General features: G+C 37.0%; 1 protein-coding gene and 2 long non-coding RNA genes across 3 annotated transcripts; all 3 read right to left on the bottom strand.

The window, feature by feature from the left end:
• Window positions 1–3,816: 3,816 nt before the first annotated feature.
• LOC126829560 (uncharacterized) lies at window positions 3,817–5,821 on the bottom strand. Its single transcript, XR_007683450.2, has 5 exons — window positions 5,743–5,821; window positions 5,208–5,319; window positions 4,802–4,870; window positions 4,330–4,459; window positions 3,817–4,045 (listed from the first exon to the last, which is right to left on the bottom strand). It is a non-coding gene; the product is annotated as an uncharacterized LOC126829560 (long non-coding RNA).
• A 1,250-nt stretch (window positions 5,822–7,071) lies between these two features.
• LOC126829559 (uncharacterized) lies at window positions 7,072–8,685 on the bottom strand. The gene is made up of 4 exons (XR_007683449.1): window positions 8,562–8,685; window positions 8,293–8,367; window positions 7,657–7,723; window positions 7,072–7,233 (listed from the first exon to the last, which is right to left on the bottom strand). It is a non-coding gene; the product is annotated as an uncharacterized LOC126829559 (long non-coding RNA).
• A 13,049-nt stretch (window positions 8,686–21,734) lies between these two features.
• On the bottom strand, window positions 21,735–36,594 carry LOC126829547 (beta-1,3-glucan-binding protein). Its single transcript, XM_050559495.2, has 12 exons — window positions 36,480–36,594; window positions 34,354–34,434; window positions 32,136–32,255; window positions 29,528–29,649; window positions 27,166–27,240; window positions 26,803–26,869; window positions 25,550–25,717; window positions 24,778–24,855; window positions 24,364–24,475; window positions 23,663–23,731; window positions 22,606–22,735; window positions 21,735–21,948 (listed from the first exon to the last, which is right to left on the bottom strand). The coding sequence occupies exons 1-12, from the start codon at window positions 36,586–36,588 to the stop codon at window positions 21,745–21,747; spliced, it is 1,335 nt and encodes a 444-aa protein (XP_050415452.1). The 5' UTR covers window positions 36,589–36,594; the 3' UTR covers window positions 21,735–21,744.
• Between the last annotated feature and the right edge of the window lie 24,623 nt (window positions 36,595–61,217).

The following is a 61,217-nucleotide window of genomic DNA, read 5'->3' as shown; positions in this document are numbered from 1 at the left end:
ACCCGTTACTGACTTGGTTGTGATGCTGTGGTAACTTTGCTGTTTGACCCCGGGTATCATTTTACCCTTATAATGGTCAGTCTGTGCCTTACTTAGTCTAACGATCATTTGGAATAAATCGATGAATGTGAACTTCATTTCATTTTGTCATTTGTTTCTTCGTCAGTTTCATTAGGTGACTTTAATAACACTTAAAAATCAAATATCCCCTACTTTTTTTGAATAGTATATATTCTGACTTACCGGCTTCAGGTATAGATGGCCGTTGCGGACGAATACATTCTGTGGATCATGTGTATAGACTTGAAATTCATTGTGCTGTATAAAAAAAATAAACCCCAGAATTCCGAGTCAGTTAAGTTAATTTCTGGATAAAATATACTAGCGTTTTGTGTGCATTATATACCCTCGTATTAACAGACAAAACAGTACCAAGTACCAAGATGTGTATGATATTGATCAAAGGCTAATATTTACATGTTACTCTTGGTATATCCCACTTTATTGTTCGTAATACATATACAAACATCTGGATAAAACCCATAACATTTAAACTTTTAAAACCAGTTCTATATTGTAAAAAGGGAAAACCAACCCATTCTCCTGTTGCAGTAACCTGTATTAGCCAATGATTGGTGTCCAAGTGGTTTCCATTAAAATCATCTCTAAAGGCAACAGCTCCACGCATTCTTCTCGGTGGTAGAGTAGCCAATGGTGCTGTTTGTAGAGAAAAGATTAACAAATGTGATACAGCTTAAGGTATGGTAACAACTTAATCTTTTCTTGATGATGATAATGATGATGCACACGCTGGAAATATTTGCGACAAACAATTGAAATACAAAATTTACTAACCAGATTTCCATGTAATGTTGTCACTGAAGATAATGTCTCCATTGTTAAAATCTACTCTACTGAAAAACACAATGTTACCAGGGGCTCTTATAGTTGGGTCCTTATAGTACCATGCGTTACCTAAAACGATTTGATTAAGGTTTCGCAATATATTAAATTCTGGAAACTACTACGCAATGATGATACTTATATTTAAACTGTAGCAGTGGTTCTTAGTGTGAATTAACCCTAGAAGCTGGAAACAAAGCGCTCAATCCAATGCCTGTACCTTTTTGATATCTTTGATATGAACAATGCCGAGCAAACGTATTGTTTCTTGCCCCTTAAGAACCCAGTCAAAATGTACACCGAGTTGTACACTGGTAATGGTCGTTTTAATTCAGACAATCTCGTCCTCGGCTCCTTTAGATCCTGTTAACCAGTTGTAATAACCAAGGTACATATTTTCCGGTTACATTCACATCGAAACGCACATATCAATTTAAATAAGATGAAAAACAAAATATATCATATTGTCAAATGGGAAACAACGTATACGCTACCTCTTTTCGTAGCTTCTCCAATCCGAACCAATTCATTACCAACTATATAATCAAAACGAACAGAAACTGCATCTGGTATGCCTGAAATTAATCAAAAGAAATTTATGCTTTCTTTAGCTACACTATTAAAGAACCTAAACTTATTTCAAATTGAAATGGGGCTTGACGTTCAACTTTTATTCACCTAACCCGATTTTATTGATGACATTAAGGTGATCTGTGATTTCATATTTGGCTTACTATGGAACACAAAATTGGTAATATCTCCACGCCGGCTTTTGTCTTTTGACATAACAAGTTAAAGGGAGACAGATTCTCATCTAGCAAAAGAAAGCCGACTTTTGTCCACCTAACCCTATTTGGTGGCTCAGTGAGCAAGGCACGGGCTAAATAACCAGGTGGTCCAGCGATCGATTTCAGTGTTAAACGAGGTCATTCAGTTGTGCAGAACGAACGGGTGGGGGCTGACAAGGTTCTGTGGACATGCACATAAATGAACCCTTGACAGGTCTAATTCGAATAAGTATAGGCGAAAACGCCGCTGTCCTGGTAACATTTCACCCAGTACATCAGTGCTTACAAAACATATTTGATTTATGACCAAAATAAGTATTGAATTATCTTGATCTATTATTTTATAGTTAGCTGACTGCATCGACAGTGGAATAAAAAAATCGGTTATATTTCAAGACCAGCTTTATCTTGTCAGTCTACAAAAGAACGCTTATTATTGTGGGTCAAATCAATGAGTTGTATGCACTTGTATAAACTGATGCTGCCTGTTTGGTCCCTATCTTTTAAAACAAAATGTTTTGAGCTAATATTTTGTTGTTTAGCAATAAAAATATAATACAAACCATCTAAAGAAAATTCTCCTCCATCAGCTAATAATGTAAACTTAGGATTCGGTATGGCACTAGCCACACAACCCGTCCAAACCAGAATTAAAAGAGGGAACGTGTAGGTATCCCACGAATTTGAATGACTTCCTTGCGAGCTATCATTTATACAACGTTAATCCAAGGTTACGTGATAAGGGATTATTATCTAAACAAATTATTACGCATAAGACATTAAGGGAGATGGTCCAATTTTAGTACTCTGAAAATAGAATAGGTAAAATGATAACTTCTCGGAGCAAGCAACTGGTAAAAAGCCGAAGGATAACATATTATAATTATTGCAGAACTTAAGTTTTGGGTCCTAGACTTCCACCCGTCAAGCATATAGCTACATCCGACACTGACATTCGAAAACAGTTTAAAACTTATAATGATAAAACTATCAGTTGTTTATTGTATGGCTTAAGGAAATGTGGCCCTGAGATGAACACAATTACCTTCTAAGTAGTTTAACAATTTATTCATTTGCCAAAAAGATTTAAAACTTCACAAAAAGTCATTTTCAGCCCTGTATTACTCACAATTATTGTATATCCTCGCCTATCCCGGATAGGGTGTGTAGGGAGAGCTGGGTCTATTAGATGTGCAGGATTGTACACCATACCCCCACCCTTCGTCCGCGCTGCATTCTCAAAATATTCCACTCTTTCAAATCTCTATAAAACAAGGGTGTCTCTATATAATCCATGGTATGTATGCTATATTTGTGGGTTTATGGATAATGTGTATATTTATGAATTGTTCATCCATTTAAATAGAGAGAGGGTTCACTCGTCTTGAGGTCGTTCCCGGTATGGACCGACACAGTTCCTCGGAATGATCCTGGTTGATGTCCTGCCAGCATCTGGTAAACTTTATCTCATAGGACATTGCATGACGTATGCTTGACTTGGTTGTGGTGCTCTGGGATAATTGGTTAGGGTTTGGCATTTTTAGATATCAAAACAAAAGTTGTATCTCAGTTTTGGAGCTGCATATTCTAGTGGGCGTTCTAGCCAATGATCTATTTACTTTCTACCATGTACACTGATTTATCTGAGCCCATCCCCAAACAAAAGTTCTACATATATTTTATAGGTCTGTTCAGATAAGCAAAAGATAAATCTCAGTGAATTTTGAAACCCTGACATTGTAACATTACAGTTATATTCTGACATATCAGTCAATTGTCATGAGGTGATTAACCCTTCGCACGTCCTAAAATTGTATTAAGTAGCCCAAACACGACAATTACAAACCAGTCTCTTCTGGTGGCAAAGATGACTGTGGAGAGACGGCGTAATATGTATCCCAATTTCGAAGACAAGGAATGGATAATCACTGTATAAATGGTTTATTTTCGCCTGTATCTCTGTATCTTGTAGGCGACAATAAACCAGTTATACATATTAAAATATGCTAAGCTATAGCCATTTTTATCTATTATCTAAAGGCAATGCGCGTAAAGGAAGAATACCTATGAAATAGTTTCTTTTATTTAATATAAGCTTATACCAATAAAATATTATACACATGTTAACAGCTTGATACATATATAAATTACATAAGTCTAAATTCAACATAATCTATAATCATAGCTACGTCGTCTCCACGCCAAGATGGCATCCATTCTTTACGATGTTCCCAAAAAGGTTTTAATGGATCGATGTCGTATTGGCTCCATGGTTTTGGGTAAGCATAGTGGACATAACCTTCACCAAACATGCCTCTTATTCCTCCTACAGCAACATTCAAGATCATGTAAAACTAAACAAAAAAAACCCCGCTTTATTATAATAAAATTAGTTTAATAATAACATGGCATTTCTTTATTTTACTAATTCACTTACACCTGACACTATTCACTTACTTGGAAAGTAGCCTTGAGGTTAAAACAAGTGACCCTATTCGGTCGTGGGATCGAAATTAAGTTGGTGTCAGATTGCTAAGAATGGTAGATTGTATCTAATTATAGCATTATTCTACTCTTTGTACGTAAAAAACGTTTATGTCACTAGTCTGCACATTTTATGTATATGAATAAAACGTACCTCCTGATCGAAAGGAGCTATCTTAGCGCCTCTAGTCCACGGGTTGGTGCCGTTAAAGTTGTATTTTTCCCAAACTGATGTTCCATCTGGAATGTCCATTCTACTAACAACTTCTCCATCAACACTCAGACTAATTTTAGAAACAGAGGAAATGAGATAGGTCTTAAACTGTATATGATCATTATTTCCCCGTAAGCCAGATTTTGTCGATGGCTATTGTATTATGCCCCCACCTCAAATTATATATTTGTCAGACATGCCCACTAGCAGACTTGAACTAAACAAATAACCTCAATAAGGGCCATAACTCACATTACACTCTCAAGGGCGGTAACTGACAATTTAAAAATCCACATTGATAACTGGGCAATCTATTAAGTTCACAATGGTAAAAACTAGTAACAAACAAGGCAGTATTTTATTTAAATTAAGCTTAACCTGGGTCGTTATCAAGATCTATAAGGTTACTTACATGACATGGTCAGGTGACCAATCAAGCGTGTAAATGTGGAAACTGTGCCAATCACCCTGGGATTTGATTCTGAAAGTTGAATAAAAACGCATTCAATCATCTATTATACAAAAGTAGCATTCAAGAGTTAATATTAACCATTAATTAATAAATGATAAATGATCACTTTGTATAATTAAGAAAACTATATTGATTGTTGTTTGTACGAACTTCGGCAAGTACTATGCGTCCAGGGCAAACGGAAGGAGGAGCAATAACGCACTTTGCTCCTTCACCCCTGCAAATGGAGAAAAAAAAACCTCGAGTGGTTTCAGCGCTATTGGCAGATAACTGCCGTATAAGCAGTGGCAACTACTCCCTGGTATGTGTAAACAAAACCCATGAAAAATAACAAATTATAACATACTTATCACCATGAAGTGGATGGTCTTCTATAGCGTCTGGTCCAAAATGAATTGTTGATGTTACTCTTTGTATTCCAACCTTAGTGCCATCGTCAAAATACATTACTTCATTACCTGTAATAAATGACTTAGAATTACATACTTAATTGATTTGTCGGTTAGTCAATATAAGGCGACATATTTAAGTAAATTGGAAGACGTATGAAAGTAGGACTACACGGCCATTGAATTCATCACAGGTAAAGAAAAACACCAGTACCACATTTATATGCAACCGATCAGCTTTCACCCGACTCACATTTCATGTGCATCCGAGAGGGACAGATTTAATACAGTACAAGGCCAAACCGGTTTAAGAAATCGTGTCCAATTAGGTATTATTGTGTTTACCCCCTGTCCAGGTGTTGTGATCATTCTTATCTGTATTAAAACACCGGGCACCGCTTTATATATATTTCTAAAGTTGATATAGCTAACTTTCAACTGTTTTATATTTCGTATTTTTTGTCTTGGTTAAAAAGCAATTAAATTTCTTACAAGATGCTTCCATCATATCCATTTCCCCAGATCTTGGCCATCCACCATACGTGCCATTTCTAGGCATCATCCATATTGCTATTTTGGAAAATATATAATTAATAGTAATTTTACTTTAACCTAAAGGGACAGTTTGACGTAAGGCAAATATCACTTTTTATCGTCATAAGGTTTGTAGGAATATCAGTCAAAGCCTATGCTTGAGTTCATCGATCTGGATAATAGTGTTTGTAGTTTGGGGCATTTTTAATTGAATATTGTCTGGAGGCCATAAACCCCCTGGTTTCTTTAACTAAACACGAACTCAGATTTGTGACTGACCCTGCGCTTTAAACGCCACAATATGCAATTAAAGACATTCAAGAGAACCATGGGCCGACGTGTTGTCAAATTGCAAATATTGGTAACACTACTGACAGTGACAATTATGCTTCCTACTTGGATCTGCGTCTCGATTTTGACAATTGCCATAAACTGAGTGTTAAATTGTACGATAAACGTGATGACGTAACTTTCCGATTGGTAACTTTCCATTCATTAGTATACAGTAACATTCCAATATCACCAGCTTTTGGAGTGTCTGTGTCTCAGCTAATTCGTTACCCGTGAGCTTGTTCTTTTTATTCTGATATTTTAAGTAGATCGAGGCATTTGTCATCTAAGCTTCAACTACAGGGATACTTGCCCACTAAACTTACAAAAACCTTTAAAAAGTTTTATGGCCGTCATATTGACTTGATTGGTAAACATAGCATGTCCCTTTCGGCTATTATTCTAGATATATTTAATTGACGCGTATACTATCTCCCGGATTATGTCTACTACATCGTTAACACTGTTCATCACGTGCATTTTGCATACGGATAGTCCATTGACCAATCACGCTATTTTACCGAGGTTTCGCCTAATAGTTTGGATGCAGCTATGGCGGGTGTGGCGCCAGGCAGGGTAAGCATACTCTTCCGGACACCTGATACCACTGTTTGTCGTGTATTTTGTCACGGTGAACAGTCCATTTGCTGATTACACTATTTTGCCAATACCGTTTTTTTAGGACTTCGAATTTTGTCTAATGGTTTGGATTGTTCGTACTTGGTTTTATTTTATATCTTGGATTCATAGCAACAAGGAATTTTTATGGCCAATAGCCTAGTTTTGTTGTTCTTATTGTGATGGATTCTCTTTATCTTGTCAAATGCAATTTAAATGGAAAATTTTATTATCTCGACTGCACAGGGACATGTATACGTACACATAGACCAGTTGATTTTCTGGCAGTGTATATAAGAAATAGTAATTAAACAATATCATAAAGATCCTTACCGGGCCATAACCAGTCCCCTTTGGGAATCTGGGCTCTGATCGTAACCGTTCCATACTTAATTGTAGGATAACTTTCAACTCTTCCAGACAGTATTGGTGGTAATAAACCATTCTTAGCATCACGATAACAACCTCTAAATCCACTATCCGTACATACTCCCCACGTTTCTGTAACAAATATTAGTACAAATTAAGAAATGGAATTGAGTTTACATGTCTGCATTATCCGGATTAATGAAGACGTCCATCCATCCATCCACCACACCGTGTGCAATTAAGGAAATTTTGCCCAGACAACGGCGTTTCCGCCTACTGGTCATCGAACTTCAAATGTCAATGGTCCTTTTATATGCACAACATTATATACACGGGCTAGACGCTATTTCATTTTCATTTCCCTGCACAATTTACAAGGGTACCAAGCTGGAAAACCCACCTGCCATCACCCGGGTCGTACCACCGCCTTTTAAAATCAGTTCTTAACTCTTGGACAATAAAAAATCAGGATATATGTAAAGAAAAGAATACGAAAGAAAAATAGAAGGAAACGACGAGTAATTTACAAAGTGATTAATACAAATATTAGCTTACTTTTTACATCCATAACTCCAGTATATAGATCTTGCTCAGTAAAATGTCCACTGTCAACTGTTAAAGTCTAGATAAAACCAATAAACATTATGGATATTAGTTATCTCATAGTATAACATTAACAGAACATCTGATATCAATTCTGGTTTACGAAGAGGTATTATATATTACAAAGCTTCCAAATCTTTAACACCCATGAATCCTTCTTCGCATTGGTTCTGGCACCATCGGTCGAAATTTTTTCACAACTGTACGTAAGAAGTGGTATTATGTATTATTACACAGGTTCCAAACTTAAATTAAATCTTTAACACCCACGAATCTGTCTTCGCATTGGTTCTGACACGATCGATTGATATTTCTTCACAACTGTACTCTTTTCAAACACCTTAATACACAGTGTTCCAACGTTCGAGCAGGACATATTTTCGATGCAACATTGGCTCGGTGATTAAGGAGCAGATTCAATAGCCGGGGATTCTAGGTTCTTCGCCATGTCGTTCGAATATACACGTTGGCGTGCATGTAAAAGAACCGTCGGCAGTTGGAATTTTAAAAAAAACGAGTAGGCTGTACACAGCAGGGTGTATAGCCGTCTCCATGTCCCAGCTGGAGCAAAAAAGACGTTAAACTTACAGGTTTGAGGTATAAGTAACCATTATTTACATAAACATTTCTAGCATCATTTGTATAACACTGGAATTCGTCATGCTGAAAGACAGGTAAAATAGTTAATTAGATCACGATCGAAAGGCTTGAAATCTACGTCAAGGTAGAGATGTGTAGAAGAGCCATATATTTAATTTGTTACAAAAACTAGGTGTGGCGTAATTGTAAGGAGAAAGTAGGCGGAAATGATATAAATCGAATGTTATAATAATATTTAAAAAATCTTATTAACTGACCCAATCGCCTGTAGCTGTAACAGCGATCATCCAATTGTTTGTATTGAGTTGGTTACCATTAAAATCATCACGAAATATAACAGCTCCTCGCAGTCTTTGGGGTGGTAGTTTTAACAGCGGTTCTAATGAACACAGAATAAAAACTCATTAGCTTATTCAAAACGTGTTTTAATAATTATTGATGTAAAGCAACTTTCCATAACTAAGATGTTACCTGTAAATTAGAAGTTTCTAAATTCCAAACAAATCGCAGCAGATTAATATACTAACCGTCCCTAAATAAAATTTGATCTGTCTTGATATATACTTAAAAAGTTTAAATATCCCGATCAGATTGTATTTCAAATTTGTATCACTTCGACCTATCCAACTTCGAGGATTTAGTAAAAACATATTCATAATGCAGTTGAACTCGAACAATTTAGCATCCTGAATCTGATACATGCTTCCATTGAGCATACCACACCATAGTCTCGAATGATATCTTCATTGCAAATGTAAACATGTATTGGATAACTTTGTCCTGACTAGTGTTCACTAGTTTTAAAAGTTAAAACATAAATGACGAATTGAGTAAAGGGTAAAGATTCGGATTAGTTATAATATGTTTTCACGATCATAATTACTAATTAGGCAATATCTCCAATCCTCTAAACTATTTATTCTGAAGTTTGTAATATTGCCTAATAAGCTTTGTGGCCTTAAGATTTAAAAGAGATGATCTGCACCCGTGTCAGGTAGGATTAGGGGTGGCAGAAATGTAATAAATAACAATAACCAATTGTTGTTTTGAAGAAAAAATTGACAGTTTTGCTTACTGAAGTACTATGTAGTCCACGTTGGATTCTGCCAGAAGAAACTATATAGCACCGTCTCTTATTTCTAGACACGCAGGGTCGAGAGATGGGGTTTCTTAGCTATGGGTACCTAATAGCGGCCACCTTAAACCATGTACAGTTTTCCTTGAAATAATATCCCGATGGATTGGTAACTTTTTCAACCGATATCTTTCGTGTATGTATTTAGGATCACGGTTATCGAGGAAACATCTCTTTATCCGACGTGGGTCCACCTGGTCAGTGGTGTAGGACGGAGGGTTTGCAAGGGACAACGCACACATTGGCGTGTAGGTAAAATAACCTTTGCCAGTTCCAGTTTGATACAAGAGTAGACAGAATTTCCCTCATAGGTACATTTCATTTCATTTGATTTCATATCTTTAACATCATGTACATTTGAAGAGAACTCGTCTAAACCTCGGTTATGTTTAGTAATCAGATAAAATGAAATACAAAAAAAACAGGCGGACGATGAATACAATTTGTTTGGTACATAAAAATCACCTATGTTGTTTTCCTGTTTCCTACTGTGAACCACGTCTCCATTCTCAAAGACTAATTTAGCCTGATATCGAACTTTTTTCTCGGATAATTGATGTGCTGTGAAACGCCAAACATTATCCACTGAAAGATGAATAAATTGGTTTAAGCAATATTTTATTAAAGAAACACATTAATTACTGACAATTTGTTATCAAAGAGCTGGGTGAAATTACAAGTCGTTATCTTTACATACACCTATTGCAAATGATAATTAAAGCACTTCTCGTGACATCAGTGGGCGATGAAAAATATATTTCGACAATTAGGTCAAGTTTCTATCGAAACGTGATGCTGAAATAGCTAATGTGGACTCGGCCCACCTAAATCGTCACTCCATGAAGTAAGGGCCAAAGTTATTTTTATTCTTTCTCTCCCCTTTCCCTTTTGCATGACGATCTGTGTTGACTTTTTGGTGTAGAGTCGAAGAAAGGGGCTTGAATATACATTTTCCGCCAGGTTTAGGTAAATATTTATAATTTTGAGGCGGAAGGATACGAGAGTTCAGAAGTTGGTTAGTTTGAAATGTAGGGTGGACAGTTGCAAGTTTACTTGTATGTTACTTCCAGTTTCTGTATCTCATTAACATTAAATGGGGAAATATCCCATATTTCAGAAGCGGCCAACCGAAAATGTGGTCAGATAACTGATTCTGTTTAACTCTTTGTCAGCGTCACAAATATTTGGGACATTTTCCTCAACAGTTAAGTTCTAAAGAACCGTTACTTTTAAATTAAAAATTAAACTTTTAAATCTAATTTAATGTGCAATCATGTTTGATAATGACATCCCACTACAAAATCGATCTGGGGGATAACCGTAATACTGCCAGGTATATAGCTGACAACTTAATTTAAAGCCACCGTATATTTATTTGGAAACATCAAGCGACAAACCGTGTGTTACAGTCAATCCTTAGTCTTCACTTACTATTTTATTACATATTTAAGATGTTATTAAATAAAAAAAAAAAACTCATTTATTTTGCTGAGTGAACACATTAAATCTCAGACATTGGCATACCGTCGCTAACTGCATTTTTTAGTAACGGTTCAGAACCCGTTCCTTGAAGTTACGGCACTGAGTAAGGGATTATTTGCATTTTCAAAAGTATATTTTTAGAATAAGTGCATAACATAACTCTAATGCTCAGCCTATTTAATTGAGCACGCTGCATATTTTCAGATAAACTTTGCTCCACATAGATTTTATATATACATCTAGACACAAGATAACATTCAACCTTGTTCGACTTAGATAAAAGTTGTGCGTCTTTTATTGATGATAACTAATACATTGAGCTTTTGGTGACAACATAAAAAATAACGGAATTCCAAAACATTTTTTTAAAATCTTTAAATCGTTCATAGTCTACATATTAATAACTTTATAGAACGTCGATCACCAATCCCATCGCCTTATCAAGGTAATGATCTCGATTGTAGGCCAGTCCTAAAATAATACTATTTCTTCTATAACGATCATACTCTTACTTTTGAAAAACAGACTACACAGTAGCCTGGCAGATTTGATGTTTATTTTACCAATCATTTTTAGTTAGTTATTCCTCAATTGTCATTCCTCGATAAATTCCGAAGTATTTGAATTTATACGTTTAAACTCGGGTAGCAGGCGGAGAGAGAAGGGCTAATCAAGAAAGTGAGAAAGGTTATTTTAAATTATACTTTAGGTCTTACTTGAAAATACGATAAAAGCTATAAGATTAAGACTTGATGGGGATTTGGGGACCAATGCAGGTATTATGTAGCAAGGGAGAGTGAGCAGTCTATTATGACGACGATATGAGAGAGTGGGCGCGGGCTGGAGGTACATTAACATGTTTTTAATTATGCGTATTGTTTTTTAGGTAAATTCCATGAATCACAGTAAAATAATAACCACCGCACAGGTTCTAAATGTACTCTTACCCCCTTGAACGGCTTTCCCAGTCGATTCTTCTAGACTGGCACCATTGTCATATATAAAATGTACATTCTTAACACCATTTACACCTACCAAAATAAGATAAGATTCAAGATAATAACACACAGAACAATCTTGGAACACTAATAATAGTTCGTTATTACAGTTATTAGGATTGATTCTTGGATGTTGATAGTTGTTTAGAAACTGTACTGACAGAACTTATCTGGAATGGAAATGAAATGAAATGGGGTTTAACGTCCTACTGTTTATCTGGAATGGACAATGCAACTTACCGATTAAGAATAAGCTCATGTAAAACAGAAATTTGTAAGTTTTCACGTTTGTGAGACTTTGTCCATAAATTATAACGTGGAAAATACTGAGTTTGGATAGCTTACTCAGTTATGGTCCGGGTTATAGTCACGGGTAAGGGGTCATTTTAGTCAGAAAACTTAATTTCCCGGCGTTGTCCTAGACGAATTCCTGGATTGTTGAAGGCAGGTATGCATTGTTCCTGTGCCCTATGAGGCCGATCCAGGCGTGCATACATTGTGCTGACATGATATCAGAAATCATCCGATACCTTTTCATAGATGCCAATGTAAATATTCTTTATAGATAGCCTTTATACCCTTACCTGGAATTGCAAATTCTCCTCCGCCATTATTATGAAGTTTAAACGTTGGTTTAGGCAAGGCATTAGTTAAATATATGGAGTATAGTATCAATAATAAGTAAATCATTGTGATAATATACTGTATAAGAATGATATGTTGTATAGGATGTCAATCGTTTATATTAGATATATTTGAGATAAGATACTATAAGATATAGGTATGATATTTAATTAAACATTAGTTATATAATGTTCATGATTATAAATTTAATTAGGAACAGAATAAGTATATCGAAACGAAATGTGTTTCTGACGTGATTACGGAAATTTCGTTAATCCGAAATTATAAACTTGTTCGAATATCATATTGTGATACCTGTTTCGTTACAACTTTTATAGAAAATCCTAAATAAATAAGCACGTTTAACATCTGTTTATGTAGTTGTATTAATTCAGCAACCGCTTCTCCTACTGTACCATTTGATTCGTCTAGCTCTGTCCACTTAACTTGGGTTGGTCCGTGCATAATTCTCAATAGCCTCATCGCTTTAAACATGACTGAATTATGCTGCATGACTTCGATGTAGAATTGCATGTACATTTGCTCTATAATCGTACTTACATAAGTTGATAATGCTGTATGTGATCTTAAAAGTCTGTAGCAAGGGACTAATATTTTCATGACGAGGACAAACATATACATAGCATATGTTCATGCAAGGGTCTTGACATTTAGTGATTGAAGTTGACAATATTAATAATCCATGTTTAGCCATAAAAGCATTGTAATCTTATTTTATATCTTACTTGTTCGGTTCTTTTTGTAATATTTCTATTTCCATTCCTTTCGATATTGGCGCGTAACGGACGCAATTAGTTTTATTTTAAAAAACGTTCACATATATCACGGTGACACCATAATGATGGTTGAGTGCGAATTTCATGAAAATCAGACCGAGATTTGTCGTCAAATGGCCGCTCCTCTTACGCAAATAGTGGAAAAGCTTGCAATACGTATACCAGGTATAACCCAACCCTAAACTGCTGCCTTATACTCAAAATATGAAATAAATACAGAATTTGGGGACCCTCCAGGGGCCATAAATCTTGTCTGATTCAGATTAAAGTTACTATAAATGTCAAGGATGAAAAGATCTAGGATGAGTTTGATTTTGGATGTGCTTCAGACCTTCCGTTACACAAAATATGAAGATGAGTTTGATTGTGTGTGAATCGGAGGTGTGCCCTTTTTACCAGAAAAACTTCCCACGTGATTTTTTAAATTTGGTATGAAGCATTGGGGTCATGACAGAAAACTTTGTAAATGCGAAAGATGCCTGGGGATCACGTTGCTAATTGGGTAAGACGCTGGCTCGCTAGCCTGGGGGTCGGGTGTTCGATCCCTGCATTGGTCGAAAAAGTTCATCCAGATTTTCCGGCGTGGTTCCCCCTTGTCAGTGATGCAGGACGGAGGGCCTGACAAGGACAACTGTCTAGTCCTTCGGATGAGACGAAAAACCGAGGTCCCGTGTATACATTAGAATGCACGTAAAAGATCCCTTGGCAGTTGGAATTCGATATAAGAGTAGGCGATAGAGCCGATGCCCTGGCAAAATTTCCCTCATAGCACACTGGCGTATGCCCGTCTTCATTAGCCCAGCATAGGAGCAGAACAGTAGGACGTTAAACCCCATTTCATTTCATTTTGCGAAAGATGCCACAGTGTTAAACCGATCGTTTCTGATTTCAGAACACTCATTTCTGTTCCGCATTACACCCATTTGACGAAACTACAGTTTTTAACCGATCTTTTTCAGATTTAATATGAATCACTGGGTTAGTGACATGACGAACCTAATCGATATTCACTTCTGTTCCTGAGTTACACCCAGTTGCCGAAAATCTTGTTAAAATGAAATGGGGCTTAACGACCTACTTTAAGCAAAGGGTAAAATCTTTACAAAGATTCCGAATCCTCCCGAGTCGGCTAGGTGGTTAAGACGCTGGCTCGCTAGCCTAGAGGTCGGGTGTTCGATCCCTGCATTGGCCGAGAAAGTTCATCCAGATTTTTCGACGTGGTTTCCCCTTGTCAGTGGTGCAAAATGGAGGGCCTGACAAGGACATGTCTAGTCCTTCGGATGAGACGAAAAACCGAGGTGCCGTGTATACATTGGAATGCACGTAAAAGATGCCTTGGCAGTTTGAATTCGATAAAAGAGTAGGCCATAGTGCCGCTGCCCGGGCAAAATTTCCCTCATAGCACACTGTATGGCGTATGCCCGTCTTCATTAGTCCAGTATAGGAGTAGGACGTTAAACCCCATTTCATTTCATTTCAACAATATTTGTTAGGGATCAAACGACCTTGGACCTTCCGATCCAGAGTTATGCCCCTTTCTTCGAAAACCTCGTGTATGCGACAAAAGAGTATAACAGATTTGTTTTTTCAAATTTGGTTTGAAGCATTGGGGTCATTGGCAGACGAACTCGGTGAATGTGGCCACAGTTTATAACCGATCGTTTTCAGATTTTGTATGGGGCATTGAGTTCATGAGAAGACGAACCCTTTCACCAACCCCTTCGTCGAAAACGCTCTGAATGCGAACAGGACTACAGTTATTAACGGACATATTGTGTAGCATCCTGGCTATTACAATACAAACCCCATCCTTTTCCGAAAACCCTGTGAACGAGATGGGGGATATAGTTTAAAACAGATTTATTCCCAATTCAATGTGAAGCATTTGAACAATTTGAGGATGAGGTCTATTTCCCAGTTATAGTTTGCCATTTAAGTGTATACCCAGGTCTTTTTTGGCATCATTGGTTATTAATGGGGCTACAAGCTGTATTCCTTATGCCTGCCCAGAAGAACTTTTACCTTAATTAGATTAAAAAGCTGGCGGGTAATCCTAAATTCAAAACTAAAGCCGGAAAGACACCCCAGGGCAAACCCCCATAGGCCAACTCTTTTCTCTAGAATTGACAACAGCATACCGTGATCTATGGTATTAAATGCTGCTGTCAAGTCGAGGAACACAAGAATTGCCACACCACTTGTATCCACTGCCTGAATGCTGTCATTCTGCATTTTGAGCAGTGCTGTCTATGTGCTGTGGAATGAACGGCAGGCTGGCCTCAAGGGCTCCAGACACGAATGTCCTGCCATGTGCTATTTGAGTCTTTCTGTAACACGTTCAATCAAATTGGACAAGAAGGAGAGATTTGAAACTGGTCGGTTATTCTTTAAGAAGTCTGGGTTTCTTCAGAAGATTAATTATAGCTTTCCTTTAGAAATGTAGGTACATGGCCTTCTGACAAGGACATGTGCATGATGGAAGTGATAGTTGGCACTAGTGATTCAGAACAGTTCTCCAGGAGCCAAGTAGGCATAGCATCCAAATAGCACGATTTGTTGGGACATCTTTAAAGGAGTATATTAAGCTCATCTTCACTGACAGCTTTGAAAGTGGCAAGTTGACAGAACCCCATTACTTCACTATGACCTTCTGCAATATAATCTTGTGATGTCAGAGTTAGCAGAACCTTCTATCTAAAAAGTAATGCAGAGTTAAAATTTTAATCAGTATAAAAAACATTTTCGCCGGAAAAGTACAGACCTACTCCCCATGGTGTATTCAAACTGGGGCATCCTTTCAGGCGATGAAAAAAAAATGTCACAGTTTTTTCGAAAATTTTTCTTGTGGGTTACATCTACTTATTATTTCCACAGAAATACTAATACATGCACAGAGCCAATTGGAATCTCGATCAAAATAGGCGGCCAAATTTGCTACTGCTGGGGAATGTGAGGCTGTTTTTGTTTTAAAAATAAAGCCAACAAGTGTTTTCTAATGGGTGCATTTGAAAAGAGTGGATGTCATGGTAAATTTTAAGACATTGTTCCATCAAAACCATTGAAGGGGGTTGCACTGTAAACTCTAGATTTAGACTACTGGAGCCATTTCGCGGAACTAGAATATATTATTCTATAACTCAGCAGTGGATGTTTTTTTTTAACTATCTAACTACATTATTGAATTTTTTACTAAAATTTCCGAGACCTAGTAATCTGTCGCAGAAAGCAGTCAAGCGGAGATCCCCAACAAAGATTTTGCCTAATGTCATTGAAAACTCAAAATGCCTAACCCTACAACGGCATCCGTACAAAGCAATGCTCCCGCTATCATCCGTGATCACGAAATACTGCTCTTAAAGGACAATATTGGTGTCGGTCATTATCACATGTGATAGAACTGGTTAAACACGTTCCAAATATAATTTTACCACATTATATTTATCGTCGCAATGATCTGGAACGTGTTTAACCAGGTTTATCACATGTGATAATGACTGACACCAATATTGTCCTTTAAATATAATTAACAAGCCAACAGCAAAGCTGATGTCCCCCGCCGAAATATAAATAGATGACACACATTAATTAATCGCACATTATTTTTTTTCAAAAGTATCAAGCAATACACTAAGTTTCATCACTCTCTATCAGATAGAATCTGTTTATATTCAGCTGGTAATGTTAATCATTAAACTCAGTCAAGACATTTACCTAATGAACATCTACATCAAGTCTAAACATTTTACCTCAATTAAAAGCAGAGTTGCTATGTTCCAAAGTCTTGACCAATCAAATTGCTTATTGCTCATAAGCCCAAGCAGAAAATTCTCACCATCGAAATTAGTCAAGGTAATGATATACTGAATCTATATTCGGAGTTCCATCGCTCTCACTCAATTTTAACCAAAGTTATCGTACCTCAAAGCATCAACCAATCAGATTGCTTATTTCTGCTTACCGTAAGCAGACAATGGTCATCATAGAACTCCATCAAGGTATTCACCTAATAAACACCTACGCCAAGTTTAAACATTCTACCTCAATTAGAAGGAGAGATATTGTGTTCCAAACTCTCGACCAATAAAATTGCTTATCACTCTGCTTACCCTCAGCAGAAAATATTCATAATTGAAGTTAGTCAAGGTATTGATATAATAAAGCTATACACCAAGTGTCCTCACTCTCACTTAATTAGAACTAAAGTTATTGTGTCTCATGTATATCAACCAATCAAATTGCTTATCTCTGCTTACCCTAAGCCGAAAATTCTCATCTTCAAAATCCATCAAGGCATTCTTCACCTTATAGACACCTATGCCAAGTGTGAACATTCTAACTCAATTAGAGTGAGAGTTATTCTGTTCCAAAGTCTCGACCAATCAAATTGCTTATCGCTCTGCTTACCCTGAGCAGAAAATGCTCATTATTAAACTTGAAATGAAATGAAATGAAATGAAATTTAATGGCACGTCAGCTCCAACCGGGCTATATGGTGCCAAACACATCGTGACTTTGACGAGACAAATTAAATCAATATCACATAAATATATTTATATACATAAATAAAAACAAGTATCACAGACAAGTTTGTTAAAAATAAATATAAATAAATATAAGTCCTTTATGTATATAAATAATTAAAAACAAAAATACGGATATATATATACAATTAAAATTTGTAATAAAAGTTTGTCTCTTTTAAAAAGTTTAACAATTTTCCATACAGCTCCGGTTGAGCAAATAATTGATGTAGTGACTGGCAACGGTAATAGTTTGATCTTACATTCTTGAGATGATTGCACTCAATCAAAATGTGCTTAACTGTCAAAGGAACATGACAGTGAACACATTCTGGTTGCGGCTCTCGCTTCAAAATGAAAATGTGAGTTACAAAAGTATGACCAATACGAGAGCGACACAAAACAACTTCATCCCTCCTGTTGGTTCTATAGGAGTTTGGCCAGTCTCCTATGAGAGGTTTAATGTGATGAAGTTTATTTGTGTCTGCAAGATCCCAAGACCGTTGCCAGCGGTCATATATAAAAGAATTTATAGAAAATTTAAAATCATTGAAAGGTATTAAAAGTTGAGATATGGGAAGATCTAAAGCAGACTTGGCAGCCAAATCTGCTTGATTATTCCCTTTTATATCCATGTGACTGGGGAGCCAGCAAAGGACAATATCCTTGCTGATACTCTCGAAAGATAGTAGCAGACGATAAATGTCTGCTACTAATGGGTGATCAAGTTGTTTATTATTTATTGCTTGGGGAGAGGACAAAGAATCAGTAAAGATGATATGTTTTAAAAAAGGTGAGGATTGAATGAACTCCAGGGCCTGCAGTATAGCCTGAAGCTCAGCTGTAAAAATAGAAGCTGCAGGTGGAAGACGCACAGATATGGCCTCACAGTAGCCGAAGCTACCCGATCACCATCTTTCGAGTCATCTGTATAAATAGGAGCAAAATCACCATATTTAGACCTAAGCTCTCGAAAGAGAGACTTAGTCAAGGTATTGATGTAATGAAACTATACACCAAGTTTCATCGCTCTCACTTAATTAGAACTAAAGTCATCGTGTTCAAAAGCATCAACCAATCAAATTGCTTATAAGGCATTGACCTAATAAACACCTACACCAAGTTTGAAGATTCTAGCTCAATTTGAAGGAGAGTTATTGTGTTCCAAGGTCTCGACCAATCAAATTGCTTATCGCCCTACTTACCCTGAGCAGAAAATGCTCACTGTCGAACTTAGTCAAGGTATTGGTGTAATGAAACTATACACCAAGTTTCATCACTCTCTTAATTAGAACTAAAGTTATCATGTCCAATCAAGGCATTGACCTAATAAACACCTACACCAAGTTTGAACATTGTAGCTCAATTAGAAAGAGAGTTATTGTGTCCCAAAAAGTGTGACGGACAGACATACGGACGAACCCATATTAATAGTCCCCTGCTTTCTTTGAATGGCGGGGGACAATAACGTCAATGTTAAGATAGAAGTTACAGTTACAAAGAGAAATCGAGAGAAGACAGGTCAATACCAGGATGCTGCTTGAACATATTAGAGGATATACAAAAATTACTAATGAACTCGAAAGTGTCCTTCAGTCTAATTTACTGCGATTTGAATAGCATTCGACTACACTTCGTGGAAGAGCTAACGACACACAGCTGCCCGGTGCCGATCATGAGTATTGCTGTCCAAAGTACTAAAGAAACACTGGAGTTTACTCTTGGAGTTGGGCCAACAGTTTAGCTAAGTAACCAGTTTAACTGAATTAGTGGATCCAGCCTTTTTTGTCTAGAAAACAGAAAGTCGCCACAGAGAAGAATATGTTATCGTAGAGAAGGGTATTTAAACCCCACCGTGACAGAAAACTTTATCATAGCCAGTCTTACGATCTGGATATGAAGCTACGAATGATCTACCCGAAGACCTGGATTCTACTTCTGTACCCTGCATTCGTTTAATGGGAGTTATGTTTTACAAGTACGAGGACGAATATATTAACACCACATGGTCGAGGTAGCTATGGCAGCATCGAAACCATCTTGAAACACCATGGTGATCTGTCAGCTGTCACCTGTAGTGATAAAGCTAACGTCCTAAATGATTTGTTTGTAATACAGGCGATTTTATATTCAGATCTCTTTCAGAGAAATGTCTTCACTGACAACTCCCCAGTAAGTTGAAGATACCCTTCTTTAACTCCTAAAAAATCACTTGGGCATGATGAAATAAACAACTTTGTTTTAAATTTACTTTGAAAGGATTAGTTATAATCATTCATAATTTCATCAGTAAACTTAAAATCATTACTCCCCATCAATCCGCTGCTTATCAGCTACTAGACATGTACTATTTTTTCTTTTCACTGTGGTTTACTCTATTTCGAATTTCAGCTGGCAAGGGTTCTTTTACATGCCACTCTTGTGTACATGGACCTTAGTTTTCGTTTCATCCGAACGACTAGATATTTTTCCTTGTCAGGTCCTCCGTCCTGCACCACGCCGGAAAATCCCGAGGCAACGTCTTACTAACTTGGCTCCGATCAATTATACACATGTAGTTACATTGAAATTACAATGTATCGCGATATTTAAAAGAAAATACGTGGAATTTATCAAAATAATTGTTCTAGATTATCATTAAGGTAAGGTAAGTAGATAAATAAAGGTAGTCAGCCACTTTAAAGAAATGTTCCTTCACTTTAGTCAGGCTTTAAGCCAAAACGACCAGTTGCTTCCATAGTAATCTACTCTAGTCTTGTCAAGTGAAACTCACATTTGTACGTTACTCAGTTTTCTAATAACTAAACAGTACTCATTTCTTGCCATTTTTAATAAATCATTTTACTAAAACAGACCTTGGCTGTTGGGCGCACAACTCCTTAGGCCAGGTATGTATCTAAAGATGGAGAAGCCTCTTCATAATTTGGCCCTCGATTGTTTTCGCCAGTAGAATAAATTATCGACTATGTTCTTTGTAGGAATATTTATTCTCGAGGAAATAAAGATGAGTTTTTACTGCAGCCCAACCCAAGCCGAACCTTTATACTCCCGTTTATCGAAGGTTTTTTTATGCTCCTCGCAAACTTTTCTTGAATTTATCAGGAATCATAGTAATGAAATGAAACGTCCTACTGTTCGGTTTTGCTTCGACTAGGCTAATGAAGACGGGAGGAATTATAGAAGCGGAGAGAAAAAGTTTAACGTTCAATCCACACAAACTATGTCATTTCGGGACTAACATATGGTTCAATTCTATTTCAATAACTCGCTTGCGCGTAGGGGTCTTTAGCAGTGAGAGGAAACCATGAGGTTGGACAGGCGACCCTAGTGCTTGCCACGTATAGCCGGGGAATCGAAACCACGCCATCTTACTCAATACCAGACCTAATAATACAACGCGCACGCGCTAACCATTCGGCCATCCACCCCTCATAGAACCGCAGAAGAAATGAAACGGGGGGTTAACGTGTCCTACTCCGCCCGGGCTATAGTGAGGCTGAAATGTGGTGTATAGGGACAGCTCGGACTGGGGAGTGGTGATGGTCTACAAAGCCTGGTATCCTAGTAATACATATTAATTTGACTGCGTGGGGCGCCCTAAATACGACTTTCCCGAGAGTTTTTATTTTAAAAAATAACACAATGTGAAGTCAAGAAGCTTCACGTTGATATTAAAGGATTTGGAACTGGAAATGGGGATCAATAGCATCGATGAATTGTCCAACGATGTTTTGTAAAAACTAAATGATGAAAATACAAGGAAGGAAAACTATTATTCTTTCCATTAAATATGCATTTATAGCCATGAGAAACGGCTATTGTCTTGTCTCCCTTTAAGTAGTACATAATAGGTCTTAAAAAAAACCCTTCACAATAGGCTTTATTTACATATGTCTAAATTCTACATAATCAACTATCATAGCCACATCATCACCATGCCAGGTCGGTAGCCAATTGTGTCGTCCTTCCCAGAAATTCTTCAGTGGATCTTTGTCGGTGTTATGCCATGGTTTGGGATAGGCGTAGTGTGTCTTATCGTTAAACATACCATAGGTTCCCCCAATAGCTACGTTTAGGATCATATGGAACTAAAAGATATTATGAGCACCAAGGAATGGTTAATTCGGATGAAAAGAAAATGCACCTAAAGATTTGCTATTTTACTCTTGTTTTCATTATAATTTATTTGAAAATATCTTGAATTTAAAGTTTGATGCGTCACCTTTCTGTTTCGATTAAGATCAGGTTCGAGTTTTTGAAATTTAGACAATCCCACTAAACGTTCTCAAACAACACCGGATCGAACAAGGGACCTCCAGATTAGCAAGTCAACTAATTATTCACTGAGACACAGGGGCTCCCCGAAAACCTTATAGACACTCGAAAACCCATACATCATAAGCTCACTGTTAAGTTCATGTTTCTCCTACGAAAGACACGTGTCTCACATGTCAAACTTATGTGATATTATACTCTTAAGTCTGTCATCATAATGCAATTAGGTACAAAAACCTAGATAAAGGCTAATGTCCATGGAAGAATTAGTCAAAATGGAATGACAATTACCCCATACGTACAAAAATAGCGGTACGAAATCAATAGTAAAAAATACAACATGTTCGATTTGCATAAATTTTGCCCATATATTGTAAGACTGCTTATGATCGTCTGCAGTCTTTAAGATTTTGAACTTGATCTTTATGTCGCATGTTACAATACCAGCTAATCAGAATTAACTAGATTACCTGTTGATCAAAAGGTGCTATCTTATTACCATGGGCCCATGGATTAGTACCCTGGAACTTATACTGATTCCACAATGTCGTTCCATCTGCTACCGTCATTTTAAGGATAACATCATCATCAACTGAAATGCTGAAGTAGTTGAACAAAGGGCATACAATTTGAGAGTTATCGATTCAGGACGGACGGGATAAAATTTTAGACTGTTTTGGTAAAGCTGAAATGTAGGTTGAATGATAGGTTGGGATTTTAAAATTTTGAACGTGTTTAATTGTTGAATTGTTCAAGGAGACACAAAGACACAAAACAACTTATAGGAGTGGACCAATCTCCAAAGTGAGGCTTATTGTGATGAAGTTTATTTGTGTCTGCAAGATCCCAAGACCGTTGCCAGCGGTCATAAATGAAATGATTAATGCAGGATTTAAAATCTGTATATTATGGTGTTTAAAAATAGGAAAAGGGAAGATCTAAGGCAGACTTGGCAGCCGAGTCTGCTTTATCATTCCCTTTTATATCAGTATGACGGGGGATCCAGCATAGGATAATGTCCTTGCTTCTCAATTCGTATGCTAGTAGCAGACTAAGGGGTGTTCAAGCTGTTTGTTTTTTATTGCTTGTAATGAGGACAAAGAATCAGAAACGATTATACGTTTTAAATGTGATGATGATTCAATGAACTCAAAAGCCTTAAGAATTGCCCGGGGCTCAGCTGTAAATATGGAAGAAGCAGGTGGTAGACGGACAGATATGCTCTCGGATTGCTCCACGGTAGCCGACAAAATATCACCACACTTAGACCTTAGCTCTATAAAGCGCGACTGGAACACCGTCGAGCTAGTATCTCTATTCCTATGCTGAGTAAATCCATATCTTGCAAAATTGGGCGTTTCTTGCCTGGCAGCCGCTGGTTGTTTATTACCGATCGATTTCAGTCCGTTGACTATAAGCAACCCCTACCAAAGAATGAATGTCGATGCATTTGCATGTAGAAGTTCTAGGCAAAAGTAAACAGACAATGAAAACTATGTATCAAACCAAAATAAAAGAAAAGCTTACATGATGTGGTCTGGTGACCAGTCCATTTTATACGTATGGAATTCATGCCAATCACCATGTTCTTTTACTCTAAAGAATAAGACGCAAGACTCATTAAAATAATATAATTCTATTGTGTGTAATGAATGGAATTTAAACAACTCAAACCACATTACAAAGATGCGCGTCTGGGATGACCTTTGTGGAATAAAAGATCGTAAGTATTTTGGTATGCTAAAAAAATATATATATCGGCATTTAATATTCACAACTAATCTATTTGCCTAATTGGTAACAACTTGATGAAAAAGATGTTTTACTGGTGGGGGGTTGTATATCGAATCTTAAAGAAGAGGTCGTTTTGTTTCTATATTTTAACAAAAAATAATAGTGATCAATTATTTAGATCACTATTAGATAAATTAAATAACGTCATCAACAAGATCCATACATTTTCAGTAAATCTGACAAATTTCATTGTGTCGATATTACTGTTAGTGCTGTTTTTATCTTTTCGATTGCCATTGCTAGTTCGGGTTTGGCCAGTAACACAGTTTAGTGTCGCCGTTGAAAGGATACGTCCAGAAAGTCGATAATGCATGATTCTAGTATCTGCCCTTGTTATTTATATTTCCCCGATGATCGCTAATTGATGATATTTAATGGAATACTTATGTATTCGGTTTTCCTTAAATTGCATTAAATGTCGCAATATTGCTTACTTTTCGCCACTAACATGATGGTCATGTGCGGAATCTGGACCAAAGTGAAGTGTTGAGTGTATTCTTTTGATTCCATGATTGTCATTCTTGCCCCAATATGCGACTTCATTACCTAAAATAAATACATATAGTAAATAAATAAATGTAGATGACTTTTATTTGTGATAACTATAATTTTATATCAAATATATATAACTGAAGCTATCTTCGAATTGCCACGATCAAGTCATATGAGATTCATGTTTTAAAAACCTATCTTACATTTACCATTTGGGTCAACACATATTTACCAACATCAATGTATTTAAAATCTATTTTATTTAACCTAATTATTCACCCAGAACGATACGTGTTGAATTTTTCAACTTCCATTTTACTTCCCTTGACATTATAAGATACAAGTAAACTACTTACAAGCGGCTTCCATAAAGTCTATTTCACCATCTTGTGGCCAACCCCCATATGGAGAGTTGGTTGGTCTCATCCATATAGCTGCAAAAAAATATGACAAGTTATAATTTAGATGTTGAATTATTACATGTTAGAATTAAATAAATGAATATGAATATTGCATATAATGTATTAACTAAAACGTTGTAGTGTCATTGATATAAATAAAATAAAACCAAGTACGAACAATCCAAACCATAAGACAGAATTCGAAGTCCTAAAAAACGTTATAGGCAAAATAGTGTAATCAGCAAATGGACTGCTCCTCGTGTACAATATACACGACAAACAGTGGTAACAGGTGTCCGGAAGAGTAAGCTCACCCTGCCTGGCGCAATAGCTGCATCCAAACTATTAGGCGAAATGTCGGTAAAATAACGTGATGCATACATAAAACGTACTGATCATCTTGGGAAAGGAAGGTATTAAAATGAGCATTAAATGGTTTAACGCGTGCACGTTTGATCATAAGGTCTGTCATTAAGCACATGATATGGTTCCGATTCCGTGCCTGTACCCGACAAGGAGTAGGGTCGATTGTCCAATCCCCTGCTAAGGATTCCTACGCGGACACGAATTATTGAAATAGAATTTAACCATGTTAGTCCCGAATTGACCTAGGTTGTGTTTAGTAGACGTTTATTTCCCGTTTGAAAAAAAGGCCGGCTAAGGTTGGATCAGACAGTAGTACAACACTCAACAAGTGGTAGGTGTATAATTCATATGATGAGCTTACCTGGCCAAATCCAATCTCCTCTCGGTATCTGAGCTCTGACTACAACCTGACCATATTTTAACGTTGGTTTACTGTCTATCCTACCAGATAATAATGGGGGTAGGAGACCATCTTTAGCTTCTCGGTAACATCCTCGATTACCACTAAATGTACATGTACCCCAAGTTTCTGTAATTATAAAAGGCACTCAATTAAAAATACATATATTATAAGAACAGCAAACTATGTCCGTATGAAAGATATCCAATGCATAGTGTACGAAACGCATTACCACACATAGTTCAAATATAAATTCCTGCTTTTACTCTCTGATATTGAAAGGGTTTCTTATGTATGCAAATCAAAACCTTGAATCGTTTGGAAATGACCGTCAAAATACTCGATAACGCTCTCAACTAAATTATACGAGGTGAGTGTTACTCAAAAAGTGCATAGATTGTAATTAAATTATGTAGGTGATTGGTATACTTTCTTTAAAGTTTTATCAAAATCACTCAGCCAACTACTAGTACAGTTATTGCATGTCAAGTTTATAAAATAGTCGCAGATGGTATTACTGCCAGAGAAGTTTTTTTTTACTTGAAATATCCATCCGAATTAGTTGATATCCTTGTAGTGGAAGTAAATTCTAAGAATTGACCAATTAAATTTCAGTAAGCTAATTACGTAAGCATGGATTATGGATGTTCGAACTTTGGTGAATGACTGTGATCATGAATATATATTTCAAAATTCATAAAGCAAAAGAAAAAATTGTTGTTTTAAAGAATCAACCCATTGGGCTAATCAATGGCATTGATGTTGGAAAACTAAGGGGGTGACCAAGAAAATCAAAATCATTTGGACATTTTACCAAACTTCATACACTAGAAATGAAGTTATTGACCAATCCGATTGTAGTAGGCCAACTGCTTAGCTGTGTGCCAGTGGTCAAGAAGGTATCTTCTAAGTTTTATCATAATCTAATCACTAGAAGTAACGTTATCGTCTTTCAAAGAATCGGCTAATCAGACTGTGGTATTCTAATTAAATATGCTCTGTTAGCATTGATGTTCTAACTTCTAAACTAAGATTATTGCATTTAAGATATGGAATTTGTGAGCATTACTTATTCTTTACGACCAAGTTCATCAATTTTTAAACATCGTTTGTTTTATTTGTCCAATATTTGAGAATCATGAGATCATAGTAATTCGTGCTAGATTTGTTTATGAACACAATATTAACCTCATTAAAAGATGAAAGTGTCTTACTTTTAACGTCTAATACACCATGATATAAATCATTTTCAGTAAAATGACCGCTATCAACTGCCAATGTCTGCAACGAAAACACAAAAAGGTGAACTAGGTGTTAACCAAATTAGGTATAGTTTATCATACATGCAAATAATGTGGATATTGCATCGACCTTATAAATTCAAGTTATAGTTAGCAAATATATGTCGAGCTACTGTTATGCTACCCTTGTTGACACGAAACATGGCTTGAAAGAAGGGTATATACATGTATTGTCTTCTTACACAACCTTGAAGCAAGGTATTTAATACAATAATACTGACTTTATACTTGTATGGGCATGTAGCTCTTTTTATTTTAGGAAAATCGTATTCTTACCGGTTTTATATAAAGTTTACCATTTTTAACATAAACATTTCTATGATCATTAGTATACACTTGAAATTCTTTATGCTATAAATGAGAAATACGAACAATTAAAGGAAGCAAGTCTCTTAACTCATTGTCATCCACATTCTTCGACATTGCAAACACGACTTAAGGTCAATTTAAATCAACATTGATGTTATCTTATCATGAAAAGATGGAATTCTGGCATCCAATATGTAAGGCAAAAGCGCGTGCCAGAATGCTTTCGAGTGCCTTTTGTAATAAATCGACTGGATGAATGAGGCTAAACATACCCACAGGAGAATACTACCGATGTAGACTGCAATAACCAGACGCTAAAGACTGCGATTCAATTTGTACCCGCGTATTACGCCGAACATAACTAATTAGAAATTATAGTAAAAACAGAAAAGATTGAATCTAAGTCAGTTTAAATACATTCATAATATACTCTTGAAAAAAGTAGGGGATATTCAGAAACAATACAAAACTGCGGAAATGCACTGCTTTTTTTATTAGAGGTAACTAGTGTATGTTAACAACAGGCCAACTGCCTACTCATGAACATAAACAGTTCATATGGGCAGCTTATCTGGCCCTATTTCACTCGCAAAGAGATACACTGTCAAAAGTGAAAAGGGACGTTCTTGATTTTTGTCTTAATAATGCTTCTTATCAACCGTCCAATCACTATTTGCGGCAATCTGGCCTACTCCTTTTGCTGTTCCATGGCCAATTCTTGCAGTTTCGCCGGTTGACGTTGACGAACACGTCTCCCGACATGCTCTATAGAGGAAAGGTCAGGACCCATGGCTGACCAAGGCATATGGACATTAGGGTGCCGCTGGAGGTAATCATTCACGACACGAGCGCGGTGGGCACTGACATTATCATCTTGAAAGATGAAAAGTCGACCTGCACGTTGAGCAAAGGGCAGAACTATCGGTGCCAGGATGTGGTCACGGTAGTACACACCAGTGACCCTTTCTTGAACAATATGCAAGTCCGTTCTGCCAGTCTGTTGATTCCTCCCCACGCCCGAATGTGTCATGCTGTCTGACAGAGAGAAATGGGGTTTAACGGCCACTCGACACAAACTAGGTCATTTCGGGACTAACATATTTTTAAATTATATTTCAATAATTCGCTTGCCCGTAGGGGTCTTTAGCAGTGGGAGGAAACCCACGAGGTTGGACATGCTGTCCGACGTTAACGTTAGCATGACGCTCATTTACACGCCTCCAAATGCGATCACGACTATCAGTGAAATCCAGAGTAAATCTGAGAACATTACACGCGCCCATCGACGATTACCCCAAATTCTACGCTGCCTACACCATTGACGCTTGTTTGCCATTTGCTGGCGAGTTAATGGAGGCACAACACGCGGTCGTCGCGCATGCAAATGGGTTGTATGTAGCCGATTTATAATCGTTTGGGGTGTAACTCGAATTCCTGTAACTTGTTAGAAGTTTACAGAAAGCTGATTGGCCATTTGTCCTGGATTTCGCAGGACCTGTGTACGAATGTATCGATCCTGGGCTCTAGGACGACCTGAACGAGGTCTATTATCAACATTTTGTGTACCGGTTCCAGTCTGCTGATCACAGATTGTGACATATTAAGCATGTTGGCTACTACTCGCTGTGTAAAACCCATTTGAAGCATGCCAATAGCACGTAGACGTTCTTCATGTTGAAGACGTCTCATTGCAAATTAAACGTAACACATTGAAGCAAAGATACGCTTAACAGTAAATCTTATACAAGTGCTAATAGAAAAGCAAACATGGCTAGGATAAACCAGCCCGCTATTGCCTGTCGCACGTGCAGCTCAGTGGTCCTGTTGAGGCGATAAGTTCTTCATCTGTGATCATACTCTCAAAGCATGTCAAATGTCCATGACTATTTATCATATCACAACCTGCATAGGTATTTGCATTTCAATATTCCCTACTTTTTTTTGAAGAGTATACATTAGTTTATGCGTTGCGACCCATTTGTGCCCATTTCTTATTATTTAACTTATTTTTAAAACATGAGTAACCAGAATGTTTATAATCAATATTTTGTTGGGGTTTTTTTACTGCATATATTATCATGTTCAATATATATACCAATTCACAATCTTGTATTTGTGAAACTCCGACTTCAGAAGGCACAGGTTTACACTATTAGCGACTATCGTTTGTATGAGGCTTGTCTGCGCGCAAGGCAGAATAATGTTGACACTATCCGAATCATTATTTAGGATTTATTTTTTTAACTCCATCATAAGTGTGAGTTTTTGTAATTTTGTACACTAAAAGCAACGCCTTAAGACTCTTATTTGTAATTGATTAGCATCTTACGTATTCTCCGGTTGCTGTAACTTGCACCGTCCAGTGATTAGTATCCAAGTGATTTCCATTAAAATCATCTCTAAAGGAAACGGCCCCACGCATTCTTCTCGGTGGTAGAGTAGCCAAAGGTACTATTAAAATATTAACATATTTTCTTTTACACAATTAAAATATTTACATTGTATAAAATAGAAATCCATAGCATCAAAGAACAACATTCATCCAAAATAATTAAGTAATTGAACTGGATTATACAGGTCTATGGAATACAATTATTGCTTATTACTTAGCGACGTATTGACTAGGCTTCTTTAGTCATTGCTTATATTCCAAAGAATTGTGATCTGTATATAATATTAATTATCCAATCACGTCAAACACAATCCGTCGAGTGGATTGATACCAAGAGATCTTATGGGTGGAAGGGTTATCCCCAAGAAAACAAGGGGGTTATTTACCATTAGGATATCATGACAGGAAAATCCTCGGGCGATTAGCTCTTGAAGCTGGCAATCTGCGATGGTTGAATACTTCAGCGTAAATTTTTTGTACTACTTTAGTTGATTGAGAGGCATATATTACATAAGGAATTTCTAGCCTTGTCGAATTAAGTATAAATCTAGGTTGGTTCCATTGTTATTGTAAACATCTGGGCAAACGCTTAACCTATTTTAAAATAACGTTTCCTTGCTCAAATCACCAGTGATTGCAGTGAAAATTCATCTTCTCGACAAACTCCTAATCAACAAATATGTTTTTTCCCGCTAAATCTCTATTATTTCCATCGAATTCTACCCCCCTCCCCCTGATAACCAACATAAATAATATCTTTAGCTAAACGGCCAAATTTAGACATTTCCACACATGTTCGACTTGCTCTCCTGAACTGTTTTGTAGACTATAATAATATATATGACATCAACAAAAAACATAATAAATTCTGAAACTAACGGGATGTTTGCATATTCGTCTGGTCCGCCGAAGTCAACTTAAAATACACCACGAACAAATAATACGCTTATAATGGGAATATTGGATCGTTGTTGGAATGTATATTGAGCGGCTTAACCATCAGCATCGTGATGATTTTATCTAACGAGCTTGAAAAACATTAGTTCTAAAAGAATACAGTGTTATTGGGGTCATCCATGTGCCTATCATGAGGACATTGGGTTATTCATGGGTCTAAACCGCCAACACCTCGAGAAAGTTTTTTTATTTGGGTTGGCATGATGTTAATGTGGTGCTTGTTTAGTTCGCTTCAAATGAAATGCCATGCATTGTGTTATGCCCCGACATCGGTACTAGGCCTACTCGTATTTTGAATTTTACGTACACTGGCCAACCATCCTGCAACACTGCCAGGGGAAAATTACTCTGGAAAATCCTAATGAACTTTCTTGGTCAACCCTGGGAGCGAACACGATACCTCCTGGTAAGCTAGTCAGTGTCTCCGCGGATCCCATGTTTCAAAAAAGTTCCCCGATCTGATCGGGAGGGATGGAAGTTGCCTACCTTAAAAGTCATTTAGACACGACTATTTTTTCTAAACGGCCTAAAGGATTTCAAATGTTTATTTAGATAAATTAAGTCGCCCATTACCGTAGGTTCATAGCAGTGGCCAATGAAAAAATTGTGGAAGTTTTCATTGTTTTGGTTTTTCAGTATTTTGTGGTAAGATTCAGATTTGCTCAACGAATTTGCTCAGTTATGGCGAGCTTTCAAGACAAATTTAGGCATTTTTCCAGCACCTTGCTTATTTTAGCCACCTATGGCTAGATTAATAGCTTGACCGAGCCAACCGATTATCCATAGGTACACCTGGTAACATGTTTGTTATTCTAGAATTTTGAGTAAACCGTCACTGCCATGGCATACGATATATGTCATCTGTTTGGTGGCGAAAGAATTTCTTATTTGACTGATCACGATTAACATTAATATACTACAATGATGAGAAAATATTTCTTTATTTCATCTTTCATTAAAGGGAATATCCCGATTTGAACAGAGCCTCAAAAATACAAACCCGAGTACGTATGAAATTTAAGCACCAAACTATAGAGGAGTGGTGTATTTAGTTTGTCTCTAAATTTCAGCTCAAAATATTAGGTCGTGTGGACGTGAACGTCAAAACTGCTTATCCGGACACGTAAAACTTTTAAGATTTCGGGTCAATTGTTTCGTTGGGTGACCTGAGATTCGATTCCCGTTCCTTTAGAGGTCTATACTGTGAATGACCCACGTGCTGTACTTGATAACGAAAAGTAAATGTCACCTGCACAATAATTAAAAAAAATAATAGTCTGGTTTTATCAGACACAGATCTCCATTTCCAGATGAAGACTGACAGGTTTAAGTTGTTTGAAAACGTATCATATATACTGAGTTAGTTGCTCGGCCCTAAGGTAGAGGATTTTAAGCTATTTTAACACAAAAATAAGCAGTTTTATTCTCCAAAATATTATCGGGATTGGCCCTTTAAAGGCTAGACTAACTGAACAGTTCCTTGACTCATTCACCGTGATTTGATATTATTGCAATGTCAGTGTTATGTGTTTTCAACTTCTTCGATTTGCTTATTCTGTACTTACTTTATACCCTACAGACAACTTACCTCGTTTCCAAACCTGATGAGATCCTCCAAATATCAAACCATCTAAATAACCCTGGCTATAATAGTCAACTTCATCGACATTTTCCATTAAAGCATCAACATAACGCCAGATACCATCAGCTTATCAAGATAGAAATATATCCGTGACAATTATCGTGTTCATGACTTTCTTATGTACCAGATGTAAGAAATATAACGAAATCTGAATTATAAACTGCTTTGGTTTTATTGCTTAATATGAACTTCCTTCTGGCATCTCTGGGATAGAAAGTCCAACTTTACGTTAAATAGGCCTGATTGGAATATGTAAAATAAAAATGGCGATCATATCGCAATTAAACCAGCGGCTGCCAGGCAGGAAACGCCCACATTTTCGAGAGATGGATAGAGAACAAGCTAAAACAAAAGTGATTTTTCCTACAATCAAAGGCCATAAGTCAGGAAATTACAATTCGATATGCGCAAATATCGAAAGGAATCGAGATCTTTAGGTTATAAACTTACATTTCGAGTTTCAACAAAATCAGATAAAAATTGTGACCTCTATAGGGTCCACAACCTTGATATACCATATTTTTACGCTATTTCAGAACGAGGGGCGGCCATTTTGTCTGTCAGTTTTCACTGACAAACTCCGCGGTCCTTAGGGTGAACCGGTGATATAATAATACGGTTTTTTAAATCGGATAAAAATTATGACCTCTATAGGGTCCACAAGCTAAAAACGCGATTTTTCGAACAATCAGGGGCAATAATTCAGGAAGTTACGGTCCAATATGCGCGAATATCGACAGGAACCAAGATCCTTGGGTTATAAACTTAGATTTCAAGTTTCAACAAAATCGGATAAAAATTGTGACCTTTATAGGGTCCACTACCTTGATATACCATATTTTTACACTATTTGAGAACGAAGGGCGGCCATTTTATCTGTCATTTTTTGACCGATTTTCACGAAATTCGAACTCCGCTGTCCTTAGGATGTAACGGTGATATAATAATACGATTTTTTAAATCGGATAAAAATTATGACCTCTATAGGGTCCACAAGCCAAAAACGTGATTTTTCGTACAATCAGGGGCCATAATTCAGGACGTTACGGTCCGATATGCGCGAATATCGAAAGAAACCGAGATCTTTGGGTTATAAACTTACATTTCAAGTTTCGACAAAATCGGATAAAAATTGTGACCTCTATAGGGTCCACAACCTTGATATACCATATTTTTAAGCTATTTGAGAACGAAAGGCGGCCATTTTGTCTGTCAGTTTTGGGCCGATTTCCACGAAATTCGAAGTCAGCCGCCCTTAGGGTTTAACGGTGATATAATAATACGGTTTTTTTTAAATCGGATAAAAATTATGACCTTTATAGGGTCCACAAGTACAATCAAGGGCCATAATTCATGAAGTTACGGTCCGATATGCGCGAATATCCAAAGGAACCAAGATCTTTTGGTTATAAACTTACATTTCAAGTTTCAACAAAATCGGAAAAAAATTGTGACCTCTATAGGGTCCACAACCTTGATTTTTCACCTTTGAAAATAAAGATATTATTATTATTATTATATACCGTACTTTTACGCTATTTGAGAAGGGCGGCCATTTTGTCTGTCAGTTTTGGGCCGATTTTCACGAAATTCGAACTCCGTCGTCCTTAGGGTGTAACGGTTACATAATAATACGGTTTTTTAAATCCGATAAAAATTATGACCTCTATAGGGTCCACAAGCTAAAAACGCGATTTTTCGTACAATCAGGGGCCATAATTCAGGAAGTTACGTTCCGATATGTACAAATATCGAAAGGAACCGAGATCTATGGGTTATGAGCATACATTTCAAGTTTAAACCAAATCGGATAAAAATTGTGACCTCTACACTGTTCACAGGCAAAAAACGTGATTTTGTCGTACAATCAGGGGCCATAATCCATGAAGTTACAGTCCGATACATGCCAATATCGGAAGGAACCGAGATCTTAGGGTGATAAACCTATATTTTAAGTTTCAATGAAATCGGATAAAAATTGTGACCTGTAGACTGTTCACAACCAATTGTGGACGGACGTCCGGACGGACAGGGGCAATATACGTCCACATGAAAATGTGGGCGTATAAAAATATATATCAATCATGGTTGATAACATTTAGAACTAAGAAAAAGTCTGGTCTTCCATAATTCTAACAAAATAGCATATGAGCTGGATACATACCTCCCTTTTCTGCTTTTCTAAGCAGTTCTGTACCTTTATTTACTTTATATATGAAATATAGATTCTTAAGTCCAGGGATATCTTAAATTAAAAATATATTACATGTATATACTTCAGGCTCGATGCGTAATTTCGCACGGCTTAATACAGGTTAAATATGGACTCAGGTTGATTATTTAACATTTAAGAAAACAAATTCAAATTACCAACGCTAGATAATCTCCCTGGTTGGATTAAATCGGATTTAAACTAGGTCCACTAGGTCTCTCCGCGCCAAATAGAAGATAGCGGCACTGTGTTAAAGTCGAGGCTCATAGGTCGCATCTTCAACAGAAGGCTTGATATCGTTTTAACGCCGTACATTTTATCAAACCCTTCACTCAATACCCTGCATATTTCGCCACTAATTTCTATTGACTACTGACCCAGCTGGGAACCTCTTAGATTACTCGATAGAAAATATCGCGAATACGAAGTATAGCGTTTTTTCTGCAAATGTCTTCCTGTGATAATCGTTCAATATCAAGGTTTCCGTGGAGGTCGCCATGTTTGATTACAGTACGTTTGTGTCACGACCTCTCATTGTACAACGCTATTGTTCACGTATAGGGACTTAACGTACCTGTAAGTTCCGGAATATCAGACTAAACTACCCAAGGCTTGACGTCGTAAAACTCGCTGTCTATATACTATACTGACTCGAATTGGACCGATATTCCCTATTCCCATTAGAGATTAAAATCTCACAATATTGTAACGGATTCATATAGCGCTAAATGACCCACCGGGCCCTTAACGTGAAGATATTACATAAATGTCTATTTTTTAAAAAAAAAATAATTATAAAAACGTAAGGTGCCAGGCAGGTCGACCAAAAGAAAACCCAATACAATAATAAAAGCACGAAGAGCGAGATCATTCATATGTATGTTAAAAGTAAAATAAAAACAACCCAATAGTGAGGCTGATGTCCCCCGCCGAAATCCCAAAATAAATAGATGACACATATTAATTAATCGCACATCTATTTTTTTCAAAAGTATCGCGCAATCAAACTACACATTACTCCATCAGATAGAATCAAGATTATTTTGTCCCAAAGCATCGACCAGTGAAATTGATTAGCTCTGCTTAATTTCATCTCGAAATGATAATCATTGAACTCAGTCAAGGCATTCACCTAACGGACATCTACGTCAAGTTTAAACATTCCACCTCAATGAAAAGCAGAGTTGTTATGTTCCAAAGTCTTGAACAATCAAACTGCTTATCGCTCCTTAGCAGAAAATTCTCACCATCGAACTTCGTCAAGGTAATGATATACTGAATCTATATTCGGAGTTTCATCGCTCTCACTTCATTATAACCAAAGTTATCATGGCCCCAAAGCATCAACCAATCAAACTCCGTGAATGCCTACACCAAGTTTGAACATTCTACCTCAATTAGAAGGAGAGGTATTGTGTTCCAAAGTCTCGACCAATCAAATTGCTTATCGCCTGCTTACCCTCAGCAGAAAATGTTCATTATCGAATTTAGTCAAGGTATTGTTGTGATAAATATACACCAAGTGTCCCCACTCTCACCTAATTAGAACTAAAGTTATTGTGTCTCAAAGCATCAACCAATCAAATTTCTTATCTCTGCTTACCCAAAGCAGAAAATTTGAACATTCTAGCTCAATTAGAAAGAGAGTTATTTTGCCCCAAAAGTGTGTCGGACAGACAGACGGACGAACCCATTTTAATAGTCCCCTGCTTTCTTCGAAAGGCGGGGAACAATAAAATGTGTTATTGAGGGATAGGACCACAAACAATCAAATGTGCTTTTATTTTTAAAATTATTCATCGTTTATAGATGATCGACCAGAATATGTTTAAGACTAAACTAAAAGCTACTTTGTTCATATTAAACCCTTGTTTTGTTTGTGCATATTAAACCCTTGTTTTGGGATGATATAGGACCATTTACCAAAGTCCACTTATATTTTAGCACAGTGTACAAACATATCTGCCCCTGTTGTCATGGGTTTTTTGGTGGGTTTTCTTTTTTGAAACAATATAATCGTGGTTCAAAAATTTAAATTTCTTGAAGATATAAATTAACCTGAAAAATAAAACACCTACCTTCTGACTTAAATTCACCGCCCTTGGCCGATAAGCTAAATTGGGGATCTGGTAGGATATAACAACTGACCAGACCCACTGTCGTCAATAAAACCCATAACGTGAACATATTGTTTACCACTATGGCATAAGTAAGTTATTTTATACGGCCCACTTTGTAGATGTTTATATTTTAAAATCTCGTGTATTTATAACAGATGGCCTATCTTACGTTTGACGTAATGCGTTTTTTAGTTAGATTTGTAAAAACCATCTATCATAAATCGACCCATATTTTATTGAATAGTAGAAATATTATTTGTTTGCGCCATAACTTTAAGTTAAAGTAAAAGCTAAATCTTAGTGTGACAATTTTCAATGAAGAAATCACGTATAGAAAAGCACGTTATTGTTTAGTTAAATTTCAAACAAGCCAACGTCTATCCCACATAAATTCACAGGTAGTAGATGACCCAACTTTGGAGATACGTATAAGGTTTATTATGTATTGCTAGCCCCTTGAAAAAAACAATAACTTTCAAGAAGTGGTGAAGTGATGAGTTTGGAATATGTATAATAATGGTACTTTCATTATCTTAAAGGACTGCTTTCTGCAGCAGTAACACTTCTGCGTCATAAAATAGTTCCCCTGACTGTAATATTAGTATTGCTCTCACGTTCATTATTCCCCGCATTAATGTTATCATTGATCAGTTAATATAGTGCTGTAAGAATTTATGGAACATTACATAATGTGCAGAAAAAATGTCTTAAATTCTTTTCATACGCACCCATTGCAGCTGATCTACTTTCCCAAGCAGTAGCAAGTTTGTCGTCTGTCCGAGATTCTTTTTGGCTCTGGGATTGTTTATGTTTCTGTGGGTGATTTCTGTTAATTAATAAATAGATTTAACCCACAATAAAAAATTATCGAGAGAACTGACGTTGTTCTGAAAGGATGCTCCAGTTTGAGGAGTAGTTCTGTACTATTCAAGAAGCCGATGAAAATCATTTCCGTAGGAGCACAGTCGACATCGTGTTATTATATTGAGTAAAATTTGAACTCCTGCATTAATTTTAGTTATATCATTTATATCAGACAATTTTCTTTGGTGTTTCAAAGCAAGTATATGAAGATTTTCAGTGCATATTCCTAAGGCATATCACCCAATTCTATTGCCTAGTATCCCTTAAAACAAATACTCCCTTAGAATCACCATGGTCTCCTCTGTCATTAAAGTGGTTTCATATTAATAGTATTTCCTCTGCAACATGCATCTGATGGACCGAGGATCTCTAGTTACCAACTCTACATGTAGTTGAGACTGATAATAATTTTTGTATGATTTTACCACAAAGTTTTGCAACTTTTTTTTACGAACTAGGGTATTTCCTCTGCATCATGCATCTGAGAGACCGAGGATCTCTGGTCACCAATTCTACATGTAGTAGAGACTGATAATAATTTTTGCATGCTTCGCCGAAGCTTCCAAGCAATTATCATGAATATTTCATAGAATATGTTCTATAGAGATAAATGTAACATAAAGAATAACATTATTTTAATAACCCAATAGTGTACGTAACTGCATAGTGCATTTTGGCAAATTAAATAGAAAACATAGTTACCTCCCTTTCAATTATGAGGCTGTCCTTGTATAAGTAATGATATGTATATGACACAACACAGTATTCAATTATGAAATTATAGATTTTATAAATTGTTTATAATCTGGGTGATTACAGAAGTGCATCAGATACATTAGGAATTATTAATTTAATTAACAAAAGAGATAATCTATGACTGAAATCGTTAAAGTAGATCTAGATGTAGGCCTATGAAGATGATACGTTTTTTACGCACCTGCACACTTTACATTCGGCTTCTGTGTCCAGTTTTAAAGGTCTTAAAAATTTGTTTTGCAGATCTTCAATCAAATTGCATTTATATTGAAACTTTTTGACAAATTAATTTATTCTGAGAGACCTTATGACTGGTTTTATAAGAATAGCATAGTCTAGATTATTACTGCTACCATTGTAACCTCATTATCCATTTTGATTCTCCCACATTTGGACCACATGTTTTATCCGATTTAACGACAGTTGAATTATAGGTTTATCTCCAAATGATCACGGTTCCTTTCGATATTGGACCGTAACTCCATGGATTATGGCCCCTGATTGTACGAACACAGAGGTGTTTAGCTTATGGACACTCTAGAGGTCACAATTATTATCCGATTTTGCTTATAACCCAAAGATCTCGGTCCTTTCGCCCATGCCGGACCTCAACATACTGGATTAACGAAAAACCGCGTTTTAGCTGGTCCTTCTAGAGGTCAATATTTTTATCCGATCTGAAACACCTTTCGACTATATTGTAGTGAACGAGTGGACAAAGGTATACCGTAACTATATTTAGAGTACTTCTTGAGTCCTAGATATACAGTGACGCTCGTACACTAAGCGGAGAGCGATGTTGTTGGTATCACGTGACATCTACGGGTCGCCTCGTCAATCACTGAACTGAGCACACGGTGAGGCGAAATCAAAGTGGTAGGTGAATTATTTATACAATAAATAAAAATAAAAAATAAATTAATTAGATCCTAAAAGGACCTAGAATAATATTTAATGTAAATTTAATATTTTGTGCGCATATCATATATAAATAAAATGAAATAAATGATTAATGTCTGTTTAGCATCAGAATGTTGGAAGACCCGTTTCAAGAATTTTTCCTAGCATTATGACTGATTCATGGAGGTGAAGTCGAGTCCGATCGCACCAAGAGTCAACCCATTTTGTTAACTTGTTTAATGTTTTAAGATCTTGTCCCATAGTCGCGGGGGAAACAAATTAAGTGGTAGGGTCTGGTATACGATGTGCTAAATGGCAAGAGGTGGACAAAATTGGCAACTATTGAATGTAGCCAGTCACTGGTGTGAAATTTATGATACATTTTAGTGAAAGTATTATTTCTGCTACGAATAAAAAGCTGATGGAGATGACAATGGGAGTCAGTAAATACATAGGGATTGACTTAATCCTCCTCGCATAACTTTAACTCTCCATCTATTTGTAACTCAGTACAAGGGTGGCTGAGACCGGCAGAACCTAAAATAGGTTAAATTCTCAGACCGACCGCGAGCGCCGCAGGCGCGAAGCGCGCCGGCTGGGGGTCTGGCCTCCCCCAGAAAATTTTGAAAATTGAGAGCTTGAAACCGGCATCTGTGGACTATTCTGGTGCAGTTTACATAGGAATTTATTTTGTCGCGAGCAGCTTTTTTCGCATGAAAACTCAGCACTAGGACGACAACACACACACAGGAGATTTTAAGAAAGGTTGTACTTGCCCCGGGGTCGAACTGATCTGATCTAATCTGTGCAACTGACACCACAAGAACACAAGAAGAAACACCCAATTAGGGGTCAGGAGGCATCGCTGACTACACTTTTTTCGAGCACTACACCATTTTTCAGAGCACGGTTTTCTTATTTTCGAAGCACGGATTTTTCATTTCGAGGCACGTTCATGCTCCAAGGCACGTTATTTTAGGCCCCGGAGACCGGACAATCAGAGGAGGTGCTTTCCAAGGATATTGTAACTTTCGGCTTTGACCTACTTTGGTGGACAGATCAGCCATGTAAACCACATCCCCAACTGCAAATCGGTCATAATTGAGACGACGTCATAGGGATGTTTCAGACGAAGTTGGTTAGCTTGAAAATGCTGACGATGATGCTCATGAACGTCCCCCAAGGTAGAAGCTAAGAAATGTACCCACTCGTCAGCGTTACGATAAGGTGGCTTCACAGTAGAAGTGTCAATAACTTGCCGCCCAAGCATCATCATATTGGCGGTGAAACCAGTATTCCTGTTTACCATGAATTGCATGGACATTGTCAATAATGGGAGATGTAAATCCGAATCCTTATAATTGATGTAGAAACGAATCATTTGTAATATTATCCGGTTTGAAGAGTTCCACCTGCCCATTAGAAGAAGGATGATAAGGGGTGGCTTTTGTCTTTGATTACTTCCAGGTCACAAATTGCCTGGTATAAAGTTTCATCGAAATTTCTTCACTGATCTGTGTGGATCTCCACAGGGTAACTAAAGGTAGTTAAGAAATGGACCAGAACTTTCCAGTTGCCAGCTTAGCATTTGATCGTGAATTTGCAGCCATTTCTATCCATTTCGTAAACCATTACAAGTACGTACCGGTTGCCCTGTTACTTTCCATGTGCACCCTTTGTATGGAAATCCCAGCATAGGATTCTAGGGGCCTTGGCTTTCCGGTTGGTCTTTTTGCTTTCATTGCACTACATAGTACTCTCTCTCATGTGCTCATCGTTGTAGACCAACTATCGTTGAAAATTGAATTTACGTCGATTTGTGAACATTTTAAAAGCCGTAGTTCGATTGGGCGTCCCAGAAAAGATACAAATCGACACCAACAACATGGAAATCGATCAAGTTGAAGCTTCTTCTCGTACAAAAAGATACATTATGAGAGATTAGAGTTGGCAGTTCTCACTATAATAGGCAAAAACTAAATACTGTAATGTGAGTTTGCTGAAAATTTCAGTCAAATTGATCCACTATGAACCGAGATTTTAGCGATTTAATTTTCGGCCTAGCCTCGATCATCATTACTAAAGTCGGTAGAATAAAAAAACGATTATCCATTTCTTGATTAAATTATGAATGGAAGTCGAACAGCAAATCGGAACCTAATTCAATAAACATCACAGGCTAGCGATGCCATCGAGAGTTGATTATGGTCTGGATAAGTTAATTAATGTATAATTAATACTTTAGATAACATTTCAGGCCTAAAGAAATACCTGCAATAGGCAGATTTAGCTCTTGCATAATGTATGGTTAACTGATTATTGGAAAATATCGACAACTATCATCTTTTTTCCTGGCAAAAACCAGAGGAGAGCTCCAATCAGATATGGAGGAAGCTATGACACCCGCTTTAAGAAATTTATCATGATAAAGCCACACAGATATCCATTGGAAAGATATGTGCGCCAATGTGGAAATTTACATTTTTGACCATGAGACCAGGGCCCTGTTTCACAAAAACTTAAACTAAAATCTAACTGTAAATTAAAATTTTATGCGTTTCACGAAGATTGATTGTAACTTAAAATGCAATTTTAATAAATTTTAGTTAAAATTGCTTGCGCTCGCGCAGTGCACAATTCCGGCGAGGGCGCTTAGGGTGTAAGCATACACGCTTCGGAACTGCTGCCAGGTTGAACTAACCGTTACAATACCAATGAGGAGAGTTTCATACGTTGTAACAATTTCTGCACATGCTCAGACCGTCGTAGAGAGATGAAATAGTATATTTATTGCGGGTTATTCGCTTTGAAATGTATCTGTTGGTTGGCCTTGAACTGGCATGTCGCTTTCGTGACCTTGGCATTTGATGTACTCGCAGGCTTCAATGGAAATAATGCGTATCGATATACTAAATCACTTGCATTTAGTAGTTTTGTGGTATTTTGGATAACAGAAACTATTGATAAATTGTCACAAACATGTGATATATTTCTGACTCAAACGATTAATCTAGACTAAAGTATTGTCGAATTTTAAAAGTATTTAATAACTTTTAAACTAATACATGAAATAACCAATGTTCCGATGCCTAGATTTGAAATGTCAGTTCGATGGACCCTTTCAATAATAATTTGAAAATGCCAAAGTGCCCCACTCCGTATTGGATAATGCCTATCTAACTTACTAAATTAAATGATTTTTCCCAATATAAATTACCCATGGTTCCTATATAAATCATCATAACCCCAAAATCATAAATACTTTGCTGACGGGGTTTCTATTCCTCGGTTGTACGTGACAGGGAGTAGGGTCGCCCGTCCAACCTCGTGGGTTTTCTCCGGGTCCTCCGGTTTTTGTTCTTGGGGTTATAATTTGGGGCGTTATCTAATTGCTTATATTACCTTACAATAAATTAAACGGTAGGGCCGCAGCTATATTCAAGCAATGGAAAGAAATTGAATGAAAATTGTTTTTGTGAATGATAGTATGTTTAAATTATATAACCCGGGCCATTGGCAATATCATTATTCCAAATATATATATATGTCGCAATAGATCTCACAACGTAGATCTAATCAATGTTTGTTAATGTCGTGATTTTAAGTTAGGAGAGGGTGGCGGCTGTCGTAAGTTAAAATTGATTTTAGTTAAAATTGTCCCTAAAATAGTTTTGTGAAACGCCACTATTTTAAGTTAAGATACAATTTTAACTTACAATATTATTTTAGTGGATTTTATCTAAAATGCTTAAAATCGTTTTGTGAAACGCATCTATCTTAAGTTAGGATGGAATTTTACTTTTAAGACGATTTTAAGGAGATTTAAGTTTTTGTGAAACAGGGCCCACCCATTTCCTTTAATTTAACTGCTTTGCCTAAGGCAATCCCCTTGCTCAGAAGTATCCACTATGGTTATCATGGCAGCGGTATCCATAACATCGTCCATCTCCTCCCCCAAACAACGCATTTGGAATTATCAGACGGGTTCCAGTAGTCTTCCTAACCAATAGCATAGGAGTATCGTCTTTGTTGGTCGAAACGGGACAATCAGGATTTAAAGGCGATTTGGTCAACTGAGAATTAGAATCTGTTCGCAACCCCCGTTGCTGCAAGTTGAAAAGAATGACTGCCTTAGTGTTAGAGTACGTAGTGGACCCCTGGATTCACTTGGTACTACCCCTCGTGTGGCTTTTCCGGCTCTTCTGAAAGGAAGGGCGATAACTCGGCGAAGGCGCTCCGGTAGTAAAAGACTTCTGGGGGCTGAAAGTCTAAGGAATGATTTGCCAATTTTGATTTTAGAGGTGATATCTCTGCGGAGACGCACCGGTAGTATTCGATGTCAAGAGAGCTGAAAGTCCTGGGAAGGGGTTGCCAATTTTGATGTCTTCCATAGTCCCGCGGATTCGATTGTTACCTGTACGGAGATGGTGGTCGAGAATTATTATTTCTCGGGGCTGAAAGTCAAAGGAATGATTTGCCAATTTTGATTTTAGAGGCGATATCTCTGCGGAGACGCACCGGTAGTATTCGATGTCAGATGGCTGAAAGTCCTCTTTCATGGACTTCATTTCCTTTCGCCATTCCTGTTGCTGCTTAAAAGATGTGCCAGACACTGCCCGAACTTCGAATACTTCAACGTCTATGGATAGCTGTCTATGTCAGAAAGACACGGACTTTGACTCAAATATAGTCTTAGTATTAGCCATAGAATACTAGCCATAAACTTCTGATTGTTGAACGGATTGCAGTTCCCTAAGCGAAGTTACAGGAGGTATCCCAAGGTATCCCGGATACTAAATCTCCTACGCAATTCGTTTGTTAATCTACAGATGTCACGATGTGGCTATCATTGATTAAACATGTCATAAAGTATACTAACCAGGCACCCGTTTCCTAGTGGTGGAGTAGCGCGTGTAGCCTCTCGGGTCTGGATGACTGCGTTCCACCTGACAGTAAGTGTATCATCCCTCCTGTGAATAGTTCTATCTAAATAAAGAAAAATGTATTGCCACCCCTGTGTAATGTTGCTTCCTATTCTGCCAAATTCTCTACGGTGGGTCCATAGCCTGTATCCGATACCCAATGATATCTGTGTGCTCCATTGGTATTTACATCCGGACTCATGGTTGGTCATGGCAAATGTATAAAAATAACTTACAGTTTGAGCCTCTAATGCATCAGTTGGATACATTAATTGGCTTCATTTAGTTTTAAAGAGTTCCTTCGTCACTTAGCTCAGTCATGAATTTCGAACAGTTCTATTTAAACCCTTCAGCTTCATATATCTATAAATATATATTACAGGTACCATACCAGGACGAAACACGATGTCATCATTTCAGTTTATTTCTAAATGTTATATCATCAATCAAAAAGTCATGGATAAAGCTATTCGTTTCAACATCACCCTTGACTTCGATTCACTGCTGAGGAATTTAACTAATATTGGTTTAGGTTTATCATTGTATTTTGAAGGCAGTCTATATAGCCAATATATGTGGTCTGGGTATAAATACTCTTAATGTTGGATCCCGGGTGTTTACCTAACTTAACCGCGAAGATCGAGGTTGGTAAGTAGCTTACGCACTGGACTCATTGTGTAAGAAGTTGAAAATGGACGGATACCAAACATACGATATCTTATCACAGGCCCTTTATTACCCAAAATAGCTTTACGAATTCGTCTATAACAGGTATAAATATTATTTTATACGTCATATATTGTTTTACTCAGAAACTCTGCGGCGGGGGTTATAAATTGACCATAGCAAGTGTATACCTGTTTATTTACGGTGCATATAAATCAGATCATGTGCAATGTTAGGTTTTTGAAATACAATTTTAAGAAATTTGGATTGGTTTACGGTGTTATATGACACCTGCAAATTATAACTCCTTCAAAATCCTACCGTAGTTACGTCTTCAAAGTGCATTAAGAAAACAAATAGCATCAAATAGTATAAGGTTAATTACGATTAATACCAAAATCAATAATCAATTTAATAGTTCAATATGTCCATATTGTCACTTCTCGTGGTAAATCAAACCGTCAATTGACACAAAACAGCCAAGTTGAAATGTTATAAATAGTTCTGTAGATCCTATTCTGGAATCATCTCAAGTGATCTGTTCCATGAATAAACTGTCGCGATGTAGACTACGACTAAACTTGGCCCAAACGACGATCCTTATCAAACGTTGCCCAACAAATCACACACACACATAACTTTCACATTGGGAATACTCAAACAAGCCCCAGATCCAATAAAACATGGTCCGATATTCAGTTGCAATTAAGAATTCAAAGAGAGAGACAGAAATGGGGTTTAACGTGCACTCGACACAAACTAGGTCATTTCGGGACTAACACATGATTCAATTTTATTTCAATAATTCGCTTGCGCGTATGGGTCTCAGTGGGGGAACCCGGAGAAAACCCACGAGGTTGGACAGGCGACCGTACTCCTTGTCACGTACAAGTGAGGAATCGGAACCACGCCACTTGACTCAACGAAAGACCCTCTGACCCAACGCACATGCGTTAACCATTCAGCCACCCAACACCCAGAGAATTCATAGAAGAAAGGCTGCAAAAGACAAATTACAAATCATAAATATAATATAATTATTCATATATAGCTCACATATATATATATTTTTATATATAGAATTTACTGACAAAATATGTACATTTCTGAACCTTTCAGTACAAAACTTCTACAAAATTGACATAAATTAATCTTACTTACAAGTTTGTTCTACAAAATTGACATAAATTAATCTTACCTAAAGTTTGTTTTACAAAACTGACATAAATTAATCTTACCTAAAGTTTGTTAAAATTAGCCCCTTGATCGATGAGACTGACAATGCTGTCGTATCCACCCTTGCTTTTATAGCTTATATTGAACATATTCTGCACTTGCTGCATGTGGGGATCCCAATGTATACTAATATTTGTGACTGTCGTTTGTCTGTCTGTCTCTTCGGGGTTGGCGGCTACACTAGGTCTGCCCTGAGACTGAAATTTGGGGTATAGGGGTAGCTCGGACCGGGGACTAACATAGGCCAGGTGGCGTTAGTCTACCACTTCTGGTTTCGGAGTTATGACCCCCGAGTGAAGCCGGGCATTCTTCTGGTAATGATATAAACTTTTAGTTGTAAAATGCACAGAATTAATATGAAAATAAAATTGTGACATATAAGCCTTATGTGGTCATATATTGTAGTCGCCCTGTCTGTCCGTTCGCCCTCCGGTCTGCCGACTATATAGACTAAAGTTGATGTGCGTTGGACTTATAATTTAGTTTGAGATGAAGAATCCTGTTGATTTTCAATAATTTCTTCCACAGTTATGGCCCTTGATATCAAATGTTTTGTATACTAAACGTTAGTATATATTAGAACTAGAAGTCAAATAAATTCTGATAATTACTTGGTGGGTTGTTACGCGTAATCAGATTTTATTGTGTTGTAAATGTCTTCATTGCTGACAAATAAAAAAATATGCGACAACCGTTGTTGACTTTCTGGACGACTTAGCGACTATGGACGCATGTTTCGTTGTCCGACAATATCCACAAATATTAATTTGGTGGAAACGGAGTATGCTGCGTTAATTGAAATACGTTTTACATTCATGGTTCGTCAGCCAGAGAATAAATTAAATGTACAAGGATATGAAAAGAAAGTTAGAACAGGCATCCAAAAGAAAAGATCAAAATTATTTGAAAATTCGCCGTACAACCTTTTAGCCCGGTTCGCTGACTATTGTTCCTTATTATTGGGCGAGTGTTGTAACTAATGTTACTATTTCACCAACTGCTTGTTCGATTCCTGCCGTCTAGTCGTTCGGATGGGACGAAAAACGGAGGTCCCGTGTATACATTGGCGTGCACGTAAAAGATCCCTTGGCAGTTGGAATTCGATATCACAGGCCAAAGTGTCCGTCTCCAGCTGAACAGTCGGATGTTAAACCCCATTTCATTTATATTTCACCAACAATAAGGCTATTTTCATCAATTCTTTGAAAAAAATATTTATTTATTGTTAACTACACGTATTTATCTTTATTAATTAATACTATGTTTCTTGTTATTTCTGTTTTCCACAATCATAGTATGTTACATTATTTTGGGTATAAAACAAAATAAACGAATAGTTTTTGTGATGAAAACATTTTCTTTTTGATATTTCGGCGTCTGATGGTCACGTTTTTTGTTTGCTTTCTTAAAATGTCCTGTCAAAATTGTGCACATCTGACTTTTATTACTTTAGCCAAGCTAAATCAGTTTCTGTGCAGTTAGCAAAGTGACCTCCAATAGCCCCAGATACACGCCAAATTGACGCTAAATACCATGTATCTTTGAAAAGATTTTGAGCCCTACTCTATGTCCATTGGATGGCTCCGATTATAAGTAGATTAGAATGATTTAATTTAAAAACAAAATAAACGAATAGTTTTTGTGATGAAAACAATTTCTTTTTGATATTTCGGCGTCTGATGGTCACGTTTTTTGTTTGCTTTCTTAAAATGTCCTGTCAAAATTGTGCACATCTGACTTTTATTACTTTAGCCAAGCTAAATCAGTTTCTGTGCAGTTAGCAAAGTGACCTCCAATAGCCAAGCTAAATCAGTTTCTGTGCAGTTAGCAAAGTGACCTCCAATAGCCCCAGATACACGCCAAATTGACGCTAAATACCATGTATCTTTGAAAAGATTTTGAGCCCTACTCTATGTCCATTGGATGGCTCCGATTATAAGTAGATTAGAATGATTTAATTTAAAAATGGAAAAGCGATGCTAAGTTTCCAACAACCCGTATGGTGGTTACCATAATAAAAACTCAATGCACACATCTTCTCAGAATAAAGTAATTTGAATGAAATTTCCAATATATTAATTTTATTATAGCAAGATGGGTGGGCTCTTTATTTAAATCTTACTACTTTATAAAGGGGGTTGTTATTTTGGCGGGAATTCGAACTCAATTGTAATTATGGTGTAACGGTGATATATGATCGGTTTAAAATAAAAACTTCACATGCTAAAAACGCGATTTTTTGTACAGTCGGGGATCATAATCTAGGCAATTGTGACGATATCGAAGGGAACCGAGATCTTTGGCATATAAACATATATTTTAAATTTTATCAAAATCGGATAAAATTGCGACTTCGTGAGGGTTTTAAGGGCAAGGTAAAGTGACAAAAATTGTCACAACACCTAAAATAGGGGGTCCTCAAAAAATCATTCACAACACCGTTAGTGCCTTTATTTTGGTGTCTAGACGTGCTTGAGATGATACTGAACAATAAAAAATGGATGAAAATCAAAAATAATGACTTTGGAATTTGTAACTTTGGAAAATATGAAGCAAATATACCATTCAGCACTGCGCAGCTACAGGGTAAACAACTCAACATGGGAAATCACAAAGTCTCACAGAGATACCTGAATATATACACTACAACCATCAAGAATTCAAATTTTGAAAACTATCTTTGTTTTAGCACACCATGTCCATATAATTAAACTTTTATTTTCCAAGAATCCTCCATTTTTTTCAAGGGACTACTTTCAGACTTTTTGTATGGAGTTCCATCATAAACATCATTTGGATTAGATGTTTCGGGTCTGTATGGAAAATTGTAAATACTGCATCACAATTTCCTTGAAACTGCTTTTGGTTTTTAGCAATTTTTTAAAATGAATACACATTGTTATCATTTGTATTACTTCTTAATTCACCCCTTGAAACTTTGTGCCAGGAAGCATAAAAATGTACTGACAATTAAAGATTGAATATTTTTACTAAGTTTTACAGTAAAATAATTTGTTATAAATTTTATTCAATATTTATTCACACTCAACACATTGTTCAATCGTAGATTGTACACTAATAGTCCACTATTGAATGTGGAAAGGTCCGGCTGAATGATTGATTAGAAAATATGGTACTCCATAGAAATGAATTTGCCCCACAAAAATTATATCTAGGTAACAAATTCTATATCAGACCCTCAAAATGATTATTATTCTAACATAAATGAAAAATAATCTATCCAAAATTTAGAAACAAACGTTTTTGCTAACATTTACCAACACTTGACAACGGCAGCCATGATAGCTTTGATTTTGACAGTTCTGTTGTCATCGATTTACAGAACGGCCCATATGAATAATTTTGATTTTAAAAGATGTGACAGTCCTTGCAAATGAAAAGCGCGATAGTCTATAATATTACGATTTACCACCTAATGTAAGGATAATTGTGATAGTATTAGCCAAAAAGTATTTACTGCATTTTTATTTACCTTTCTGTGTCGAATTACCGCTCAAAGGAAGTGTTGCTCGCATCAATGAGTTCATGCATGACTTATTTTTTTAATATTATCAAATCCCGTAAATGACAACTCATTTGTATTTTGATATGAATTGATCATATTCCGCAGTTGTTTAAATATAAAAAATGAAAATTTTGTTTTTAAAATTAACACTTTGCTCATTGATATTAGCATAAGGTCAAGGACATACCAGATATTTGGACACGAAGTCTACCTACGAAACATTGTTTACATTTATACAACGGTGAAATGTGTTATTACTAAAGGGAATACGACATAATTGTATGTATGGTGATGTAAATGAAACCTTTGCATATCTATACAATGTTCCGCTAAGCGTTGTCAGTTTAACGATTATTCGCATCACTCGTCTAAAGATATGAAGGGTCATTTTCAAGATTGAAAAAGAAAATGGCGGATCCAAACCCCGTGGTAGCAAGACGTGGAAATCTCACACTACCAGGAAATAGGAAAGCAACTACATAGATCAGAGTATAAATAGAGCGATAATAGCTGTCCCCAAGTTTTATCGTTTTGTCTGTAGGTGTAACCGCGATTGGACAAGAAAGTGGTGAAACTGAAATTTTCGTTTACGTGGTAACACGCGAATGTCCGAATTAAAGGGGTATCGACAGTAAAATAGTGTATTGTGAGTAATCGAGTTTATTTTGGAAGTTTGTATCCAAGGGCTACTATTCTGTGTTGGGAAATATCTTCAGCCTTGTTTGTGTGAGACTACTGTGCACCAAGATGGTGTCACTTTACCTTGCCCTTAAGAACGTTATTTCTAGTACAAGCAGGGGTCAATATCGAAATGAAACGAGATCTTTGGAATATAATCATACGAATAAAATTAAAAATGTGACCTGTAGAATGTCCACAGACAAAGGTGAACGAACGGACAGGGCGACTACAAAATACTTCCAAATGAAAATGTTGGCACATAAAAATGACAGAAAACTTCAGTATATACTAAAATGGTAATATGCATAGCCATACATACATGTGTATTTTTCATATCTTACAGCATTGTACTATGTAACCAGTATCATCAGAATGGGTGCCAGGGACAAATTTAATTATTTAATAAAGTGGTTCTTTGTCTATCAGCAGAAATGGGGAATCTGGATAAGATCCGTACTTCAGTTGTTGAAGTAGTACTTAATAATTAAATAATAGTTACTTATTTCATGCAGGTTATTTCTAATAACTTATTAATATTGACTTAGTTTTATTTTAATTCAACTAGGTACCATAATTTTTACTAACGTCCTACATTCATGCTATAGTTATATCCCAGCTATCAGCTTAACAACAGCGAAGATATCCAATTCTTTCTTGATTTACAACCACATGGTAAGAAGCACAAAATTGCAGAATCTAAAATAAATAACAATCCAATTGTTTAATCTTCTTAGCAGAAATTATAATTGTAATGACAAGAAAAATATAAATTAGTAAGCCCACAATAAATAGTACAAGTAATGGGTCGTTAATAACCCTGCACATAACATTAATAACAATTTGTATTAACAATTGAAACCATGTGGGCCAAAACCTCTTCAAATAGTGATACGTTACTAACAAAAGCCCCGCCGTCTTCACACGAGACTCCCTGTTCTTACCTACACTTTAAATAGTCCGACAGAACTATGACTGAACCTGGAAGTTGTATACAAAGTTTTTTTTATGATTGAGGTTAGTCGTCTAGTGTATCCTCTTTCAGAATATGCCGGGTGAACCTCGGTCACCCTTGAGCGTTTTGAGATAAATCAAGATGGCGTCCAAGACGTCCGCCATTTAATAAGTCCCTATAACTCCCATAAATATATTTATATACATAAATAAAAACAAGTATCACAGACAATGTTGTTAAAAATAAATACAAATAAATATAAGTCATTTATGTATATATATATAGTTAAAAACAAAAATATATATAATATATATACAATTAAAATTTGTAATAAAAGTTTGTCTCTTTTAAAAAGTTTTAACAATTTTCCATACAGCTCCGGTTGAACAAATAATTGATGTAGTGACTGGCAACGGAAATAGTTTGATCTTACATTCTAGAGATGATTGCACTCAATCAAAATGTGCTTAACTGTTAAAGGAACATGACAGTGAACACATTCTGGTTGAGGCTTTCGCTTCAAAATGAAAATGAGAGTTAAAAAAGTATGACCAATACGAGAGCGACACAAAAAAACTTCATCCCTCCTGTTGGTTCTATAGGAGTTTGGCCAGTCTCCTATGAGAGGTTTACTGTGATGAAGTTTATTTGTGTCTGCAAGATCCCAAGACCGTTGCCAGCGGTCATGCATAAAAGAATTTATAGAAAATTTAAAATCATTGAAGGGTATTAACCAGCGGCTGCCAGGCAGGATACGCCCACATTTTCGAGAGATGGATAGAAAACAAGCTAAAACGAAAGTGATTTTTCCTACAATCAAGGGCCATAATTCAGAAAATTACAATTCGATATGCGCGAATATCGAAAGGAACCAAGATCTGTGAGTTATAAACTTACATTTCGAGTTTCAACAAAATCGGATACAAATTGTGACCTCTATAGGGTCCACAACATTGATATGCCATATTTTTACGCTATTTGAGAACGAACGGCGGCCATTTTGTCTGTCAGTTTTGGGCCGATTTTCACGAAATTCGACCTCAACCGTCCTTAGGGTTAAACGGCGATATAATAAAACGTTTTTTTAAATTGGATAAAAATTATGACCTCTATAGGGTCCACAAGCCAAAAAACGCGTTTTTGCATACAATCAGGGGCCATAATTCAGGAAGTTACGGTCCGATATGCACGAATTTCGAAAGGAACCGAGATCTTTGTGTTATAAACTTACATGTCAAGTTTCAAGAAAATCGGATAAACATTGTGACCTCTACCGTGTCCGCAACCTTGATATACCATATTTTTACGCTATTTGAGAACGAAGGGCGGCCATTTTGTCTGTCAGTTTTGGGCCGATTTTCTCGAAATTCGAACTCAGTCGTCCTTAGGGTGTAACGGTGATATATTAACACGTTTTCTTTTTAAATCGGATAAAAATTATAACCTCTATAGCGTCTACAAGCCAAAAAACGCGTTTTTGCGTACAATCAGGGGCCATAATTCAGGAAGTTACAGTCCGATATGCGCGAATATCGAAAGGAACCGAGATCTTTGGGTTGTAAACTTACATTGCAAGTTTCAACAAAATCGGATATAAATTGTCACCTCTATAGGGTCCACAACCTTGATATACCATATTTTTACGCTATTTGAGAACGTAGAGCGGCCATTTTATCTGTCAGTGTTGGGCCGATGTTCACGAAATTCGAACTCAGTCGTCCTTAGGGTATAACGGTGATATAATAATACGGTTTTTTTTTTAAATCGGATAAAAATTATGACCTCTATAGGGTCCTCAAGCTAAAAACGTGATTTTTCGTACAATCAGGGGCCATAATTCAGGAAGTTACGTTCCGATATGCACGAATATCGAAAGGAACCGAGATATTTGGGTTATAAGCATACATTTTAAGTTTAAACCAAATCGGATAAAAATTGTGACCTCTACAGTGTTCACAAGCCAAAAACGTGAACGTGATTTTTCGTACAATCAGGGACCATAATCCATGAAGTTACGGTCCGATACATGCCAATATCGAAAGGAACCGAGATCTTAGGGTGATAAACCTATATTTCAAGTTTCATTGAAATCTGATAAAAATTGTGACCTGTAGACTGTTCACAAACAATTGTGGACGGACAGGGGCGACGACAATATACGTCCACATGAAAATGTGGGCGTATAAAAATCGAGATATGGGAAGATGTAAAGCAGACTTGGCAGCCAAATCTGCTTGATCATTCCCTTTTATATCCATGTGACTGGAGAGCCAGCAAAGGACAATATCCTTGCTGATACTTTCGAAATGCTACTAATGGGTGATCAAGTTTTTTTTTATTATTTATTGCTTGAAGAGAGGACAAAGAATGAGTAAAGTTGATATGGTCGAGGATGATAATTTTGGTGTTTAACCGTGTTTTTGGAGCCAAGGAATACCCTAAAATCGTTCATTATGTTGTGGGGTGATTAGATGATAGTAAAATCCAAAATGCCAGACATTATGGCCCTTTAACTTGATAGCGGCGGTTGGGGTGATTATTTCACAAAATCAAACTATATCTAGAGACAAACTATATATTTCTGGATATAGGAGCATATGAGTGATACGATAACACCACATAATGCCTGTCAGGAGCTCCGGGGCCACATGGGACGGCCCTAAAATGGGGGCACAAGCGGTTTCTTGAACCCGCAAAACACGACATTAACGCTAACAAATCTAGGTAATATTCAGTTTAATCCTTTAGTCGTGTTTCTGGATGCAACCTGAAGCAGCACAGGCCCAAAATACTGCACATTCTAAGCCATCTCTTGCAGCTACAAGCACGCATTCTACATGAGGGGTGACTCTTGCATTCACATCTGATGAGCCACATGTCAGACTCTGTAGCAAGTTGACCGGTTGTAATGTTCTCAATTTATTGTCCTTAACCCAGCAATACAGTTGCGGTGGATTGCGATCTTCCAGTGAACGCCACACAACAGCTTACTGATGACATCATTTTCGTTCCCTGCAAATGCATTATTCGTAGGAGCAAGTCTATATGTTTTTTCTTATGATTGATTTTAGTAGCCTAGGATGATGCCAATACCCTCCAGTGTGTTTAAGGCATAGGTTTGCAAGAGCTCTGTCCATAACTAGCTGACAAGAATCGCGGTACAATGGAATCACCAAAGAAAGAACAACCGCTGACATTATCATTGGAATCCTGTCGCTCCCTAAAGAGGACACCCTAGGCTACTAAAATCAATCATACGATAAACTTTGTATACAATTTCTAGGTTCACTCGAAATATTGGGTTTGGCGACCTGACCAAAAAGCTGGACGCGTCAGGTTCGTTTCAAATGTGATCTGAAATATTGTAATGTGTTACAGTCTCCATAACTCGAGTGTTCCAACCCGAATAACACGTTCTATTATCGTGTTCTAGGCGTAAAATCTAAATAAATGAAAACTATTTTGGACATAGTCGATTGATTTTACAAAGATAAAGATTTATAATGCTAAATCATTGAAACGTGGACAAACATTAAAGTTGGTTCGATTTCCATAATTGTATGTTTCATTATGATTTATGACTTGAAATGTTTCTTCTGACCAGTGTGTGTTCAATTAATGACTTGAATTCCAAATCCGGCAGACCAACTCCTCAACACAAGATCCACTGCCAGGCCCTTCAAATGTTAATCCCCCTCGGCCATTGCGGAGAGAAGCTTCAACTATATTTGCAATGAAAATCCTGCAGACCACCCCCGAACACAAGATCCACTGCCAGGCCCTTCAAAAGTTAATCCACCTCGGCCATTACGGAGTGAACTAATGCCAAGAAAGGTCATTCAGTTTGTTTCTAGCTTCAGGAGTGCTGAAAAGGATTCATGAACGTGTAAGAGACTTGAATAACAAAATTGATCTACAGAAGGTAAATGAAATCAAGTACCTAAACCAGAACATCAGAGGCAAGAAACAATTAATGAAAAAAGGTGCAATAATAACACTTTTGAAAAAGGAAATGCGCGAAATCGAACAGGGGCCATGTCATAGTACTAGTAGTGAAGATGATCTGAAGCAGTTGCGGCGTAACCACAAACGACTGCAGTCGTCAAACAAACTGAAGCCCAAAGTCAAAGCAGTTGAGACAGTTTCAAAAATAAGTTTCTGCAACTCCGAGGATGAACGCAACAGACCGTATGAAAATGAAATTTGTGAAATGAAAGAAAAGCTTGCAGAATTAGAAAAGGGGAAACCAAACAAATTAAAACAAAAGGTAGAAACACATATAGTACTGATACTCGTATGAGGGTACCGAGAAGGCTCTGAACGAACTAAATTGTCATTTACATCCACAGGATACAGTAACCAGCTCTTGTCGAGCCGCACTCAAATCTCGCGAAACAAACAATGGTGATCTGTATGCCGAAGAGTGTACGGCTGCGAATATTGTTCAAATAAAGAAATTACGTTACAAGGACGGCAAATGGGACCCAAAGGGATTTAAGACCCTTTTAGATGACCATAGGTTATACCAGGGGCATTTTTTCCAATGTACAGGAGAAACTGATTACATTTTCTCTTTAACATGTGTGGAAAACTATTTGGGCACAACAAACTGTTTTGGGATTATTTAATGAATGAATCTGTATGATATGGAGGTTTAGTAGCAAGTGTCAGAAATGACTTTAGCGACAAGACAGCAGTCATTAAGATGCAAGTTTTTGGTCTAATTCGGAAATTGCTCACAGGCCAAGAGAGAGAGAGAGAGAGAAATGGGGTTTAACGTCCGCTCGACGGTTTAATTTTATTTCAATAATTCGCTTGCGCGTATTGGTCTTTAGCAGTGGGAGGAAACCGGAGGACCCGGAGAAAACCCACGAGGTTGGACAGGCGACCCTACTCCTTGTCACGTACAACCGGTGATTCGAAACCACGCCAGTTTACTCAATGCCAGGCTTTATGATACAGCGCAAATGTGCTAACCATTCGGCCATCCAACTTCCGCCCCCCCCCCCCCCCACAGGCCAATAGATGATGACTTTTTATACATCTTCACAGAGTAACACAAGTCATTGATGGCACTGTTATAGTGAAAAATGTCTTGTCAGTATTGAGGGAGGCAGCTATTAACCCCATGGATGTTTCCTAACGGAACCACAGATTTCTTTGGTAGAGTTCTCTTTGAAAATGACGAAACCTCTTGAGAGCAGAACCTCTCAATACAATTGTTTTTCGGAAATGGTCTCTGCCTGTTTACTTGCGGCAGTATCAGTACTTGACGCCAATATCAGCGGTACAGTCTTTGAGCTTGACATTATAAAAGAATTACTGAAAGGGGCAGTCAGCTAGGTCACACAACCTTGACTGGGAAGAAGTTATGGGGATGTTTTTTTGCAGGCAAAAATGCAAATACTCACTTTCTTGTTGAAAAAATGAGGGTGAAAAAACAAGGTTGTCCCTTGACTTGATGAGATGTACCATGACAAAATGGACAAAGTAGTTACTTGGGCAATTGGATATGCCAGGAAGAAATGGAAATTAACCAGAGACTATTAAAATGGGTTCATCTGTCTGTCCGTCACATTTTGGGACACAATAACTCTCTTTCTAATTGAGCTAGAATGTTCAACCTTGGTGTAGGTGTTTATTAGGTCAATGCATGATGGAGTTCGAAGATGGGCATTTTCTACTTAGGGTAAGCAGAGGTAAGCAATTTGATTGGTTGATGCTTTGGGGCACGATAACTTTAGTTCTAATTAAATGAGAGTGATGAAACTTGGTGTATAGACCAGTTTCATAACATCATTACCTTGACTAAATGAAATGAAATGGAGTTTAACGTTCTACTGTTCTGCTCCTAACCTGGGCTAATGAAGACGGGCATACGCCATACAGTGTGCTATGAGGGAAATTTTGCCCGGACAGCGGCACTACGGCCTACTTTTATATCGAATTCCAACTGCCAAGGGATCTTTTACGTGCACGCCAATGTGTACACGGGACCTCGGTTTTTCGTCCCATCCGAACGACTAGACAGCTTTCCTTGTCAGCCCCTCCGTCCTGCATCACTGACAAGGGAGAACCACGCCGGAAAATCTGGATAACCTTCTCGGCCAATGCAGGGATCGAACACCCTACCTCCAGGCTAGCGTCTTACCCACTTAGCCACGTGATCATTCTGCTCAGGGTAAGCAGAGCGATAAGCAATTTGATTGGTCGAGACTTTCGAACACAATAACTCTCATTCTAATTGAGCTAGAATGTTCACACTTGGCCTTGGCGTAGGTGTTTATTAGGTGCGGGCCCGTATCTAGACACCATTAAGCGGGGGGAGGGGGGCATTACCTTTCGGTAGGGGGGGGGGGGGCGAACAATTTGAGGAAATTTTCGGAAAGGTCATTCTAACAGACTGTTGTAATCATCATGCTATGTAGTTACCTAGGCGTCTAATAAGCATTTTAAAATAAGTATTCAAACAAAAAAAAAAATCGTGATTTTTTAAATTTATTTAAAACTATTTTAGATTAGTACAAAAAAAATGGTTTATAAAGTAATAAGATACCGTGGGATTAATATGCGCATAGTCGCCTGAATTATACCTCCTTCTGCTTAGAGAAGCGTAGTTTTTTTTAGGTTAATATAAGGAACTGTGTATACTTTAATGATTTTTAGCAATTTCTGAGCGGGGGGGGGGGGCGAGCATTTCACGCGGGGGGCCATGCCTTGATGGATTTGGAAGATGAGAATTTTCTGCTTGGGGTAAGCAGAGATAAGCAATTCGATTGGTTGATGCTTTGGGACACGATAACTTTAGTTCTAATTAAGTGAGAGTGATGACACTTGGTGTATGGTTTTATCACATCAATACCTTGACTAAGTTCCATAATATGCATTTTCTGCTTAGGGTAAGCAGAATGATAAGCAATTTGATAGGTCGAGACTTTGAAACACAATAACTTTCCCTCTAATTGAGGAAGAATGTTCAAACTCAATGTAGGTGTTCATTAGGTGAATGCAATGATGGGAGTTCGATGATGAACATCGTCTGCTTACGGTAAGCAATCTGATTGGTTGATGCTTTGGGGCCAATAACTTTGGTTTTAATTAAGCGAGAGTGATGAAGCTCTGAGTGTAGATTCATTATATCATTACCTGACTAAGTTTGATAATGAGACTTTTCTGCTTAGGCTAAGGATCCATAAGCAATTTGATTGGTCAAGACTTTGGGACAAAACAACTCTGCTTTTAAGTGAGGTAGAATGTTCATTAGTTAAATGTCTTGACTGAGTTCAATGATTAGCATTTCGAGCTAAAGCTAAACAATTTCATTGTCGATGCTTTGGAACGAGATAACTTTGATTCTATCTGATAGAGAGTGATGAAACTTGACGTATAGTTGATAATCAGTTTGATTGCTTGATACTTTTGAAAAAAAAAATAAATGTGCGATTAATTAATATGTGTCATCTATTTATTTTGGGATTTCGGCGGGAGACATCAGCCTCACTGTTGGCTTGTTTTCTATTAGTTACCTATATATTATATATGTAACCATAGACAATGGTAACTATAGCCGATTAGAACCACAATGTTTCTATGTAATTATGTATAAATATACATGTACTATGGTGTCCATCCCAAGACCGACGAAAAGTACTTTAAAATGTTAGTAAACCAGTGGTGAAATCAGTTTGTGTCTGCATATTTTTAATTTTTTCATCGTTTACCGCGAAACAAAGTAGTGCAGCTTTACGTTTGTAGTAATAATTTGGATATGTTTATGTTTTTGTTGTTTCTTTTGTAAGAAAAGGCTTGATATAATTTTGTAGTTCAAAAGGCCGAATGGAATAGAGTGATCCGGAAAGATACGATTCCAAAATATTGTCTTACAAAAATCAATATCTGTAGCTTGAACTTAATCTGTCTTGTTACCCTGTTTTGTAAGGTACCGGAAAGCTAGAGGAGGTGAATCTGTCAAAGCTAATTGACTTTTTGAATTGTATGGAAGGTCGATGTTTTAAGCCAAGTCTGCATCGGACGTTTCATAACCCAATCGGAGCAGAACAGTTGGACGTTAACCCCTATTGCATTGCATCAAAAGTAAATGTACAGCGGGCCTTCAAAATTATTAGATTTAGACTACATTGTTGCATATTCACAGATATAGACAGAATGTCCATTTTCAAAATATGGAATTGTGAACGAAGGTTTAACTTGGCTGCATGTTACGATGAACTCCTGAAGAAAGGTATGTAATAATCTAGCCCTATAAATCTATAGTTCGAACCTCTTAAGGAGTTGAATACATTTCAGAATAACCTTTTCAGTATCAAACTGCATTAAGTGATCTTTGAATTGCGTATAATTTTCAAGATAAAGTAGTGTATTCATCTTTTTAATACGCGATATAACATGGGTTAAGCGATTTATACTAATGCTGCGGGTTAGGACTTATAGGCACTAAGAAGAACTAAAGTTCATAAACTGTTTTAATTTATTAGTGAATGTATCCTTCAGGAGCCGCTAAACTGAATTTGGATTCGAATGCTTCAAAATTAAGCGTATTGTTAGAGGAAGATGGGCGATCATTGAAGAGAATGGAATTATCATGGAATTAGCTGACAAAACCTTACTTCATCAACAATCAAGCTACTTCATCAACAATTTTTTTTTATTAATTCCAGTCTCAATTCAACAAGAGCCTCTCCCAAAAAATAAGACATCTTAGGAATAAGAATATAGAAAAAACTACAGTTTCAAATCTACAAGCCACAGACCACGTCCCTTTCCATCCAAAAAGAAGATTCTTTGAAGTATTACCTAAATCGTCCAATGATTTACCATGTGCACGTCATTAGGAAGAGATAAGGAAGGAATGGGACAGACCAGAAACCTAGCCCACATAAACAACATAGTGAATGAGACTCGACAACATCGTTAAGATAGATCTCTTACAGTCTACAGATGGCAGAAGTCTATACACAATAACACAACATTATCCATGTTGATACACGATTTCATAACAAAGGGCGATGTTGAAAACTGTTGCTAATGAAAATGCTTCTTTATCCCAGGCTTATAGATAATGATGACCTACATTGTGCTAATAAGAAATGAGACCAACCATTAACTGGTTGTAGAGTAAAGGCTAGAGGAACCCAGAATATCAAATTACGTAACTGCGTCAATATAAATAGAACTGTATATCCAATAAGCCAATTAACTGATGACATTAAGACTCCGTGAAAGGCATTGTAACATCCCTGTAAATACAAAATTAAGAAAATGTGCATTACTTCATTAACTATCTTCATATACTGTCATCCAAATTTCTCAGAAACATTGGTCCTACTGAAATGCGGTTGCTCGCCTTGCAAAGAAGAGAAATTCGATGATTTGCGATGAAGTATTTCCCCAAACAAGCACTACTGATACTTTCAATCGCCAAATAATTTTATAATAAAACCAAATCACTTAAAAAAATGTTTCAAATACAAAAATCAAATCAAAGTATTTAAAATTACGTGTATCAACATTTTTTCTATACTTAAGCTTTGTCGCGGTATATGACCTGTCGCGGGTTCGCCCAAATGATTCGCTGAAAATGCATGTACACCAATGCACGATCAACACGATTGTCATGACTGACCTCCACATATCATAAGACCTGATAGGATCACCACGTTACTCCACGATTAAAATTACGCTCTCAATCGTAGCCCGAATCGTGATGGTGAACCTAGCGTTATGACACTACGGGGACTGGTGTAGTTCAGCTCTATGTTTTTCTACGTTTATAACATCCATTATACAACGGTTATATACAGGACATTATACACAGCTGATGACATTAAATATATGTTCTCTATCCCTTAGCTTATGTTTTGCGGCGGGGTTATAAGGGGGGGGGGGGGCGACAAACGCATGCGCTTTAGATACAGTTCGTCATTGGGTCGCATGGTGTGGATTCCAAGCACAACCTCAAGAATGTTTTGGGATTACTTATATAGACCATGTTCTCAGGTACCTGGTCAGTACTTTAGAATTGGTAGTATTGTTTCATCAAAGGTGTAGATAGCTCTGGAATGAATATACATGTGCGCCAGGAAAGTGGAAAGAGAAACTACTTAATTGAGAAATATTTGTACGAGTGGTTGTTTTTTTATTGTAGCGCAATGAGCACGGTTGTGGAATTAGCG

Source organism: Patella vulgata, chromosome 8 (genome assembly GCF_932274485.2).
Source record: "Patella vulgata chromosome 8, xgPatVulg1.2, whole genome shotgun sequence".
NCBI lineage: Eukaryota > Metazoa > Mollusca > Gastropoda > Patellidae > Patella > Patella vulgata.
This window is presented reverse-complemented; position numbering and strand designations above follow the sequence as displayed.

Excerpts from the sequence above, each read along its gene's own strand:
- LOC126829547 (XM_050559495.2), bottom strand. The coding sequence starts at position 36,588 with ATGTTCACGTTATGGGTTTTATTGACGACAGTGGGTCTGGTCAGTTGT. Across the intron at positions 24,856-25,549 it reads AGGAGATTGGATTTGGCCAG|CTATATGGATGAGACCAACC; the intron begins GTAAGCTCATCA and ends ATTTTTTTGCAG. Across the intron at positions 22,736-23,662 it reads TGGTCACCAGACCACATCAT|CATTTCAGTTGATGATGATG; the intron begins GTAAGCTTTTCT and ends CAACTACTTCAG.